The sequence below is a fragment of the Salmo salar genome, chromosome ssa03 (assembly GCF_905237065.1).
Source record: "Salmo salar chromosome ssa03, Ssal_v3.1, whole genome shotgun sequence".
NCBI lineage: Eukaryota > Metazoa > Chordata > Actinopteri > Salmoniformes > Salmonidae > Salmo > Salmo salar.
The window spans coordinates 64,901,766-64,973,854 of NC_059444.1; the positions used below are offsets into that span (position 1 = coordinate 64,901,766).

Here is a 72,089-nt window from a genome sequence, read left to right on the forward strand (position 1 = left end):
ACAAACATAGACAGGCCTCACCATATCTTTGTTTATGTAGGTAGAACATGGAGGCATGTTGTCATGGCTCCAGAACTAAAAGCAACAGAAAGCAGCTCCTTCCAATCAGGGTGTACATACACTAATTTTGCAGCTGGTCAAAACTCAAAACACAAATTCTCGATAATACCTTATTTCCTCCATAGTATCTAATTCTATTAAAATCTGTTATATTAATGAGCTGGATCTAGGATATCAAAGGAATCAAGTTAGACATAAAGGTTCATAGGGAAACTGAAATGCTCCTTCTCCATCTTACCATACCAATTACACAAGAACAACACTGTGACAAAGAAAACAAAATGTGTTATGAATTAATACATGTTTAGCAAATGGCTCTAAGACAGTTTTTTATGATGAATAGTCATACTAAGCTTATTTTCATGAAGCCCATGTGAGCACCTTTTAAACAGCTCCATGGCAAGAATTTTAATCTACTCAGGTCGGTCAGTGTTCTGCCATTCACCTCCTTCTAAAACCAACATTAAACCGTTTCACAGTAAACCGACACTGGTCACGAGCAAACGCAAACATGACATCGGAGTGTTCCAGGGAAAATCGCTTCCCCCCTCACTCACAGAGAAAACTGAGCCCAACATCCAAATAGATGAAGCATACAAGAATGGACATGGTTTAGAGGACACATTAATATGCAAAAACAAAACGATGCTAAATTATTATGATTAACTTGCAATGAGAGAAATTTCACAAACTGAGGTAACCATCCATCACACACACCGCCATTGCGGTGACGCACAGAATAGGCTATACATTATGAATAATTCTTGATTTATAAAACTTAGAAATCTTGATTTATACATTTTTTGATTGACATAAAAAAAATACTTTAAAATGCCAAGATACAGTGAGGGGAAGAGTTACAATTTGTATTATTTTAAGGGGTTTAACAAAGCATTAAATACTGCTTTCGAAATGAATCCCGATCCGGAGCAACCCAGTGGACAAATTCAACCCAGCATCGCCAAATATCCAATGAGATCAGACGGAGCCTTTTATAATTACATTATCATAAGGCTAACAAAATATTAACGAATGCGAAGTTGCGACCAAATTCACAACTTATATACTTTTGTTTGGTTTCTGTTGAAGTGTCCAGAACTTTCTATAAGGAAATGGGGTAGCAAGATAACCGAACATGAACTTTTGTAGCCTATTATCAAGAAAGAAAATGAATAAAAGGGTCCACTATCCTTGTCAATCCATACAATGAAATGATCACTTTATTTATTAGCAGGTGTATTCCAACATATACTTTACCAGCTTGTGCCGTAGTTGCGTGGAACATTATTATAAGAAATAGCGGTATTCTCCTGCACGCCGCCGTCCTCTTTAAATGGTCCATCTTTCAGAGCAGAGACCCCCTTGCCTCCGCCACAGAACTTTATGATACAAAACTAGATGAGAACGGAGCTACGCGGCCATGCGTAGTGGAGAGAAAGAAACCAGTACAGCGCTCGAACAGCGCACATTCGCTCTGCAGTTTCGCTTGCTTAGTTTTTTTGGAGGATCCTCTCCCCTCTTCACTCTCTGTCTCTCATTCAATTTCTCCCTCTCATCCTCCCTCTTTCTCGCTCCCCTCCCTCCTCCTCCTTTCCCCCCTCCCTTCTCCTCCTTTACCCCCATAGGACGGTGTCTCGCTACTCTGACGGGAAAGGATGAAAAATGTTTACGAGGCTACTGCTGGTCATTTGCTATGTCGCTCCTGTCTTACTGATGATCAGTGATCCAGTCAGACTCAGCACTTCCTTTCACTACTGCTCTGTGTTACTTGTCATGCTGCAAGATGTTACAAACTTTCTGTCTGTTTCTGCAGGGTATTCAACGGGTCCGCAGAGTTACTGCAGCGTGTCCGCGGTAATATACAGTAGATATATTTTCTAAAAGTGGTAAAATAAACATTTATTTTATTTTTAAAAACCACCCGCAAGTACCAGTTGCTGCAAGTACCACTGGCTGCTGATAAACGTTCTTGACTTGGTCATTCATTTTTGCCAACACATAGCTAACCTTTGTTTAACCAGCTAAACAGCTGCTATCAAAAGCTGAAGTCGGAAGTGTACATACAGCTTAGCCAAATAAATTTAAACTCAGTTTTTTACAATTCCTGACATTTAATCCTAGTAAAAATTCCCTCTCTTAGGTCAGTGAGGATCTCCCCTTTATTTTAAGAATGTGAAATGTCAGAATAATAGCAGAGAGAATGATTTATTTCAGCTTTTATTTCTTTCATCACATTCCCAGTGGGTAAGAAGTTTAAATACACTCAATTAGTATTTGATAGCATTTCCCTTAAATTATTTAACTTGGGTCAAACGTTTCGGGTAGCCGTCCACAAGCTTCCCACAATAAGTTGGGTGATTTTTGGCCCATTCCTCCTGACAGCTGGTGAAAATGAAGTCAGGTTGTAGGACTCCTTGCTCGCATACACTTTTTCAGTTCTGCCCACAAATTTTCTATGGGATGAGGTCAGGGCTTTGTGATGGCCACTCCAATACCTTGACTCTGTTGTCCTTAAGGCATTTTGCCACAACTTTGGAAGTATGCTTGGGGTCATTGTCCATTTGGAAGACCCATTTGCGACCAAGCTTTATCTTCCTGACTGATGTCTTGAAATGATGCTTCAATATATCCACATAGTTTTCCTACCTCATGATGCCATCTATTTTGTGAAGTGCACCAGTCCCTCCTGCAGCAAAGCACCCCCACAACATGATGCTGCCACCCCCGTGCTTCATGGTTGGGATGGTGTTCTTCGGCTTGCAAGCCTTCCCCTTTTTCCTCCAAACATAACGATGGTCATTATGGCCAAACAGTTACATTTTTGTTTCATCAGACCAGGCGACATTTCTCCAAAAAGTAGATTCTTTGTCCCCATGTGCAGTTGCAAATCGTAGTCTGGCTTTTTTATGGCGGTTTTGGAGCAGTGGCTTCTTCCTTGCTGAGCGGCCTTTCAGGTTATGTCGATATAGAACTTGTTTTACTGTGGATATAGATACTTTTGTACCTGTTTCCTCCAGCATCTTCACAAGGTCCTTTGTTGTTGCTCTGGGATTGATTTGCACTTTTCGCACCAAAGTACATTCATCTCTAGGAGACAGAACACATCTCCTTCCTGAGCGGTACGACCGCTGCGTGGTCCCATGGTGTTTATACTTTCGTACTATTGTTTGTATTCTGCCCTTGAATTGCGTTCCCATGCAAAACTAGACAGATGGCTAACAACTAAGTCTTCAATAAAACTCCCAAGGCGTGACTTTTCTTGAATTAATATATTGAAAACGTTTATGCTGTGAAACTGCAAAATACAGAAAAAATATACTTTAGTATTCAATTCAAATTGACATACTGTAGCTGTACATTATACATTTCAAGTTGAAGTTGCATGAAAATACAAAGCACGTGCCAAGGTACCATGCATCTGGCATGACGCCAAACCATGTAGCTAATTGTTAATTATATAGAAATTGACTAACTCCTTTCATTACTCTAATAATATACCACCATCTCTGTCGAATAACAAAGCATGTTACACTAGAAACAGTAACAAAACTACAGTATTGTATATTTTACAATTCGTTTGCATGACGCACGAGCAAAGTAATACAGCTGACGGCATACATGAAAGGCAAGGCAATTTATGTGAGTAAATGCAACCAACCAACATTGATATGTAAGCAACTCTATCAATAACAAGATTATCATCACTAGCTAAATGCTTGAATCCAACTTACAAACAAATATTTTCCGAGGCTGAAGCGTGACAAGAAATAACTACACTGAAAGACTTGCACTGTAGCGTTGTTTTTAGCTGCTTCCATATGTGCAGAACAAATTCTCTACTTCCTGTTTGCGTACAGTCTTTCTAAGTACCAGGAAGCTCCACTAGGGGGCGAATACCACCATGGAACACAATGAAAATCCATTTTAACCATTGTAATAAAATTATCTGTTACCTTCTAACAGGATGGCAGCACACTCCCGGCTGGTATAATGAAATTGTGCCACTATGAAATAAAACGTATTAAGAAACAAAATGTCCTTTTTATTCTTATATTTTGTCTCTAGGATGCTTCAGAAAGAACAACAATCTCTGAGATTGGTCTCAGAAACACCTGTCTGGGCTAGGGGGCAGTATTTTCACGGCCGGATGAAAAACGTACCCAATTTAAAACAGGTTACTACTCTGGCCCAGGAACTAGAATATGCATATTATTAGTAGATTTGTATAGAAAACACTCTGAAGTTTCTAAAACTGTTTGAATGGTGTCTGTGAGTATAACATCAATTCTATGGCAGGCAAAAACCTGAGAAAAATCCAAGAAGGAAGTGGAAAGTCTGAGAATTGTAGTTCTTCTTTTGATTCTCTATCGAAGCTACAGTGTCTGTGGGGTGACGTTGCACTTCCTAAGGCTTCCATTGGCTGTCTAAAGCCTTCAGAAAGTGGTTTGAGCATTTTCCTGTCACTGGGCAGATAATATGAGCTCAGTTACTGAGTGGTCTGCCTGGCAACAAAGGGATTGGATATGCGCAGTCACGTGAGCACGCCGTTCCTTCTTTTTCTTCTTGGATGAATATGCTATTGTCCGGTTGGAATATTATCACAATTTTACGTTAAAAATACCATAAAGATTGATTTTAAACAGCGTTTGACATGCTTCTAAGTATGGTAATGGAACATTTAGACTTTGTCTCCCGGTCCGCGCTCGCGCGTTATGCCTTTGGATAAGTGATCTGTACGCACGAACAAAACGGAGGTATTTGTACATAAATATGGATTATTACGAACAAAAACAACATGTTTTGTGGAAGTAGCAGTCCTGGGAGTGCATTCTGACAAAGATCAGCAAAGGTAAGAGAATATTTCTAATACTAATTCTGAGTTTAGTTTGCCCCGAACTTGGCAGGTGTTTGAATAGCTCACCGTGATGGCTGAGCTATGTACTCAGAATATTGAAAAATGTGCTTTCTCCGTAAAGCTATTTTCAAATCTGACACAGCGGTTGCATCCAGGGGTAGTCTATCTATAATTCTTTAAATAGTTGTTATATATTTTGTCAACGTTTATGATGAGTATTTTTGTAAATTGATGTGCACATTCACCAGGCGTTTTGGTGGGAATACATTTTCTGAACATCACGCACCAATGTAAAATGCTGTTTTTGGATATAAATCTGAACTTTATCGATCAAAACATACATGTATTGTGTAACATAATGTCCTAGGAGTGTCATCTGATGAAGATCGTCAAAGGTTAGTGCTTCATTTAGCTGTGTTTTGGGTTTTATTGACACATGTCCTTGCTTGGAAAATGGCTGTGTGATTATTTTTGTCTATGTACTCTCCTAAGATAATCTAATGTTTTGCTTTCACTGTAAAGCCTTTTTGAAATCGGACAATGTGGTTACATCAAGGAGAAGTGTATCTTTAAAATGGTGTAAAATAGTTGTATGTTTGAGAAAGTTGAATTATGACATTTTGTTGTTTTTGAATTTGCCGCCCTGATATTTCACTGGCTGTGTCCCGCAGCCACTGGCTGTGTCCCGCTAGCGTCCCACGTAGCCCATAGAAGTTAACAGCTCCTTGCTTTTTAGTTCTACTTTCCTAACCTTTTTGTCAGTACTGGTAAAGGTTTTGACCACAAGCCCGACATTTCTGTGCGCCTGACTGTCTTTCAATAAGACAACATCTCCTACTTTTACATTTAGCTTTTCTGCTGTCCATTTTCTGCGTCTCTGCACCGTCATGAAAGGATCTGGCAACATTTACATTTTAGTCATTTAGCAGACGCTCTTATCCAGAGCAACTTACATTGCATACATTTCATTAAAAAAAATGTCTTCTGTACTGGTCCCCCGTGGGAATCAAACCCACAACCCTGGCATTACAAACACCATGCTCTACCAACTGAGCCACACGGGACCAACATGAATGAGCTTGAGAACCTCTCAAAGCGATGAGAGCCGAGTTGAGCTCCAGAAACCTTAGTGGCGTAGACAGTGACGTCTGGTCGAATCTCTGCGTCTGCGTGAGGCTCTACAAGGTCAAAATTGATGGACTCAGGCTCACTTGAGTTTGCTTGGGTCAGGAAAGGTGGACCTGAGAACCAACTGGTGTGCTTTAAGAGCGCAGCTAGTATGAACCTGGTTGCATGGTCTGCTGGATTGCTGTCAGTGTTTACATAACACCACTGATCTGGATGGTTAGACTTCCTGATGCGAGTTACCCTATTGGCAACATACACATAGAATCTTTTGGTGACATTGTGGATGTAACCGAGAACTATCTTACTGTCTGTGTAGAACTTGGCCGCATTTACATCAATGTCCATTTCATCTCTGATCAGTTCATACATCTCAACAGCTAGCACAGCCGCACACAGTTCTAGGCGTGGGATAGTGTAGGCCGGACGAGGGACCAATTTTGATTTCCCCATGACAAATACAACATGGCATTGACCTTCCGAGTCTAACTCTCAGGTAGGCTACCGCTCCTATGGCTACTGTAGAGGCATCCGAGAAGATGTGTAGCTCTCTTCTTTGAGTGGTAGACAAAGAGACTGGGATGTAGGTCCGCTGAATATACACAGGTTCCAACTCCAAAGATTCCTTCCACATTTTCCACTCCTTTTCTTTTTCTGTGGGAAGAGGGGCATCCCACTCACTCTGATCAGAAGATAGTTTTCTGATTAAGGCTTTACCTTGCATTGTTATTGGAGCCACGAACCCAAGGGGGTCATAAAGACTATTCACTGTGGACAGGATGCCTCTCCGCGTAAAAGGCTTCTCATTGTGGGACACCTGGAATGAGAAGTTTCCAGGTTCCAGGAAAGTCCCAGACTCTGTTGAAAGGGGAGAGGATCCACTCCTAGGTCCAGATCTTTTAAGTCTTTTGCACGGTCCTCCATAGGGAAGGCTTCCATAACTGTTTTACTATTGGATGCAATCTTGTGTAGTTTCAGGTTGGACTCCGCTAACATTGCTTGTGTTTTTCTTAGAATGTTGATAGCTTCTTCTGTAGTAGCTACTGATGTCAGCCCATCATCGACATAGAAGTTCCTCACTACATATTGCTTGGGTTCTGACCCGTGTTCCTTCTCACCCTGTAGAGCTGCTCGTCTCATGCAGTATTTGGGCTGTTCCCAAATACATGGACTTTCATCCTGTACTCAGTTATGTTTCTATCTGGATTGTTGTCTTCATACCAGAAAAACCTTAAGTAATCTCTGTGATCCTCACGTACACCAAAACAGTAAAACATTTGTTGCACATCTGCTGTTAGTGCAATGCAATCCTTGCGGAAACGCATTAGGACACCCAAGAGTGTGTTGTTTAAGTCTGGACCACTGAGCAGAACATCGTTAAGTGAAACGCCTTGACACTTAGCACTGGAGTCAAATACTACTCTTATTTGTTCAGGCTTTTGTGGATGGTAAACACCAAATATGGGCAGATACCAGCGTTCTTTGTCTCCCTCTAGTGGCGGAGAAGGTTTGGCTTTGTCATTATCCAGCATCTTTTGCATGAAGTCAATAAAATGAAGCTTCATGTCAGGCTTTTTGTCTAAAGTCTTGTGAAGTGATGTGAGACGGTTCATGGCCTGCTCCCAGTTATTAGGAAGGCAATGTCTAGTGGGGCGAAAGGGTAGTGAAGCCACCCAGTTGTTTCCATCATCCTGGAAAACCTGTTTGTCCATAATGTCCAAGAAGGCTTTGTCCTCCACTGATGGTGCTGGTTTATCATCGTCTTGTGTTTTGTTGAACACGGAACATCCCAGGCTGTCTGTGTTCACAGTTGTGCTTGGATCTCTCGAGTGCACTGTAGAGGGAGAGATGTGTTTCTGAGCTACGCTGTTGAAGTTCTCTTTCACCTGGATGATGTCAGGGCAAGGGCTGAGATAGGATGTGCGACCATTTTGAAGTATGTTTGTCCTGAACACGTTAACATTGGCTGGTCGGTGAGCCGTTCCCAGACAGACCTCACCCACGATGACCCACCCGAGGTCGAGTCGCTGTGCATAAGGAGTGTCGTGGGGCCCATTTATTTGCTCTCGTACCTTGTGTACCCTTAGGATGTCTCATCCTAAGAGCAGGAGGATGGGAGCGTCTAGGTCCACAGCTGGAATTTTGTCCGCGACTGGTTGCAGATGGGGATGATGATACGCAATGTCGGGGGAGGGAATCTCCATCCTATCATCTGGCATCATGTCACACTCTATCAGAGTAGGGAGAGTAAGCTGTATGTGTCCATCTATAGACTCCACCATGAAGTTGACGGCTCTCCTGCCTGAAGTCTCTGTTACCCCAGAACAGGTCTTCATGGTGTATGGAGCAGAGTTGTCATTGATGTTGAAGAGATTGAAAACCTCTGTCTTGGCCAGAGATGTGTTGCTCTGTTCATCAAGCACTACATACATTTTAACAACTTTCTCTTTTCCCAGTTGGATAAGCTTTGACTAGGCATATTTTTTAACATGATCTTGGATTGACTGCCTCACCACAGATCTCTGTAAACTTTGAGGTGACAGATAGATGAGCATTGTCACCTTGCTCCCCGCCATGCTCTTTCTCTGCTGTAGCGGTGTCTGTATTTGAAGGGGCTGGGCCTGGATGCAGAGCAGCAAGATGTCTGTCGCTGTCACACTCAGAGCACTTGATTGACACCTTACAGTATTTAGCTCTGTGCTGAGTTGACCCACAACATCGGAAACAAATGCCATTCTCTTTGAGATATGATTTGCGCTCATCTAGAGTTTTATATCTAAACCCACAACACTTTTTAAGAGGGTGAGGCTTGTTATGTATTGGGCAGTGATGGTCAGGGCTTTCAACCTTTGTCTTACTGGGTTTGGTTTGGTGGTCTGAGCGCTCAGATGACACATCTGTTTTGTATACAGTCACAGGTGTCTTGCTGCTGTACCTGGCAGGTTTCTCACTTTTCATAGACACCTGGTTAGTTGAGGTGTAGAGGGTGAAACTGGGGTCGTTTCTAGTTTTCGCCTGGTTCCTGATGAATCTCGAGAAGAACGAGAATAGTGGGAATGCTACCCGATAGTCCTCCTTGTATTTGGATCCCTGTGCTATCCATTTTTCTTGTAAACTGAATGGAAGTTTCTCTACTATAGGGTTTACCCCCTGAGATGTGTCCAGATAAGTGAGGCCTGGAAGGTACCCTTCTACTTTAGCACACTCCAGTTCGAGAAGAATGTCACCTAGTTCTCTTAGTTTGGAAAATCATCAATTTTCTTCAACAGTGCATTCTCGATCACTTCAGGTGTACCATAGCACTCTTCTAGTCGTTGCCAGACCATGTTAAGCCCTGCTGTTGCATTGAAAATATGGACAGATCTAATTATCTTTGCTTGCTCAGACAACTATGCCCCTTGCCACTTGGTAATTAGATCTAACTCTTCGCTGGCTGATAAATTCACGTCTCTGGTCGCATTGAGAAAGGATGCTTTCCATGCCCAATAATTTTCAGGGCGATCATCAAACTTCAGGAGTCCGGAACTCACCATCTCACAGCGTAGGAGGTACTTGATGAGGTCTGGTGTCACTTGTGACTCAGGGAAGCTTTATGTGTGTGACTGGAAGTGGGCTTGTTTTCCATTTCCAACATGCTGCTGTTAATTTCTTTTGAACGGAGAGTCTCTGCTCATGCTCTGTTGTTTGCTACTTTCTGGATTATGGCATGTAGCTGGGTCAACACTAAGCTCTTGTTTCTCTACTTCAAATGGAAGTTCAGCAAATTAGGGCCTAGCATGTTGTTTCATACTCACAAGTACGTTGGACTGGACTTAAGGGCTGTGTCCCTGTGTCTAGTTCTTTGCGAACCTCTCTGCGATCTGATTCTACAGCTTCTTCAAGGGCTGCAGCTTCAGCCAATGCAGCCGCAGCTGTTCTCTCAACTTGGAGAACATATAAACTTGCCTCAAGGTCAGCTTTTTGCTTCAACAAGCTGGCCCCTATTTCTGCCTTTTGTTTCATCACAGAAGCTTCCTTCTCAGCATAGAAGACTTGTGCACGCGCTGCGTCTGCCTTGGCGCATGCTTTGATGGCTGCAGAACTCGCCGTTGAGGATCTGCTTGACTGTTTTGATGACCTTGATCTTGTAGATTGAGACTTGGTCCCAATGTGCTGGAGAGGCTCCTCCATCTCTCTCTGTCAAACACTTGGCTCTGGTTATTGTATCGTAGACTGCTGGTCTTCCCTACGAACAGAGGCTTTGTTCGCTGATGAACGTAGAAACATAACCACCGTGTGTGGTTATTCTTGTGCTTGAGCCCACCGTGATGATGGTTTTTCACTATTCTGCCCTTGAATTGCGTTCCCATGCAAAACTAGACAGATAGCTAACAACTATTTCTTCAATAAAACTCCCAAGGCTTGACTTTTCTTGAATTAATATATTGAAAACGTTTATGTTGTGAAACTGCAAAATACAGAAAAGAATATACTTTAGTATTCAATTCAAATCGACATACTGTAGCTGTACATTATACATTTCAAGTTGAAGTTGCATGAAATTACAAAGCATGTGCCAAGGTACCATGCATCTGGCATGACGCCAAACCATGTAGCTAATTGTTACTCATATGGTAATTGGCTAACTCCTTTCTTTACTCTAATAATGTACCACCATCTCTGTAGAATAACAAAGCATATTACACTGGAAATAGTAACAAAACTACAGTATCGTATATTTTACAATTCGTTTGCATGACGCACGAGCAAAGTAATACAACTGACGTCATACATGAAAGGCAAGGCAATTTGTGTGAGTAAATACAACCAACCAACATTGATATGTAAGCAACTCTATCAATAACAAGATTATCATCACTAGCTAAATGCTTGACTCGAACTTACAAACAAATATTTTCCGAGGCTGAAGTGTGACAAGAAATAACTACACTGAAAGACTTGCATCGGAGCGTTGTTTTCAGCTGCTTCTATGCGTGCAGAACGAATTCTCTACTTCCTGTTTGCGTACAGTCTTTCTAAGTACCAGAAAGCTCCACTAGGGGGTGAATACCACCATGGAACACAATGAAAATCCATTTTAACCATTGTAATACAATTATCTGTTAAATTCTAACAGGATAGCAGCACAGTTTGTACAGATGAATGTGGTACCTTCAGGCGTTTGGAAATTTCTCCCAAGTATGAACCAGACTTGTGGAGGTCTACAATAGTTTTTCTGGGGTCTTGGCTGATTTCTCTTGACTTCACCCATGATGTCAAACAAAGAGGCACTGAGTTTGAAGGTAGGCCTTGAAATACATTCACAGGTACACCTTCAATTGACTCAAATTACGTCAATTAGCCTATCAGAAGCTTCTAAAGCCATGGCATCATTTTCTGGAATTTTCCAAGCTGTTTAAAGGCACAGTCAACTTAGTGTATGTAAACTTCTGACCCACTGGAATTGCGATACAGTGAATTATAAGTTAAATAATCTGTCTGTAAACAATTGTTGGAAAAATTACTTCCATCATGCACAAAGTAGATGTCCTAACCGACTTGCCAAAACTAAAGTTTGTTTACAAGAAATTTGTGGAGTGGTTGAAAAACGAGTTTTAATGACCCCAACCTAAGTGTATGTAAACGTCCGACTTCAAATGTACCTATTCATTTTAAATGTAGATTTCTCCCTGCCATTATCATTCACCTGATGATAAGACGTGAAATTATTATTATTTTCATGATAGGGGTCCCTGGGTCGCCGGTTTGCCTGGGCGGCAGTCCCTGGGCATGAAAAGTTTGAAGACCCCTGTGTTACTGGGTATCGATTTGCTCAATTGTCAAACCTGCGGTTCTTTGAGCAGGCTGAAGCCAGGTTTTAGTGTAGGCCTATAACAAATTGTAATTTGATGATGATTGTAATTCATTTTGATCGTCAGAAAAAGAGACAAATCCACTTTGATTATGATGTTGAAATGAACTTTCTAAATGTGTACAATCGTACACCCTACACAATGTACAGCGCATTCGGAAACTATTCAGACTCCTTGACTTTTTCCACATTTTGTTAAGTCACAGCCTTATTCTAAAATTGATTCAATTGTATTTTTCCTCATCAATCTACACACAATACCCCAAATGTTAGCAAATTTAAAAAAATAAAAAACATCAGAAATATCACATTCATATAAGTATTCTGACCCTTTACTTAGTACTTTGTTGAAGCACCTTTGGCAGCGATTACAGCCTTGAGTCTTCTTGGGTATGACGCTGCAAGCTGGGCTCACCTGTATTTGGGGAGTTTCTCCCATTCTTCTCTGCAGATCCTCTCAAGCTTTGTCAAGTTGGATGGGGAGCGTCGCTGAACAGCTATTTTCAGGTCTCTCCAGAGATGTTCAATCAGATTCAAGTCTGGGCTCTGGCTGGGCCACTCAGGGACATTCAGAGACTTGTCCCGAAGCCACTCTTGTGTTGTCTTGGCTGTGTGCTTAGGGTCGTTATCCTATTGGAAGGTGAACCTTCGCCCCAGTCTGAGGTCCTGAGCGCTCTGGAACAGGTTTTCATCAAGGATCTCTCTGTACTATGCTCCGTTCATCTCTCCCTCGATCCTGACTAGTCTCGCAGTCCTTGCCGCTGAAAAACATCCCCACAGCATGATGGTGCCACCACCATGCTTCACCATAGGGATGGTGCCAGGTTTCCTCCAGACGTGATGCTTGGCAAGAGTTTAATCTTGGCTTCATCAGACCAGAGAATCTTGTTTCTCATGATCTGAGAGTCTTTAGGTGCCATTTGGCAAACTCCAAGCGGGCTGTCATGTGCCTTTTTCTGAGGACTGGCCTTTGTCTGGCCACTCTACCACAAAGGCCTGATTGGTGGAGTGCTGCAGAGATGGTTGTCCTTCTGGAAGGTTCTCCCATCTCCACAGAGGAACTCTAGGGCTCTGTCAGAGTGACCATAAGGTTATTGGTCACTTCCCTGACCAAGGCCCTTCTCCCCCGATTGCTCAGTTTGGCTGGGCGGCCAGCTCTAGGAAGAGTCTTGGTGGTTCCAAACTTCTTCCATTTAAGAATGATGGAGGCCACTTTGTTCTTGGGGACCTCAATGCTGTAGAAATGTGTTGATACTCTTCCCCAGATCTGTGCCTCGATACAACCCTGTCTCGGAGCTCTACAGACAATTCCTTCAACCTCATGGCTTGGTTTTTACTCTGACATGCACTGGCAACTGTGGGACCTTATATAAACAGGTGTGTGCCTTTCCCAACCATGCACAATCAATTGAATTTACCACAGGTGAACTCCAATCAAGTTGTAGAAACATCTCAAGGATGCTTAACGGAAACAGGATGCACCTGAGCTCAATTTCGAGTCTCATAGCAAAGGGTCTTAATACTTATGTAAATAAAGTATTTCTGTTTTTTATTTTATTTTTAACACATTTGCAAAAATTTGTAAAAACCTGTTTTCGGGTTTGTCATTATGGGGTATTGTTTGTAGATTGCTGAATTTTTGTTTTTTTGTTTAATCAATTATAGAATAAGGCTGTAACGTAATGAAATGTGGAAAAAGTCAAGGGGTCTGAATACTTTCCGAAGGCACTGTATAGCCATAAATGTCCTCATACACCAGAAAGTGTTTCTGTAAGCAGATTAGAGCCTTGGCTCACACAACACAGCCAGAGGACGCATCCGTCCAAGCTTTGAACTTCACAGCAATAAATCAAAGAAGGGGAGTGAGTCACAGCTCGACACCCCTAGCCAGTTCAAGGAGTACGATCCCAGGTAGACTCTAGAACAGGGGAGGTCATCTCTCCCATCAGCCATCACTCTAATCTCATTCCCGCATTGTTGAAATGTCATATCTCCAATGCTCCTTCAAGCAGCAGCCTGACTATGCTACGTCTGGGGGCCATGGGGGCCATCTCACCTATAGGCTCCAGCTCTAGGAGGTGAGAGGCCATGGAGGCTGACAGGTCAGAAATGTCTGGGCCCAGTGCTACTTGTTCATACCCAGATACCCTGCCGACTCCTCAACCCCAATTTAAGGTCTGACGATTGATTATGGCGTGGTCCTCTAATTGTGGTCTCCATGTGTTTGATCATGTTGGTCTCGTCACCTTGAAAGAGAAGGTCTCCCTATTTGTGAAAAGATTCAGATTCCACAAAGCAGGAAAAAAGCAGTCTTATATACGACCTGTCAACTCTTCGTGGAATACTGAAGAAACTTTTTTTATGTTTCCACCATTTTCAAAGGAACATGTATTTACAGGGATATCCCTATATGCTTTGTCCTCACAGACCATGGTATGCTAACAATGGGGACCCTGTTGTGAGCATTTATACAGTGCAAAGCGTCATGCCAAAAGCCCAGAAACCCATGTATTGAGGATTCGGCTTAGACATGCTTCTCTTCAGAATAACATTTTACATTTTAGTCATTTAGCAGACGCTCTTATCCAGAGCGACTTACTCTGAAAATAAGCCTTATGAAGAGCTTGTCTAATTGGAGAATGAACAAAATTGACAGCACCATAGGCCCAGGCCACAACAGGCCCTCTGTATGGGGGCCAGGAGTAAAGAAGACAGTTCCAGCTCTTCAAATTTAAAATCAGAGAGAATGTGGATGAGCCGAGCACAACCCTGCTTCCCTTCAAAGCCGCCTCTCAAGGGGAGCCAAGACAAGTCTCTAACCACAATGAGAGGGAAAGGGGGGATATCTCATCCAATTTCACAATCCCCCGTTTTATTCAGTAATGCTGCTTTTCATTTAGGACCCTGGCTAAATATGAAACTGTTTGAAATGCTACAGCCTCGCTTTAGAGGAAATAGCGTGGTGAAAACAAGCAACCTGTTGCATCCTTGTTGTTCCATTTATAAAACACAAGTAAACATTTAGCAAAATTCGATAACACTCCGTAAGGTGTGCATGCCGGACAATAGGTAGGTAGCATAGTGGTTAGAGCGTTGGGCCAGTAACCGAAAGGTTGCTAGATCGAATCCCCGAGCTGCCAAGGTAAAAATCTGTTGTTCTGCCCCTGAACAAGGCAGTTAACCCACTGTTCAGCATCTGTCATTGTAAATAAGAATTTGTTCTTAACTGACTTGCCTAGTCAAATAAAGGTAAAAAAAAAGGTTATCCAGTCAATGAGGGCATGACAGTGCATTTCAGTGATAAAATCTTATGAAGCCATGACGAATTGTAAAAACACATGAGGGAAAGTCATATCTAGATGTACTACAGAACGGGGCCTGGTAGTGAAGGGTGGAATAACGAGACCCAGAAACACGCAGATAACTCCTGCACACCATGCCCTAGCACAAGGCTTAGCTCCCCTGAGTCAGAACCACATTCCTGGCAGGTTTTAGCAGATAGTTACTAAGAGTGCAGTGGTTAGTCTGAGCACTGTGTGAGAAATACTTCCAGAGCCATGTGCTGTGTACCAACAGTCCTCCTATGACTGTACTGCACTCTGCACTGCTAGAGACCAAAACAGATCAGACCAAGTCCTGACCTCTCCTCAGTCCACTAGAGTCCAGACTAGCTCAGTCCTTCTCTAAAGTCCCACACCACACATCAATAAACACCAAGTAGTTGAATGGCTCCTCTCTTTGTCTTTCTCTCTTTCTCAGCCCACTGTGGTATTGACCATTAAGAGGAAGGAATCAACACATAGCTGGCTTCGTTCCCCCAGTGTGATTTACTGTAACCACACTTCTATCAAATACTTCCTGTATAACCTCATTCATGGGGAAATCAATATGAATCTAGAAAGGAAATCTCTGTTATGGGAGTCTGCGGGAGGAAAGCTCCACGAATGACTAGTGATTCAGAGTCCTGGTGATTCGTCAAAGCACTGGGGTAAAACCCCAAAAAGACCAAAAATGTAGAGATTACATGGATTTTATTTATTGTATTTGCAAGAAGATAAGGTCCAATTTAACAAGACTTCTCTTGAACTCCCTTGAACCCCTCTTGAACTCTTGAATAGCCTGGTTATATTTCTGAACACCAAAATAGCATGGATGACATAGATTTACAGATGGGATGAGATGGATACTGTACTTAGGGATAAGCGTTTCTTTGACCTTCTGTCTACTCACTTCTCTGTGATGTGGTAAGGCTGACTCTACCCAGAGTCCTAACTAAGGCTCGCTCTTGGTACCCGATTTAATCAAGGAGGTGATGGAGTCCAGGTGAGTGTCATTATGTGCATAATGCTGGTGACAGGTGTGCGTCCTAACGAGCAGCCTGGTGACCTACAGGCCAGAGAGGGAGCACAGTAGACACAACAGATTCACGTGTTTCACATGTTCATCTAATAGCATCTAATAGCAAAACCAAATGACCCAGATGACAGTTGAGATTACAATAAAAGTATATGGTGCAAGTGATCAAAACCATTCAATATTCTGTGCAGAAATTGTGAAGATCTCCACAGACCTGCAAAGACCTATGCATGCTATCTTGAACATTTACATGATTACATCAGAAGAAATGTATAGTTACAGAAACCTCCAAATGTGGCCATGTATGTGTTACTCCTTTTAAGGTTGAATGTTACATTAGTTCAGTCTATTTACTGTATTAAAAAAGTAATATTGAATTGTGTTTAGCTGACAATGCAACCAAATATCAACATTTAAAGGAGATGTATCTACTGGTTGGATAGTTCCATCCCCCCTTGGCACCCCCCCTTGGCGTCCCCCCCTTGGGTTGTGCCATGGGGGAGATCTTCGTGGGCTATACTCGGCCTTGTCTTAGGATGGTAAGTTGGTGGTTGAAGATATCCCTCTAGTGGTGTGGGGGCTGTGCTTTGGCAAAGTGGGTGGGGTTATATCCTGCCTGTTTGGCCCTGTCTGGGGGTATCGTCGGATGGGGCCACAGTGTCTCCCGACCCCTCCTGTCTCAGCCTCCGGTATGTATGCTGCAATAGTTTATGTGTTGGGGGGCTAGGGTCAGTCTGTTATATCTGAAGTATTTATCCTGTCTTATTCGGACATTTACTCCTGAGGTCCTGACCTGTTGCACCCTCTACAACCACTGTGATTATTATTATTTGACCCTGCTTGTCATCTATGAACATTTGAACATCTTGACCATTTTCTGTTATAATCTCCACCTGGCACAGCCAGAAGAGGACTGGCCACCTCTCATACCCTGGTTCCTCTCTAGGTTTCTTCCTAGGTTCTGGTCTTTCTAGGGAGTTTTTCCTAGCCACTGTGCTTCTACACCTGTATTGCTTGCTGTTTGTGGTTTTGGGCTGGGTTTCTGTACAGCACTTTGTGACTTCAGCTGATGTAAGAAGGGCTTTATAAATACATTTGATTGAAATTTGATTGATCAGAGCCACTGGCTTAATCCCATTTTTTTCACTTCTCCATCTCAACCAAAAATCTAAGTAAAAGAATAGGACTAAATCAAATAAAATGTTAAATACAATTTAAATAAAGTTTGATTTGACTTAGTCCTATTCTATAACTTAGATTTTTGGTTAAGATGGACACATGAATCCAACATATCAATTATTATTTGTAGACAAACTGGAATTAAAGCCAGACTAAGTCAATGGCACAGATGGAACTATCTAAGCAGAAGATACATCTCCTTCAAATGTTGATAGTTGGTTGTGTTGACAACCAAACACAATTCAATAACACTAAATGTAATTACATTTTAAATCAACCAGAGCTTGAAACCCAAATATATTGTGTATTTTAGTTTAATTCTGGGTTAAATTGAAACGATAGCTGTTGATGACTTTGCAGATGCTATATAAGCCTAAATAGCATCATTGATGATATGAGCGATAAAGTATTGTTGCATTAATTTGCTCTGTTAAACTACCCTTTGGAATGACTTAGATAGCAGCAGTTAATATATTTAGTTATTAAGTGGAGATCTCTCAAAAGTCATTCTCATGATAGCACATTTGTCATAGTCAGTGACAAATGTCTTAGCTAAACTGGGATTGGTCAAAACCCAGTTCTCCAGTAGGCCAATGTATTGTTTTTATTGTGGATATAATATTGAAGATATGACTTTGTTTTAAAGGTACAAATTCAACATATTTTTTACAAGGTTTGTCTGTATTGAAATTTGGTTACCATGATGAAATAATCCTGTGGTTGAAGTTTCAGCATCAAAACAACAGTTTACTTTAGATTTTTTTTCAAATCCAATGTATTCTCCAGTTAAATTTCACGTCAAAATACTTTGACAAATTACGTTCAAACAATGTTGATTCAACCAGTTTGTGCCCAGTGGGATGACACTTCTACATATCAACTCTCAAAGGGACTATAACACATAGTTATAGTTCATGCCACATATACTGTATTTGGTGGGAAAATATATCATGTATTTAGAGGAACTTCTACCCTGTTACCGTAGGCCAGTGGTGTGACAACAGTCATTCGTTCATTCAATAGTGCTACAAAAATAGGCGGATCATGATTTAATAATGAAAATTCATATTTTCCTTTTTAATTGTTGTAAAGAGAACACAAACGCTGGCGTAAGAACACTGTTCAACAACAAACATGAATTATAGCAGATATACATTTTTCTGGTTGAACTGTTAACAAATCAACAGAATGTGACAACATAACCTTTCTATTCTCAACACTCTGGCAGCCTTTAGTAAACAAGTGGAGCACCAGGACACTACATTAAAGCCTATATATATATATATATATATATATATATATATATATATATATGTTTGTGTTTTGACACAGTATTTATTGTTTGGTGAGGAGAGAAAAGAACCACCAGAGATCAAGCCTGGCATGGGATGAATCTATCACAGACTTTACTGAATATTAAAGGAAACAAAATATCTGTCCCACGTACAGAGAGATGGGTAATGGATCTAGCTGGCCTTTTTCTCAATCATAAATCTAACAGGAGCTATATACTGTACTTTGTGATTTTTTGTTGTTGCTGTAACTCATATCATTTGGAGGTTTCTCATTGATACAATACGACAGCGGTACTTAAGTGGTATATAAGCTAATTGGTATGAATCATCTCTCTCTCTTGCTCCCTCCCTCTCACTCCTGTAGGTCAGTGATGATGGAGATATCTTATCATTTAATCATTGAGGCGGTGGAAGGTGTAAGAGGAGAATGTGAGAAGAGCTTTATTCTGTCATCATCCCATAGCAGAGATAACAGCAACGTGGTGTCATTTTATCTTTACTTTCATCGTAAAGTCTGAGTTTTTTTGAGAGTTTGGAACTACAGATATAGGATCTTAATTTGATCCCTCTTTTGTTGCTGAGAATGTTCCAGCAGAGGAGGAAATGCAAACATGTAGTGTATTTGAGTTTTAAAAAGTGTTCTAAAGTTATTAATATCCACTTTGAAATGTCAGACTTGATTTGCCCTAATGAAAAATGTATCAAACCCTACAGAAATGTCCATTAATTATAATCTACATAATAATTCAAATTTCCTATTGCAGCAGGATTATTTTCCTGCTGTAGCAAACTAGATCAAATTAAGATCCTACATCTGTATAAACCCTAGAAAAGGCTTTTAAACTAACTGCCTCCCTTTCCTTTCTCTCCATTCAGTAGCAGAACATGCCAGGACTTGACAGCCATCCGGTTGAAGGAATTATGCATGTGAAATCTCAGAGTTAGGATGCAACTGAGACTCTTGATTTATTGACATTTAAAAGGGAATATGCATTTTGAATGATTTGTTTGACTTTTTGTATTTTTTCAAGCAGACTAAAGATCTTATATAACACTTATATTATCTCATCAGTGATACACCTATGATGTCATCTGTTTGCATTTCATTATTAGATACTTTGACAGTATGATACACTAAAGCAAAGGCATCCAGACCCTGTTATCATCTACTTACACTGAAGGCCCATTGAGAGGTACAGTAACGTGGAAGATGTGTAGTAATGATGATGATGAAGATTTATGTGGTTCATGATGATGGTTATTCTTGTATATATGAAAAATGTTGAAAGTGTGACAGATTGGTTGATATTTGAAAATGGGTTGCTGTACGATGGTCCATTTAAAGTGGGTTATACATGGAGATGTCAGAAACAGCTAAGAGAATCTTCCCTCCATGAGGAGAGCATTAGTAACATCTGTAGACAATACATGAGACGGATGAGACCAAAGCTAATATGTGGTCTAACCTCAAATATCAAATCCCCCAAAACGTACAGTTCTAAAAATGTCTTTACTCAGTAACTCTGAACAGAGAGAAAACTGACGTTCATAACTAACTGAGCGAAAGGAATTTGAGAAAACAAAGAAAGGTTCTGAGTGAGATCAGATTGTTTGGATCTGGAGAGAAAATGTAGGTTCATCTCAGACTCTGGTATCCTTGGCCTGATGGATGTATGAAGGTAACTGCCCACACACATATACACACACCGTCCTACATATGTCAAGCCCCTCACACACACGTCCACACACACCATCCTATATATGTCAAGCTCCCCACACACACACCGATCTACTACTATATATGTGAACCCCCCCACCACCAAACACTCAACGTTGCTTCTACATTCAGTGCGTTCGGAGAGTATTCAGATCCCTTGACCTTTTCCACATTTTGTTAAGTTACAGCCTTATTCTAAAATGGATTTTAAAAAAACAAATCCTCATCAATGCACACACAATACTCCATAATGACTTAGCGAAAACAGGTTTTTAGAATATTTTGCAAATTTATAAAATATAAAAACCTTACTTACGTAAGTATTCAGACCCTTCGCTACGAGATTGAAATTGAGCTCCAGTGCATCCTGTTTCCATTGATCATCCTTAAAAAAATTATGTTACCCTTTATTTAACTAGGCAAGTCAGTTAAGAACAAATTCTTATTTACAATGACAGGCCTACACCGGCCAAACCCCGATGATGTTGGGCCAATTGTGCGCCGCCCTATGGGACTCCCAATCAGAGCCGACTGTGATAGAGCCTGGAATCAAACTAGGGTGTCTGTAGTGACACCTCAAGCACTGAGATGCAGTGCCTTAGACAGCAGCGCCACTCGGGAGCCCTTGAGATGTTTCTACAACTTGATTGGAGTCCCCCTGTGGTAAATTCAATTGATTGGACATGATTTGGAAAGGCACACACCTGTGTATATAAGGTCCCACAGTTGACAGTGCATGTCAGAACAAAAACCAAGCTATGAGGTCGAAGGAATTGTCCGTAGAGCTCTGAGATAGCATTGTGTCGAGACACAAATCTGAGGAAAGGTAGCAAAATATTTCTGCAGCATTGAAGGTCCCCAAGAACACAGTGGCCTCCATCATTCTTAAATGGAGGAAGTTTGGAACCACCAAGTGTCTTCCTAGAACTGTCCACCCAGCCAAACTGAGCAATCGGGGGAGAAGGGCCTTGGTCAGAGAGGTAATCAAGAACCCGATGGTCACTCTGACAGAGCTCCAGAGTTCCTCTGTGGAGATGGGAGAACCTTCCAGAAGGACAACCATCTCTGCAGCACTCCACCAATCAGGCCTTTGTGGTAGAGTGGCCAGGCGGAAGTCACTCCTCAGTAAAAGGCACATGACAGCCCGCTTGGAGTTTGCCAAATGGCACTTAAAGACTCTCAGACCATGAGAAACTGGAAGAAACCTAGCAACATCCCTACGGTGCAGCATGGTGGTGGCAGCATCATGCTGTGGGAATGTTTTTCAGCAGCATAGCCAGGGAGTCAGGATCGAGGCAAAGCTGAACGGAGAAAAGTACAGAGAGATCCTTGATGAAAACCTGCTCCAGGGCGCTCAGGACCTCAGACTGGGGAGAATGTTCACCTTCCAACAGGACTACGACCCGATCAAACAACTCTGGAGAGATCTGAAAATACAGTTGGAGTCGGAAGTTTACATACACTTAGGTTGGAGTCATTAAAACTCGTTTTTCAACCACTCCACAAATTTCTTGTAAACAAACTATAGTTTTGGCAAGTCGGTTAGTACATCTACTTCATGCATGACACAAGTAATTTTTCCAACAATTGTTTACAGACAGATTATTTCACTTATAATTCACTGTATCACAATTCCAGTGGGTCAGAAGTTTACATACACTAACTTGACTGTGCCTTTAAACAGCTTGGAAAATTCCAGAAAATTATGTCATGGCTTTAGAAGCTTCTGATATTCTAATTGACATCATTTGAGTCAATTGGAGGTGTATCTGTGGATGTATTTCAAGGCCTACCTTCAAACTCAGTGCCTCTTTGCTTGACATTATGGGAAAATCAAAGGAAATCAGCCAAGACCTCAGAAAACAATTGTAGACCACCACAAGTCTGGTTCATCCTTGGGAGAAATATCCAAATGTCTGAAGGTACCACGTTCATCTGTACAAACAATAGTCCGCAAGTATAAACACCATGGGACCACGCAGCCGTCATACCGCTCAGGAAGGAGACCTTGTAAAGATGCTGAAGGAAACAGGTACGGTAAGTATCAGGTAAGTATCTATATCCACAGTAAAACAAGTCATATATCGACATAACCTGAAAGGCCGCTCAGTGAGGAAGAAGCCACTGCTCCAAAACCACCATAAAAAAAGCCAGACTACACTTTGCAACTGCACATGGGGACAAAGATTGTACTTTTTGGAGAAATGTCCTTTGGTCTGATGAAACAAAAATAGAACTGTTTGGCCATAATGACCATCGTTATGTTTGGAGGAAAAAGGGGGAAGCTTGTAAGCCGAAGAACACCATCCCAACCATGAAGCACAGGGGTGGCAGCATCATGTTGTGGGGGTGCTTTGCTGCAGGAGGGACTGGAGCACTTCACAAAATAGATGGCATCATGAGGCAGGAAAATTATGTGGATATATTGAAGCAACATCTCAAGACATCAGTCAGGAAGTTAAAGCTTGGTCGCAAATGGGTCTTCCAAATGGACAATGACCCCAAGCATACTTCCGAAGTTGTGGCAAAATCGCTTAAGGACAACAAATTCAAGGTATTGGAGTGGCCATCACAAAGCCCTGACCTCAATCCTATAGAAAATTTGTGGGCAGAACTGAAAAAGCGTGTGCGAGCAAGGAGGCCTACAAACCTGACTCAGTTACACCAGCTCTGTCAGGAGGAAGGGGCCAAAATTCACCCAACTAATTGTGGGAAGCTTGTGGAAGGATACCCAAAATGTTTGACCCAAGTTAAACAATTTAAGGGCAATGCTACCAAATACTAATTTAGTGTATGTGAACTTCTGACCCACTGGGAATGTGATGAAAGAAATAAAAGCTGAAATAAATCATTCTCTCTACTATTATTCTGACATTTCACATTCTTAAAATAAAGTGGAGATCCTAACTGACCTAAGACAGGGAATTTTACTATGATTAAATGTCAGGAATTGTGAAAAACTGAGTTTAAATGTATTTGGCTAAGGTGTATGTAAACTTCCGACTTCAACTGTTGCTGTGCAGCAACACTCCCCATCCAACCTGACAGAGCTTGAGAGGATCTGCAGAGAAGAATGGGAGAAACTGCCAAGTTTGCAGTGTCATACCCAAGAGGAATTGAAGCTGTAAACGCTGCCAAAGGTGAATCAACAAAATACTGAGTAAAGTGTCTGAATACATTTTTAAATGGAATATTTCAGTTGTACATTTTTATACCGTTGCAAACATTTCTAAAAACCTCTTTTTGCTTTGTCATTATGGGGAATTGTGTGTAGATTAGAATAAGTGTCACGACTTCCTCCCAAGTCAGTCCCTCTCCTTGTTCGGGCGACGTTCGGCAGTCGACGTCACCGGTCTTCTAGCCATCGCCGATCCACCTTTCATTTTCCATTTGTTTTGTCTTGTCTTCCCACACACCTTGTTTCAATTCCATCAATTCCATGGTGTTTTATTTAACCCTCTTTTCCCCCCCATGTCCTTGTCAGGTATTGTTTTTTGTAAGTGCTTGTGCACGTTATGCCTGGTGTGCTTCGGGTTTTGTACCCATTTATTGATTGTTCTGTTTTCCGGTGGGTTTTTATTATTAAACTGCGCCGTTGGAAACACAGTTTTTGCTCTCCTGCGTCTGACTTCTCTGGCGCCAGTACGCACCCCTTACAATAAGGCTGTAACGTAACAAAATGTGGAAAAAGTCAAGAGGTCTGAATACTTTCTGAAGGCAATGTATGTCTCCATCTTGGTACAGAGCAAATTCCCCTAGAAACAAACCAACCCCAAAACACACAAAACAACCCCCCCTGCCACACCCTGACCATTCTACTATGACAAAATGACCCTTTTCACTGGTCAGGACGTGACAAATACAGACCAGATTAAGTAGATACACGTCTACAATTAGTTCCATATGTCACAGTGCTACACAATCTTCACACCACACCTGCTGAAATTAATCAAAGCACCTCGTATCTAGTAGATGGCCGGGGGCACAGTGAATGAACACATCATGTTCCACCACTAATATCATAATATATCATTGCCTCGTTCCACCTTAGGCACCTACACACAACTGGGTGGTTCTGTCATGTTCGAAGTTGGTCAAAGTGTGTACTTTTGGTCATGTGGTCAATGGGGATATTTTATTGACCAATTCCCTTCCAACAAGCTTCCTCTATAAAACCCTTACCATCTGAGACTATAGATCCGAACTGTTGGCAGTTTTTGCCTTTGCATCCATCCTGGTCACATCCATATAACATTTCATTAGAAAGTCCCCGCCTGGTGAACTCATGACTGCGTAAACCACACTGTGGAGGATGGAGGTCGGTGTTACTAAGGACTGAATGTGTACAGAGGTTAGTGGGACCAGTGACTGGATACTGAAACATGTATATCATGGGAAAAAACATTAGACTTCTGTGCCTCCCTAAATGAGATCAGGTCAGGAAGTGACTCACATACTGTCTCAACAGGGAAGTGACTAATTGTGACTTTTTCCTAGTTCACTTTAGGTCCATTGTAATAGAGCTAGGCTGCCCTACCAAGCAAAAAGGCAGTAACTGCCCATTTGGTCTAAAATGAGTTAATGTCATTTTTGCTACATTAAATACATGCTTAATCGTGTGGACAATTATCCTGCCTCTATTGTATTGTGTTTTGGAGAATATGGGGGTCATGTTAGCAGTAACTGCATAAAATTACTGTGAAACCAAGGTAAGTAGCGGCAGGTAGCCTAGTGGTTAGAGCATTGGGCCAGTAACCGAAAGGTTGCTAGATTGAATCCCCAAGCTGGCAAGGTAAAAATCTGTTGTTCTGCCTCTGAACAAGGCAGTTAAGCCATTGTTCTTAGGCTGTCATTGTAAGTAAGAATATGTTTCTTTTTCTCAGTTCTACGCTATGAGCAGTTACTGCCTTTTTGCTTAGTTACGCAGTAGGGAAATGACACAGTGCACATGAGCAGGAGAAAAATGAGAGAAAGAGAAGAGTTACTGGACTATTAAACCCATTCTGATAGCTCATATAAAATACCAGGTCAGATTTGGGTTTGTAGGGGGTGTTAATGAAAATAATTACTGATGGGGGATGATTCAGCTAATTAACATTAAGGATCAAGTCTCATTAATAATCTGCTCAAACAATCGCCACCACTCTCCTTCTCCGCTCTCTCACTCTCTATGTCCCTACTCTCTAACTTTCTCTCTGTTCCTCCTCCTCTCTCTGTCCCTTCTCTCTCTCCTTCTCTTTGGTTCTGTCAGCCTCAGAACCCTATCACATTTCTCATCCCTGTCTCTCTCTCCCTTCTCACTCTCTGGGTCCACTCTGTTACTTAAAGCTTTTGTTCTCTCTCCCAATCCCCCTACCACTCTCTTTGCCTTTTTCCTTTCATTTACTTTTTCCCCTCCTCTGTTCTCCTCTGGGAAGTTTGCATTCCACACCTCCTCAGCAGACTGCACACAAAAGAGCAGAAAGCACCACTCCTGACCTGTAGCAAACATTCCAGTCCACTGGGCTCTTTCACACAGCCACTGTTTGTGCTTTCAGAGCCAGTCCCATTTGTCCCCTCCAAATTCATGGAGCTCAGCCAGTCTGGTGGCCAGACCACTGTTACAGGCAAGGGGATAGAGCAGGCTGGACTAACACGTTTAGACATGGACAAGCAATGCTATGTTTCATTGCAAAGTTAAGGTTACATGGGGAAGTATTTTTCTCACATGCATTATCACAATTTGTGCACTAAAATAGTGTGAGTAGTGTGAGTAAACATTGAAACTTGGTGTTTGGATTTATTCCCTAAACTAAATAATTATAACCAAGAAAAACTCAAAGTAACTCAATCATATATTGATTCCACTTCATAGACCAAATCATCTGTCATTTTCAGTGAAATGAGTAGAAACAGCATTGACAGTGAGTCAGAGGTAAATCTGAACTGAGGGATAATTAGAACTGATGGTTCCATCCAAAAGGCATACGTTCAAGTATCCTTCAACTCAGCAAACAGGAAATGGACTATTAGCCTCTTATGGAAAAGAGAGAACATGTGTTGCCTATCTCTAAACTCTTGTCAGAACTGTGACTGAACTCCCATGAAGAGGATGAGGGTCTGATGTGGCGCAGGGCCCACCTGGGGTACAGTGAGATGGGTCTGATGTGGCGCAGGGCCCACCTGGGGTACAATGAGATGTCAGAAAGAAAAGGTCAGAGAGAAGATTGGGGAGCGATCTTTTGGCAACACGTTTCCTTATGGTGCTTTATCTCACTTGTCTGCATCGGAAGAGAGGAAAGTTACAGGGGAGAAGTGGTAGGAAGGTAAAGGAGGACCGAAAGATGGAGGCAACTTGGAGGATGAAGGAGGTGTAGTTGGCAGGGGCAAACTATGTGTACGGGCCTGCACCATTCCCTCTCCTCCTCTCTCTTTCCTTTCTATCTCCCTCCCTCCCTCTCTCTCTCTCTCTCTCTCTCTCTCTCTCTGTCTGCTGTCTTCAAATACCAGAATGATAGCTAGAAGGCTGCTGACAACATTCCCTCCCCAGCAGCTCTTCTAATGTGTCTACCTCCACACACACCTGTCCACAGTCTCCCCAGGCAGGGGGAAAGGCATGTCAAGAACTCCCCCCTGCTCCTGCCTCCCTTCCCTTCTCACCTCAACTGGCTCCCCAGCCTCAGGTCACCACCATGGACAGAGTCTCTGGAGCAACACAAACACAAATCAAACATTCACACACCCAAATGTTACAGGATGGCTGTAAAGTGTCATTGATGGTTTGTGTTTTCTCGTCCTAAGTCTGAAAAGTAGATCTACAGGACCGGTACAATTCTTAGAAATGTATGTTCTTTGATCCATTGTGAAGATGGGGAGCACCATGGGGATATTATAAAGAGTGTATCAATAGTTTGTAAACGGTTCATTATTATCATATAAACCCTTTAAAACAATTTTTACCTTAACCATTCAATCAACATCTAATAAAAGTTGTTATCTGGTTTCCCCCCGATTTTTCAGAGACTAAAAGTTGGGATATTGGCTTTTTGGGGGGTTGGGATTACATTACATAATGCTCTGTGAAAAATTCTTCCCAATCAACGTTTTTTTCATTCTGTTTCTCTGCACTGCTTTACTGCTGTCTATTTTCTCCCATGTGTCTTGTATTTCTCCCATGTGTCTTGTATGTGTCATGTGCTTGCGGTCACATTTCTCACAACAAGGCTAAACTGGTGTCCACTCTATCAGGCTGTTGGCTGAAGACCGTTTATGCATCCATCCAGGATTCAGTCATAGTTGACATACGCCTCCCTCAGGAAAAATCTCTCCTTTCGAAGTTATGACGGAAATGAACAACCACCTGAGAAGGAGGAGAGGGAGGCTTTCGGCCATAGAGGCATGTCCATAAATAACTTGAAAGAAGAGACAAACAGTCTAGTTATGTTTAACTGGATCGTTCTGTGCTCATAAACTGCCCTAACAGGTGTATGTGTGTGTGTGTGTGTGCGTGCGTGCGTGCGTGCGTGCGTGTGTGTGTGTGTGTCCTCTATACCTATCCTGCAGTAAGAATAGTGATCTCTGTAGCCTATGTTATGTTGTGTGGACTGTAAAGATGGAGGGGGGTTCATGAATACCCTACATCACAGGTTTGTTTGAGGTCAAATGCAAAGCACAGGAGATGGATGAATATGCTGAGAGAGAGACGGGAAGAGACAGGAAGAGAGATGGTTTCAGCTCACCTCTCTGGCCATGCAACTGTGGCAATAACATATTGAGATATTGAGTGTCCAACAAGCCCTAACATGGGTGTGACCTTTGTACTCTGACCCACGGAAACCAGCCTGGTTTTACAATCTTATCATACGCACCTTTACACCTTGCTACGCCCACCTTGAGCAGAATTCCCATGTTCAAACAAGGCAATGTCTCTCCGTCTCCAAGCCAAAGCAACACATAACCATAACTCCAAACTGACAGACCACTACTGCACTGACTACAAACACATTCTGCTTCTTCTACCTATATAGACTTAAAATACTGCCCTTAAAACAGCATGACTGAATTACCATCAATTACTTTTCTTCAGCATTGGATGCGACACAGGAATAGGAATAATAACCGCATTTGGGACTACATGGGAGAAGCCTTGTTCCAAACCCTTTCATTTTGTATTTGTGTAATGGTTCATTCTGCCAGGAGATGGCAGGAGAGCTCCAGCGCTGTAGCGCATCTAGATTACGCAACGTTCCTGAAGGAGAGCTGAAACCACACCAGTGTGAAATTTGAATATAGTGACGTGACGTAGGACTTAACGCCACAATATTGAACTTTGCGCTTGACCTTCAATTGTTATCACACTTTAATCTATAGGGTACTCATTATTTGAACATTGTGGTCAAATTGAAATTGAATGGTCTAATAGCAGCACACAATTCTGATATAGGTTTCTACAATCTTAAATGTTTCTTCATTAATATTTAATATAATACTCTATAAAAAATATTTGTTTACTTAAGCCAAAAGTAGGCCTACAGGTCGGGGTTTTATGACTAGGCATAAATCAGCCAGGTCTCATAGACTAGACATGACACAGTAAATGTCAATCCGGGGCTCAAATTAGTATGATATGTTACGTTTGGTATGGTTACATAACGTTAGCTTTAGCCACCTAGACACCTAGCTAACGTTAGCCACAAAAAAAATGGAATTTGTTACATATCATACATTTGAAAAATCCGTAGAATAGTGTACATTATTCTAATTCGTAACATATTGTATGAATTGCAATTTGTAACATATTGAATGAATTCAATTTGTAACATATAATATGAATTGTAATTCGTAACATATCATACGAAATGGATGATGGACATCCACAAATAATACCATACAAAACGTAGTATATACTAAATGAAGTAACTCCGATTTACGTAGCCTACAGAATAATACGAAATGCTCTGAGACCAGGTTGCAGCAATAGGTAGGCCTATGTCTGACAGAGGCGAATGTATCCAAACACAGCAACATTAAACATAGGCCCTACTGGGAAATAAATATTTATTGAGGCTGTTGTTCAAAATTGCATGAAAAATGCTTATCAATGTAACCCCTACACATATGTTAGGCTGCCACACACAGTAAAACAGGGATTCATTTAGGTTCTTTTTTTTGATCAATTCAGGGAAAGCAGCATTTATCAGATTAAACATTCTGCTGGCAGTCGAATTTGCGAGGTGCCTCGTCTTTTTTAGTAAACGATTTTATAGGACATGTGACTAAATTACCCGCTCACATGGCCGCTGTGTTTGCATGATCCGCTTTAGTTTTTAAAGTCCAGTGCTCGAGCTCGCTCTACAACAACCATCCGGAGCAGAAGAGCACTAAAACGCACGACCTAACCGGACAAGCCATGGCGAGCAGTGGACAAAAAGTAGTTCTGATCACCGGTTGCTCCTCCGGCATCGGGTTACGAATCGCGGTCCTGCTGGCCAAAGATGAAAAGAAGCGTTACCATGGTAAATGCGCTTTCTTTACACTGTTTATCTGCCTTTAACTTCAGAAGCTTGATCCGACATGCTGCTAAAATCCCTCTGATCTTTGTTTGAACCCTTATGGAATATGTTCTGTGTACAAATAGGGTCATCATTAGTCTATATATCCAAAACAACTTTTACGCGCAGGTTTGACCTTTGCGCCCATAAATTATAGCCTACACGTTTTACTTTTAGACTAAATCTCCTATTGCTAGTGTTTAAAAAAGATATATATTTCCTATCGTGAGCCCTCTGGTTCTCTACCCCCCTTGATTCAGCTATTATCATCTGAAAGCAACGTTTCCAGGGTACGGCTCCGCGAGGATGCCGCTTGCCAGGCGGGGATCATAAAAGAGACTGCCAGTTCTCTTTCAAGTGACTTCTCTCGTACAAAGCCCCCTTTATCGCACTGAATTGTAGACCGCTGCCCCGGTTTAGTGCCGTGTCTAATGCGCCTATAGTCCCCTCTCTGGAGCGAGTGTTGAAAGAGGGACAAAGTTTGAGACCTGTACAAGCGAAGGTTCACTAGCAAGGCTTGTTTGAAGGCTTCATCTGGGCTCAGCGGAGCTCGGGGCTCGTCGCGGACATTGTTCGTTTGTCATCCACTTTCCAGCTACAGACATCCCATCATTAATTTCAGTCTAGGGTTACGTAGAATCATTTTTTCTTTGAGGGTAGTGGGGTCTTGGGATTTATTGCCGTGAAATAGAGGAGCGCAACAGAAGCGATTAACAGCTCCCTCAACAGTACTCAGGGTTGAATCATTCTCGTTGAACTGTGACCTGCTTCCAAGAAAGAGAGAGACCACATTGCAGAAAATAACTTGATCTGTTCTCTCTGAAGGATCATGAAAATCCAGATTAAATATTGCGCTGTTATTCTGAGTATTAATTGGTAGCAGTGACATTTGCCAACTACAGAGAAACCTGAACAATCCTAGTTCAGGGCAGTGTGGTTCCATTCAAGAATGTTTACTAAGCTGTTGCCCAAGAATAATTACAACAACAACTGAAAGAACAATGCAACTGTTGTTCTGTTGAAACGCATACATCTCTCTGTTGCTTTACAGACACCCAATTCTCTCATCATGAAGATCTTACTCGTAGGTGTACAACACGTGCCCTCCACAGACAGTATGCAGTCGCTAGCACTTCCACACCCTCACTAGTAAAGCAGATATGAGCAGTGCTTATTCTATTCACACACCATTATTCCATGCTCTTCCACTCACTCCATAGATACTGGATTGTCATTGGGGGTTTTGGGTCAGAGGTTACAGAAGCAGATGAGATAAGAGGATGTCTTCATTCATCAAGGACAGCAGGTCTTCAGATCAGTGCCTGATTAGAGCTGTTGATTTCCACCATTGATCTCTATTGTGTAATACTGTTGTCTCTCTATTTCTGTGTTAGATCTCGTCAATAAACACAGAGGTGGTTGACCTCACTGTAAACTTGGAATGGAGAATGTCAAGTCGCAAGATGCAAACATGTGGAAAACCTTTCTGTACATACTGTAGATGGTAGATACTGTTTGTTACTCTATGAGGGTTCATGTCTCCCAGGTCCAGAGTTCAAAGGGAATCAATAGTGTGTTACACAAGCGGATGGACGTGGAATAGACCCACTGACCTGCATGGCTGTTGTCTGTCTGTCTGTCTGTCTGTCTGTCTGTCTGTCTGTCTGTCTGTCTGTCTGTCTGTCTGTCTGTCTGTCTGTCTGTCTGTCTGTCTGTCTGTCTGTCTGTCTGTCTGTCTGTCTGCATATAAACCTGTGTGCAAGTCTACTATATATGCTTATCTATGGGTCAGTGTGTCAGTCATCAGTCTGTTCCATGTAGTCTCATATAGCTCAGATATATTGCTCTCTCTCTCTCTCTCTCTCTTTGCTCTCTCTCTCTCTCTCTCTCTCTCTCTGCCTCTCTTCTTCCTGCCTCTCTATCTCTTGTCTCTCTCTCTCTGCCTCTCTCAATTCAAAGGGCTTTATTGGCATGGGAAACATACACTGCATGGCTAAAAGTATGTGGACACCTGCTCGTCAAACATCTCATTCCAAAATCATGGGCATTAATATGGAGTTGGTCCCCCCTTTGCTGCTGTAACAGCCTCCACTCTTCTGGGAAGCTTTTCACTAGATATTGGAACATTGCTGCAGGGACTTGCTTCCATTCCACCACAAGAGCATGAGTGAGGTCGGGCAGTGATGTTGGGCGATTAGGCCTGGCTCACAGTCTGTATGGTCCTCGCTTTGTGCTTTGTGCACTGGTTCATTGTCCTTCTGAAACAGAACAGGGCCTTCTCCAAACTGTTGCCACAAAGTTGGAAGCACAGAATCATCTAGAATATCATTGTATGCTGTAGCGTTAAGATTTCCCTTCACTGGAACTAAGGAGCTGAACCATGAAAAACAGCCCAGACCATTATTCCTCCTCCACCAAACTTTCCAGTTGGCACTATGCATTCGGGCAGGGAGCGTTCTTTTGGCATCTGCCAAACCCAGATTCATCCGTCAGACTGCCAGATGGTGCAGAGTGATTCATCACTCCAGAGAACGCATTTCCAGAGTCGAATGGCGGCGAGCTTTACACCTCTCCAGCCAACGCTTGGCATTGTGCATGGTGATCTTAGGCTTGTCTGCGGCTGCTCGGCCATGGGAATCCATTTTATGAAGCTCCCGACGAACAATTCTTGTGCTGACATTGCTTCCAGAGTCAGTTTGGAACTCAGTAGTGAGTGTTGCAACCGAGGACAGTCAATTATTACTCGCTATGCGCTTCAGCACTCGTCTGTCCTGTTCTGCAAGCTTGTTTGGCCTATTACTTTGTGGCTGAGACTTTTCTGCTCCTAGACGTTTCCACTTCACAATAACAGCACTTACAGTTGACTGGGCAGTTCTAGCAGGGCAGAAATTTGAGGAAATGATTTGTTGGAAAGGTGGCATCCTATGACGGTATCACTTTGAAATTCACTGAGCTCTTCAGTAAGGCCATTTTACTGCCAATGTTTGTCTATGGAGATTGCATGGTGGTGCGCTTGATTTTAAACACCTGTCAGAAACGGGTGTGGCTGAAATAGCCAAATCCACACACTTTTGGCCATGTAGTGTATGTTTACATTGCCAAAGCAAGTGAAATAGACAATAAACAAAAGGGAAATCAACTATCAAAAATTAACAGTAAACATTACACTCACAAGTTTCAAAGGATTACAGACTATGGCTATGTACAGTGTTGTAAGGATGTGCAAATAGTTAAAGTAATATGGGTTGTATTTACAATGGTGTTTGTTCTTCAGTGGCTGCCCTTTTCTTGTGGCAACAGGTCACAGCAGGTGATGCGTATAGGAAGACCCTCATGCTGCTACCTCTGGATGTGTGCAGTGATGAGTCAGTCAAGCAGTGCATCAACAATGTCTCTCTCTCTGCCTCTCTCTCACCCCCCTATCACTCTCTGCCTCTCTCTCTCTCCATCCCCTCTCTCTCTCTTTCTCCCTCTCCCAGTCATTGCCACCATGCGTGACCTGAAGAAGAAGGATAAGCTGGTGGAGGCAGCAGGTGATGCGTATGGGAAGACCCTCATGCTGCTGCCTCTGGACGTGTGCAGTGATGAGTCAGTCAAGCAGTGCATCAACAGTGTCAAGGACCGCCATATTGATATCCTCAGTGAGTTAACAAGGCTGGAACTAACGAGCTAAACCTCCTGCCCTGGCCTTTTGTGTGGCAATGACCTGATCTCTAGCCTTGGGACAAATAACCTCGCCTTTTTGTGTGTGTGGGTTTGTGAATGTGTGTGTTCCAGGGCATGCGTTCATCTAGACCAGGGCTATTCAACTCTTACCCTACGAGGTCCAAAGCCTGCTGGTTTTAATTTTCTACTTGATTAATAATTCCACACACCTGGTGTCCCAGGTCCAAATCAGTCCCTGGAGGAACAATGAAAAGATGCAGTGGAACTGGCTTCGAGGTCCAGAGTTCAATTTGAAGGGTCTAGGCCTATGTGTATATGTACACCTTAAAACTCTAACCTCTGTTTCAACTGGTGGACTCTGATTTTCCAGGAAAACTGTTTCTATTCATAGGTTCACTCCTGACCCTCCACTCCCCAACACTACCCCCTCTACCCTTAATACAACAAAACAGCCCAGCAGACTGTTACATCACACCTCTCTATTTATTTCATTCATGTGCTGACACCTAGTGGTGACAGTGAATAGTGCAATCACTATCTGACCAATGGAGTTCATGTTTTTTAGTTTTTTAATTTGAATTTAACTAGGCAAGTCAGTTAAGAACTCATTCTTATTTACAATGACGGCCTACCCCGGCCACGATTGACGCTGGGTCAATCGTGGCCGGATGTGATACAGCCTGGATTCAAATCAGGGACTATAGTGACACCTCTTGCACTGAGATGCAGTGCCTTAGACCGCTGCACCACTCGGGAGGCCACAGAGAAAAAAATCATACATTCTTCCCGAAAGTATTTCAAGACACAAAACTAGTGTTCATACAATTCAAAACTTTATATAACTAGGCAAGTCAATTAAGAACAAATTCTGGCTTTCTTGATGTCTATAGTAGTCTCTCTGGTATTGTATCTGGTTTCCACTCAGGTTATGGATGTGTCACTGCAACTTTAAAGGTCCTCAATGATGTCACCATTTTCCTTGATTCTAAGCAATGTTGTGCTGCTATTTTTATTGATTTGGCCAAAGCTTTTAATACGATAGACCATTCCATTCTTGTGGGCCGGCTAAGGAGTATTGGTGTCTCTGAGGGGTCTTTGGCCTGGTTTTCTAACTACCTCTCACAAAGAGTGCAGTGTATAAAGTCAGAACATCTGCTGTCTCAACCACTGCCTGTCACCAAGGGAGTACCCCAGGCTCAATCCTAGGCCCCACGCTCTTCTCAATTTACATCAACAACATAGCTCAGGCAGTAGGAAGCGCTCTCATTCATTTATATGCAGATGATACAGTCTAATACTCAGCTGGCCCCTCCCCGGAGTTTGTGTTAAATGCTCTACAACAAAGCTTTCGTACTGTCCAACAATCTTTCTCTACCCTTAACCTTGTTCTGAACACCTCCTAAACAAAGGTCATGTGGTTTGGTAAGAAGAATGCCCCTCTCCCCACAGGTGTGATTACTACCTCTGAGGGATTAGAGCTTGAGGTAGTCACCTCATACAAGTACTTGGGAGTATGGCTAGACGGTATACTGCCCTTCACACAGCACATATCAAAGCTGCAGGCTAAAGTTAAATCTAGACTTGGTTTCTTCTATCGTAATCTCTTTCACCCCAGCTGCCAAACTAACCCTAATTCAGAGGACCATACTACCCATGCTAGATTACAGAGACGTTATTTATAGATCAGCAGGTAAGGGTGCTCTCGAGTGGCTAGATGTTCTTTACCATTCGAACATCAGATTTGCCACCAATGCTCCTTATAGGACACATCACTGCGCTCTATACTCCTCTGTAAACTGGTCATCTCTGTATACCTGTCGCAAGACCCACTGGTTGATGCTTATTTATAAAACCCTCTTAGACCTCAGTCCCGCCCTATCTGAGATATCTACTGCAGCCCTCATCCTCCACATACAACACCCGTTCTGCCAGTCACATTCTGATAAAGGTCCCCAAAGCACAGACATCCCTGGATCGCTCGTCTTTTCAGTTCGCTGCAGCTAGCGACTGGAACGAGCTGCAACAAACACCCAAACTGGACAGTTTTATCTCAATCTCTTCATTCAAAGACTCAATCATGGACACTTACGGACAGTTGTGGCTGCTTTCCATGATGTATTGTTGTCTCTTGCCCTTTGTGCTGTTTTCTGTGCCCAATAATGTTTGTACCCTGTTTTGTGCTGCTGCCATGTTGTGCTGCTGCCATGTTGTGTTGCTACCATGTTGTTGTCATGTTCTGTTGCTACCATGCTGTGTTGTCATGTGTTGCTGCCTTGCTATGTTGTTGCCTTAGGTCTCTCTGTATGTAGTGTTGTGTTGTCTCTCTTGTCGTGATGTGTGTTTTGTCCTATATTTGTATTTCATTTATTTGTATTTTTAATCCCAGCCCCGCATAAGGCCTTTTGCCTTTTGGTAGGCTGTCAAAAATAAATAAAACAATGATGGCCTACAAAACATCAGTTGTGACTAAAGTATTAGAGCCTCAGCTCTAAACCTTAACTATAGTTGTCTGTACAGAAGGCTACAGTGTAGTAACTGTATAGTATCGGTAGTGTAACTACAGGTCTGTAACCCTTGTCTCTATCTGTGAGTCTCCCCTCAGTCAACAATGCAGGTGTGGGCTTGTTGGGACCAGTGGAAAGCATCAGTATGGAGGAGATGAAGAGGGTGTTTGAGACCAACTTCTTTGGCGTGGTGAGGATGATTAAAGAGGTCATGCCTGACATGAAGAAGAGGCGGGCGGGACACATCGTGGTCATGAGCAGTGTTATGGGTCTACAGGGTAAGACTGGCATGACAACGATTGAGGCTTTGGCTAGCGCACATCCAGATCTGGACCAGCAGGCTAACTGTAAAAGCTGTAGATTCCGGTCCTGCTCTCTGACTATCATTCCTCCTGACCCTGAGTCTGCTCTGCCCGTAGGTGTAGTGTTCAACGATGTCTACACTGCCTCCAAGTTCGCCATGGAGGGCTTCTGTGAGAGTATGGCTGTCCAACTGCTCAAGTTCAACGTCCAGTGAGTTCCTCTCAGTCTGTCTTGTACTCCTATTGTGTTTCTGTCATTACATCTCTTGGTATCTCTCACAGTGGGCGTTCAATTACCTGGTTACTGTGTCAGCAAAATGAAAGAATTGCTGTTATGTGTAATAGATTAATAAAGATCTATTCTATTCTCTCCGGTCAGTTTGTCTATGATTGAGCCAGGGCCGGTGCACACTGAGTTTGAGACGAAGATGATGGAGGACGTGGCCAAGATGGAGTACCCAGGAGCTGATGCAGACACAGTGCGCTACTTTAAAGATGTTTACCTGCCCTCCTCCAAGGATATCTTTGAGGCCATGGGCCAGACCCCAGAGGACATCGCCAAGGTTAGTGAACACTCTCCCCTCCCTGTGTCACCCTTTGGTTCATGGGATTTTGAGTTTGCCTAGTGTAATGGAACCAATGGAATAGTCCCACAAGTACAAATCCAATCCCATCTGGCACTCCAGACCAACAAACACAAAGTATTTGAAAGAAACTCAGGTGTGATGTAAACACTCAATGATCTCTCTCTCTCTCTCTCTCTCTCTCTCTCTCTCTCTCTCTCTCTCTCTCTCTCTCTCTCTCTCTCTCTCTCTCTCTCTCTCTCTCTCTCTCACTCTCTCCCATGTAGTGTACTAAGAAGGTGATTGAGTCAAGGAACCCTCGCTTCAGGAACCTGACCAACAGCCTGTACACGCCCATCGTGGCCATGAAGTACGCCGACGAGACAGGCAGCCTGTCGGTCAACACCTTCTACAACCTGTTGTTCAACTTCGGCCCCCTCATGCACATCACCATGAGCATCCTTAAGTGCCTGACCTGCAGCTGCCTGCGCCGACGGACCATCTCACCGAACTGAGAGAGACTGGAGGGGGCATGTAGTTCTCGGCGAGAGAGGCTGTGAGAGAACCAGGATAAGCTTTGGCCAGGCAACACGCACAATTGCACAAACACAGACAGTACAGTGTGACCTCATACATGGGGCTAGGAGTTTTTTCTGGTCAGATCATGTGATCGGGAAAAACTCCTGGCCCTCCTCATACATACACATGATTACACACAAACAACTTACCCACAAACACAGCCATGTATCTCCCCAGTCCCGGTCTTTTGAGGTGCTGCTGGGGCAATGACACTGTCTGTCCATCTGTTTGTCTGTCCATCTGTCCGTCTGTCCGCCCGTCCGTCTGTCTGTCTGTCTGTCTGTCTGTCTGCCCGTCTGTCCGTCTGTGGACTAAAAAACAAAACACACATAACCAGTTACAAAGAATAACAAGAAACAACAGCATTACAATCACAGTGAAAGCGTAACATAGCACCCAATGAACTTAAGACTCAGGCCTTGCTAAACTCTTAGTACAATGCAGTATTTAGCTCTGAGTTATAAAGAATCTACTAGATTCCTTCATTGTACATTTGATTTGATGTATATCTTTATAGTAGTATTGTTGTTTTGCTGTTTAATCATATTATTTCTGCATCTTTTTATAAGCTGAATGTGGGGTTTTTAAAAGTTTATGAATGGATAGATTGTTAATATCTTATTTTTGAAAGTAATTCATTGATTTAGAAATAAACTTCTTGGTTTACTCTGAAAGAGACAGCCTTTTTCCTAATGACGCTGTAATGACAAGGCATTTAGCTCAATGTCTTTGGTGGGGTTTCCAGAGAGCCTGGTTTCCATTGTGCATGCAGGACTCTATGTGAACCAGTTGGGGGCACTAGATCACCGTGTGTTCTCTCTAGCTGTACCATCAGCTAGGGTGAGATTCCACTACAGACGCTACAGCACACACAGCTCAATGAGCAGGAGACCTGTTGAGAGTATTACACTGTTGTCTAGGGATGGAGATCATTGTAGCCATATGATATTGGTTTGTTTTCAGGGGGGTTGTAAGTCTTGATTAAGGTTATTGTTCTTTGAAGTTACTGATCTCTGTGGGTTTGGACTGGATAATGTTTTTCTAGGGTCTGAGTGGATGTTTCCAACCACTGGTGTTAAAAGTTATTCTGTGTGTGGTTCGGCTGGAGAACCAGTGAATGATACCGTGTGAGAGAAAGTTGGTTTGCAAATGACCATGGAAATGTAAACTAATCTGAGATCTGTCTCCTTACACTCATAGCCAATAGGTCTCTAGTCCTGCTGTTAAGTATCCGTGTGTGTGTGTGTGTGTGTGTGTGTGTGTGTGTGTGTGTGTGTGTGTGTGTGTGTGTGTGTGTGTGTGTGTGTGTTCTTTTGCATCTGCTTGTGTGCAGTGTATGTGTGTGTGGACCAAGCCAGTGATCTGTTGATGGATATAAAGAGGTCATGGCCTGCTCCCCATCCAGCACTCTCGCCCCCCCCACACACACACACACACACACACACGCCCTGCTTTGTGCCATGTGAGAGAATATGACCTGGTTCCCATCCCTGAGGAGGGGTGAGCCCTGTTATTGACGGCCTCCTCCTCAGAAACGGCCCCGCTGCACCCCAGAGCCTCCCTCACCAGCTGTCTCCCTCACACCCTCAGCCTCGGACCCTCAGCCCTGGACCCCCAGTCCACTGAGAGAGAGAGAGAAACAGAGAGAGAGACACAGAAACCAAGAGAGGGAGAAAGAGTGAGAGAAAGGGAAGAGAGAGAGACAGAGAGACCTACAGAGAGGGAGCCCAGGTCTGTCTGTAGAGTCCCTGTCTGTAGAGGTGGTACCCAGAGGATCCTGGCTGTGTAGAGCTAATCAGCAGTACGCTACGTATTGCAACAGCGGTAGCAGCCAGGTCTTTCTGTGCACTGTGCAGTGAGGGGAGCTACATAGGTCTGTGTGTATGTGTGTGCGTGTGTGTGTGTGTCTTCATCAGAGGCGACAGCTACGCACAATGGAACAAAGACGCTGTCAATCACAATCAAATGGGTGGGGGGTCAGTCCAGGGGGGAGTGGGGTGGAGCCTGTGTTCTGAATGTTGCCGAGGCCCCGATGTGGGACGCTGCAGGGTGGGGGTGGGGGGCGGGGGTGTGTCTGATTTAGGAAAATTAGGGATGGGGTGCCCCAGGCTGAATAAAAGACCTGTTTACTAATTGAATGAACACAGGAGTTACAGCAAGTCTCATTAAACAAAAGGTATTATTCTTATCAAACCATTGTTGGGCACTTTTGTTTCAAAATCAAGAACATAATTGCGATATAATCAGGGGCAACATGATGTGGCTTGGTCTTGACCCTGTTGCAATTACTAAGCCACTAAATACACACAACTCACACTGATGCACAAACACACAGCCTCCACATGCACACTCCAAATGTGTAGACTTATATAACCTTCACTTATGAAAGAACACTCAAGCCCGCATGCACACACACACACATGCACACATGCATACAAAAAACACACACACACACACAGGGAGTAGCTAAAACATTTTCTTTGGCATTCTCATCGTCAGACACATTCCTAAAGTGTTTAGTCTTGGTTGTCGCCAGGTCAATTCTGGTTCAGTTCAGGCCCCTTCTCTGTTTCATCAGGACCAATACGTCATGCCAGTCCCTATGTCCTCAGAGAGAAGGAGCGAAAGAGAAGGAGACGAGAAAGAGGTGAGCGAGACTAAAGGAAGAGGGAGAGGGTGAGTGGAGTTGAGGCCTAGTCGAATGCTTCACTATGAACTCAGGGCATGATGACAGATAACCACAACACCAGGCTGCTGTGTAGGCTACTTCCTCTGTATCCTCAATATCACTTAAATGATGCCTGACCAAGGTCTATATGTTTGAAAATTTGCACTATAAAAGTAAATGTCCTTTTGGGCGGATACACAGTGTCAGTTTTTGTTACCTACCAACTGTTTTTAATATGTGGGTCCACTCTCCTTACAGTTTTCTCAGTCGCTTTGGTGCATTTCTTAGATCAAAAGTGCCATTCTTGATACTACTTGTACAAATTCCAAATCATCTAGTCACTTGTGCACATCATTAAAGCAATTTCTTATTCCTTTGAACAAATTGCATTTGCTTTTGTACATATTGCAATTGATAATGTACAAGTGTCAGCTTTTTTCCACATTTTCAATTGCTCATGTCACGTTGATCAAAATATAGTAGATGGTTCTCTGTTGAATAGTCTTACCCCTCAAAACATCTAGGCATTAGTTCCTTGCATAAGCCATTACATGCAAAATTGTTGAACTATTTGTCATAAACTGTCAAGCATAGTTTTACACATTTCTATTAGACCTTTTGTACAAAAAGGTGAATTGATGAATGGTGCAGGTGAAATTGACCCTCACTCATGAAGTAATGTAAAGTGTTAGTTCAACCAACAATCAACCAGTTGTCTAAATTGCTCAAAGGTGCATCTCATGAAGAATCAATTGGCAAGCATATATAGACAGACCACAACACTGAGTTGCAATTTTACAATAATGGATGGACCAGGAAACGAACAGGGTCAACAGCCAAGAGGAGGAGGAAGAAGAGGAGCAAGGATGCGTGGTGGAAGGCAAAACAGAGGAAGAGGCAGAAGAGGACATAGGCGCATATCTGATGACATAAGGGCCACTATTGTAGACCATGTTGTCAATCATGGCCTTACAATGGCTGAGGCGGGTCGAAGGGTGCAGCCGAATATTGGGAGATCAACCGTGTCCTCAATAGTTCAAACGTTTCGAAGAGAGAACAGGTATGTCCACCAATGTACAGTGCACAGTTACTGTATATAAGCAGTATACTGTATACTTCCTACAATGCTTCATATTACAGTAGTCCACTTGTATTTCACAGCATACAGAAATATACTCTATACAGATACATACTGCACCTTACATGCACCCACCTGTATGTTTTACAGTAAAATGTGTGTTCGCATAGTTTTTGTCTATGTGAAAGTGTGCGATGCATCACTGCATTTTTCCCCACATAGGACTGCAAGATTACCTCAAACCGGTGGCAGAGGACGCCTTTTCACACCTCAACAGGAGGAGGCTATTTGCACCATGGTCCGAGCAAACAATGCCATGAGACTCAGGGAAATACAAAGGACCATTATAGAAGACAACGATGTCTTTGAAAACATCCATACGGTTAGCATCTCAACCATCGACAAGGTGCTGCATAGAAACCAGATGAGTATGAAACAGCTGTACCGTGTACCATTCCAAAGGAATGAGGACAGAGTTGAGGAGCTACGGTACCAGTATGTACAGGTAAAACATATCTATGTAACTACTTTACAGCAACATTTTTATAGTGATACATAGTACAGTAGGCATAAACTGCACACATTTCCATTGCTGTGGAAGGAACATGCAATATATGTACATTTTATGTCACTCTTCCTTACCAAAACAAATTCAACTGTGTGTTCTGGGATATAGCGTATAATGGAGTTGGAATCAAGTGAACCCTCTCACAACTTTGGATACGTGGATGAGGCTGGCTTCAACCTGACCAAATGCAGAAGGCGGGGTCGGAATATCATCGGTCACAGAGCTACTGTGGATTTGCCAGGCCAACGGGGAGGAAATATCACCATGTGTGCTGCTATTTCGGAGCATGGTGTCCTAACCCATATCCCTCTTATAGGGCCATACAACACCCAGCATCTACTCAACTTTTTAGAGACTCTCTGCAGGGCTCTCATCCCTGATGATGAGAGGGGTCTGTTTAGAGAGGATTTGCCAAAGTATGTGGTCATTTGTGATAATGTGAGTTTCCATCGATCAAACATCATAAGGCAATGGTTTGTGACCCACCCGAGGATGCTCATAGAATTCCTCCCACCTTATTCACCATTCCTTAACCCAATGGAGGAGTTCTTTTCAGCATGGCGGTGGAAGGTGTACGATCGTCAGCCACACACACAGATGACCCTGCTGGCTGCAATGGATGCAGCATGTGAGGACATCACAGTAGACGCCTGCAGAGGATGGATAAGGCATTCCAAAAGATTCTTTCCACGTTGCATTGGAAGGGAAAATATCCGGTGTGATGTGGATGAGAATATGTGGGCCGACAGACAGGAACGTCTGGATGTGAGGAGACAGCACTAGAACAGTGCTGCGGGCAAAGTTGTGCCTTAGGGGGGGGGTTCCTGTGTTTCTTTCTAATTTCGTTTTTTTTCCTTTGTGCCCCTTGGGTTGTCCAGTCTCTTTCAATCAATAACCCACATACAGTAATATGTAAATAGTACTGTTGAAATTGATATATGCCATAGAAGTGCAGCCTTGTGCATTTTCAATACAGTAACTGTCATCCAAACTGTAGCCTAAGTTTACATCAGGTAATACTGTCAAAGTACACAGTTCCATTGACAACATGCCTAAACATTTTGACGACCTTGTTCGTGAACAATGACTCAATGACTTATCATTCTGATGACACTGACATGATCATTGGCATGAATATTTACTTTTGAGAGATGTACTAAGGATTTTTAGTGACTGACTAGCTTTAGAAACACATCTATTGTATATTGCAGTTAGTACAAATTGTTCTGAGAAATGCACTTATTATTTTGCACATGTTAGGGATGATGTGAAAAATGCACCAAAGCGACTGAGAAAAACTATAATGCTCCACTGTAAAGCAACCTCTTGTCTTGTTTTTGTGCCCATCTGAATGAGGTCATTTTAAAAACTATTGAAACTTCTACAAAAAAATATCAATTGAGCAAAATAATGAAATGGAAACATCAAGTATAGTAATAAGCAAAATCTTTATCAAAATCTTTCAAGTGCAAAAAGAATAATGGCCCATATTTGCAGCAGGGTGTTCAGTGGTGTCTCCTCTTGGAGAGTCGGCCTCTCTTCTTGTTAGAGCCACTGTTCTTGGAGGTCAACACTGGAATAGTTGCAGCATCAATACAGGAGTCTGTCTGACCAGCTCCCTTCATCTTGTCCTGGTCAACATCAAGCTCCAAAGCAACCACGGCCTGAGGAATAAAAGAAACATGGCTGTTAAGTGAAAAACTCACCAGAAGCAGGCGGCGGAGCAAGCAGAGCAAGGCGGGTGGAAAGGACAGGCAGAGCAGTAACTGAATGCTGGCAGGATAGTCCATATCTCCAATCATCTTTGTTGATAGCGATGTTGTGTTTCCATAAGTGGATGAATTGGTCTAATTTAGTATTGTAAAGCCTCAACCCTTAGCTACCTCTTCCAATTCAAATGAGTTTCAAAAGGTTTTAAGTATGGTTTTGTGTGACTACAGCGCCAGTGATACAAAAATAGAGACAAGTTCTCGTTAAGCGAGGCATCAAAGCGGACAACCCACCCACCCACCCACCCGGATTCAGTTGGGTCATTATAATTCTAAACAATGCATTCTAAAATAAATCACACACGCCTCGCACACTCGCCTTTGATGAGTTTAGGCCATTTGTCTCTGTAGGACAACAGAATCATATTTCAGGTAAAATACAAGTATAACATTGTGGTGTTTCCCAAAGCCTTTCTCAGACCCCCTCCTAGCCCCAGTGTCCCTTCACATCACTTTACCTGTATAAGGCCTTTCAAGCTGATCTTCAGTAGCAGGCCCAGTCCTCCCAACACACAGGAGAGACCCAACATCACAGAACCTGCTGTCTCCAGATTTTGGTCTTCAGTCTCATTAATCAATCGAACCAGCCTCCTCCATACAATCTCACTCACTCCAGCATTCTCCAAAGTCTGGAGGTCAGCCACACGGGTCCGCAGCAATTCAAAGCTAGGCATAGCATAATTTTGGGTTGTCTGGGTCAAAGTCTGTCCGGTCTTGGTGGTGGTCGTGTTTTCTTCAGTTGTCAAGTGTCGTTTGTACAGGATATTTAGAATGGTGTAAGTGTCGGTCTGGAGTTGAGGGGTGGCGGCCCACTCCTTAGGGATCATGGGGGGTAACAGGGTGTCCCGAAGCGCCTCGCCATCTGGGAGTCTGTCAGGGAGTCCAGCGTGTAACGCCACCATGTAAAGAGCCACCAACAAAACAACAGTACTACACTTCAAAGCCATCACAAGTGCAAGGAGTAAACTCAGCAAAAATGTCAAAATCAACCACTCTCTAGAAGGAAAGATGAGTTATGAGGTTCAGAATTGGAATTACGTTGTCATGGTAGTGCCATACAGTGGATTATGATGTCACAGAAGACTGCCAACAAGTCCTGCCCCATAGAATCAATAGAATATAATTCATTTAAATTATATACAACCCTCCTTTATGACATCACTACTAATATGGTCAAGTTGATTATTGGTTTAGATGTCTATGTGGGATCATTTCTCCATTCACAGTACACAAGTATCATCAATATAGTGAGTTCAGCTGAACGCATGACAGGACATATCCATTAGCTGCCAACTGATGTGCAAAGATTTTTATATCATAAAAACGTAACAACAAAGATATTAGAAAGGTGGAAAAATCTATTATTGGCACAGAGGTTGAGGTCATCAATGTAAAACTGATAAAGTCATGACTAACATTGACTAGTCTGTCTGGCTAAAGAGAGAGATGCAGGACTCCTTTCAACCTTTCCTTTCAACCACACATCTGTGATATGTTATTACATGTGAAAAATGTTCAGATTTTTGTTACCTGGGTGATTCTACAGAAGTGGTGTAAATTGCTGTCCCACCCCCAAAAAACAATTTCAAAAACAGTTGTCTCCAAACTTAGGACATTCATTGACATCATGATATGTTCTAATTCAATCCAATAGCAAACATATTGTTAAATGAATATATACTGAACAAAAATATAAACGCAACATGCACCAATTTCATTGATTTTACTGAGTTACAGTTCATATAAAGAAATCAGTCAATTGAAATAAATTCATTAGGCCCTAGTCTATGGATTTCACGTGACTGCAAATACAGATATGCATCTGTTTGTCACAGATACCTTTAAAAAAAAAGTGCCTTACAATGGGCCTCAGGATCTCATCATGGTATTTTTGTGGGTTCAAATTGCCATTGATAAAATGCAGTTGAGTACATTGTGCATATGCCTGCCCATACCATAACCCCAGTGCCACCATAGGGCACTCTGTTCACAACGTAGACATCAGCAAACCACTCGCCCACACTACACCATACACATGGCTGTAGTTGTGAGGCCGGTTGGACGTACTGCCAAATTCTCTAAAATTATGTTGGAGGCGGCTTATGGTAGAGAAATTAACATTAAATTCTCTGGCAACAGGTCTGATGAACATTCCTGCAGTCAGTGTCACGGTTGTTGTAAGGAGAATCGGACCAAAGTGCAGCGTGTGTGTCGTTCCATATTTTATTTATACTGTGAAACTATGCAATACATAAATAAAGTGAATGACAAAAAAAAAACGTGACGCAGAGGTGAAACATACACTACTCAAAGATAATCTCCCACAAAACCAGGTGGGACAAACACCAACTTAAATATGACCTCCAATTAGAGACAACGATGACCAGCTGTCTCTAATTGGAGATCATCCCAAACACAGCCCAACATCGAAATACAATACTAGAACAACCCAACATAGAAATACAAAACTAGAACATAACAACATAGAAAAACTAAACTAGAAAACCCCCCTGTCACGCCCTGACCTACTCTACCATAGAAAATAACAGCTTACTATGGTCAGGACGTGACAGTCAGTATGCCAATTTCACACTCCCTCAAAACTTGAGACATGTCGCATTGTGTTGTGTGACAAACCTAAACATTTTAAAGTGGCCTTTTATTGTCCCCAGCAAATGCTCACTAACAGGGATGTAAACAAATTTGTGCACAAAATTTGAGAGAAATAAGCTTTTTGTGCATATGGAACATTTCTGCGATCTTTTATTTCAGTTCATGAAACATGGGACTAACACTTTACATGTTGTGTTTATATTTTTGTTCTGTGTAGTACAAAGTCATTGTTTATACACCTATTTCTATTGTGAGGTGGCTGTCCCAAATCCTGATTCCTAAACTTTATGTTTGAAAATAAGGCAATGAATGATTTTTGTAAATTTTTTAACACTATTATTTCAATAGAACATATTGAGTTGTTCTATTATTACATTGAAAGATACTGATCAGATTATTTGTTTTGTTTATTTTAAAACATCTTTCTCTGTAAAAAGCTGTCTCCACTTTTGCTGTCACTACCGAAACACACCTTAAGAGACTGCAGAATGAATGTGCCTTAATCCACAACCCTACAAATATCACCAGGTGATCAGATTGCACCCTTCTTCACTATGGCCACATGGTGAGTAGTCCATCTGCAAACATTGTGGAGAAAATTTGTGAGCAAGTTGGTCAATCTTAATGTACTTTTAAGAAGTGTCACTATCGAACATTTAATATATCAAGAAATATATCAAGTATCTGTCCAAATGAAAGATGGGGCTATGGGGCTTCTTTAAAGTCCAAAATAAGTAAAAATTTTCCAAACCGAAACAGTCCCAATCAAAACAATTGAAACCACAGAGATATATCGAGGTCTCATGTTTGTATCTGTGCCATTATGAAGTCTGTCACAGCACGGGCAGCACCATTGGGGCTATCTCCAATTTAAAGTTGCATGCGCCATGCTCTGCCAACTGAGCCACACCGGACCACCATGTTGGTAGTGGACAAATGCACACTTCAGGAAAAAGTGTAGAGTATTGAGATGCATAGCCAGCAAGGGATCCAACCCTCCAAGATCCCAAACATTGACATCTATTTGGCCAAAACATAGACGTCTATAATGTGCTATAGTGCACTGTACTCCACCGTACTGTGCTCTACTATACTGTACCCTTCTGTACTGTACTCTACCGTGCTCTACTATACTGTACTGTATCCTACTGTACTGTATGTACTGTACTGTACTGTACTCTACTGTGCTCTACTATACTGTACTGTATCCTACTGTACTGTATGTACTCTACTGTACTGTACTCTACTGTGCTCTACTATACTGTACTGTATCCTACTGTACTGTATGTACTCTACTGTACTGTACTCTACTGTGCTCTACTATACTGTACTGTATCCTACTGTACTGTATGTACTCTACTGTACTGTACTCTACTGTGCTTTACTATACTGTACTGTATCCTACTGTACTGTATGTACTCTACTGTACTGTACTCTACTGTGCTCTACTATACTGTACTGTATGTACTCTACTGTGCTTTACTATACTGTACTGTATCCTACTGTACTGTATGTACTCTACTGTGCTCAACTGTACTGTAGTGTACTTTGAGTTTCTTACAATTGAAGAAAGGGCCCATGGACTCCTGATCTATTGGTCTTGGTCTTGAGACCACATGAATTCAGTCTGTATCTCACTGGGTCTGGATCTTGGGACCAATGTCCTGGTATAAATCTTGATCTTGGCTCCTGGATATGACCTTAGTTTTTGGTTTACAAACCATAGGCAACCCAATTCGAAGAAGACAACGCTCTCTGATCTTTGGCCGATCACTTCCAACCCATAGGAATCACCACCCAGTTGACTACTTTTACATGGTGGAAGCCCTCAATGGCAATGTCTATACCAAAACCAGTTCCATCCAGTCCTCTATTTATATCTATTTACACTTGGCCATCGAAACGCCTGTAATTTTGCCAAAATAAAGATACTGTAGCTAAAGTCATACTTAAAAAAATCGAATGACATACTTAATTAGTTGCATAAGTAATTAAATAAATCAACAAGTTTCAGATACATACAATCAACAGTGAACATTTTGCAGAGAACAACAGAGATTCTATTTCTCTAAATTCAATTTAAAAGTTTTGAAAAACAGTCAAAAAATTATGTTTTTAGTATTTTGTTAATTTGGTATGCAAATAACATTTTAAAAAGTAATCTTTAATAGAAGGTTAATCAAAATGATCACTAGTGTGCATGGTTCTCCCTTTAGTGCTGCTTTTTCACTATGTTTTCAGTAGTGACAAAGTTATTTGGGTGGTAAGGAAGCGTCTTTCTTTTTCCCAACACAGTTAAGCCAAAACCACGCCCCATTATTCAGAGGGGTGTTCTACTACGCTCCCATTGGCTAGCTAGCGTTGTCTCACTCACAGGCGATCAGCGCAGAGACAGTGACCTTCCAAGGTAGCGTTAAGGATGGAAAGGTTTGGGCTTCTTCATTATTTAATTTTTTTAACCTTTATTTAACCAGGTAGGCTAGTTGAGAACAAGCTCTCATTTACAACTGCGACCTGGCCAAGATAAAGCAAAGCAGTTCGACACAAACGTCAATAATACAGTAGAAAAGAAAATATGCAGTGTGTGCAAATGAGGTGAGATAAGGGAGTTAAGGCAATAAATAGGCCATGGTGGCGAAGTAATTACAATATAGCAATTAAACACTGGAATGGTAGATGTGCAGAAGATGAATGTGCAAGTAGAGATACTGGGGTGCAAAGGAGCAAAATAAATAAATAAATAAACAAATACAGTATGGGGATGAGGTAGTTGGATGGGCTATTTACAGATGGGCTGTGTACAGTGCAGTGATCTGTGAGCTGCTCTGACAGCTGGTGCTTAAAGCTAGTGAGGGAGATATGTGTCTCCAGCTTCAGTGATTTTTGCAGTTCGTTCCAGTCATTGGCAGCAGAGAACTGGAAGGAAAGGCGGCAAAAGGAGGAATTGGCTTTAAGGGGTGACCAGTGAGATATACCTGCTGGAGCGCGTGCTACGGGTGGGTGCTACTATGGTGACCAGTGTGTTGAGATAAGGCGGGGCGTTACCTAGCAAAGACTTGTAGATGACCTGGAGACAGTGGGTTTGGCGATGAGTATGAAGTGAGGGCCAGCCAACGAGAGCGTACAGGTCGCAGTGGTGGGTAGTATATGGGGCTTTGGAGACAAAACGGATGGCACTGTGATAGACTGCATCCAATTTGTTGAGTAGAGTGTTGGAGGCTATTTTGTAAATGACATCGCCGAAGTCAAGGATCGGTAGGATGGTCAGTTTTACGAGGGTATGTTTGGCAGCATGAGTGATGGATGCTTTGTTGCGAAATAGGAAGCCGATTCTAGATTTCATTTTGGATTGGAGATGCTTAATGTGAGTCTGGAAGGAGAGTTTACAGTCTAACTAGACACCTAGGTATTTGTAGTTGTCCACATATTCTAAGTTAGAACCGTCCAGAGTAGTGATGCTAGTCGAGCGGGCAGGTGCGGGCAGCAATCGGTTGAAGAGCATGCATTTAGTTTTGCATTTAAGAGCAGTTGGAGGCCATGGAAGGAGAGTTGTATTTCATTGAAGCTTGTCTGGAGGTTAGTTAACACAGGTATGGTAAAGCCTCAACTCTTGGCTACCTCTTCCAATTCAAAAAGTCAAGTATTGTTTTGTGTGACTACAGCGCCAGCGATAAAATGCAAAAATAGAGACAAGTTCTAATTAAGCAAGGCATCAAAGAGGACAACCCCCCGGCCCGGATTCAGTTGGGTCATTATCATTTAAAACAATGCATTCTAAAATAAATCACACACACCTCGCATGCTTGCCTTTGATGAGTTTAGGCCATTAGTCTCAGAATCATATTTTCATTCAGGTAAAATACAAGTATAACATTGTGGTGTTTCCCAAAGCCTTTCTCAGACCCCCTCCTAGCCCCAGTGTCCCTTCACATCACTTTACCTGTATAAGGCCTTTCAAGCTGATCTTCAGTAGCAGGCCCAGTCCTCCCAACACACAGGAGAGACCCAACATCACAGAACCTGCTGTCTCCAGATTTTGGTCTTCTCATCGAACCAGCCTCCTCCAGACAAGATCAACTGCAGTACTACACTTCAAAGCCATCGCTAATACACAGAGTAAACTCTGAGAAAATATCAAAATCAGCCACTCTCTAGAAAGAAAGATGAGTTATGAAGTTCAGAATGTTTGATGTGATTGTTGGAATTACGTTGTCATTAGGGCTGGGAATTGCCAGGGACCTCACGATACGATATTATCACCATACTTAGGTGCCAATTCTATATGTATTGCGATTCGATATTCCTAACATATTGCTCACCATACACTGATCGTACAAAACATTATGAACAGCTACTCTTACCATGACATAGTGTCACATCTGCTCCTGCAACGCCCTCTACTGCTTATCATGTGTCTCCTTGACCTGCCGCCACTCCCCCAGTACTCTCTCCCTCTCCCTCTCTGTATGTGTGAAACAGATGTGCTGGAGTCAGAGCAGATCCCCACCAGCTGCAACCTGTTCCATAATCAAGACCTCTACAAATACTCAGCCCTGCCACTTCCACGCTGCCAGATTGTAATCTCTGCTCATTCTGCCCGCTCTGACTCTGGTCCCTGTCTCCAGTCCCACATCTCGTCATCCTGCTACTCTGTCCTGGATTCCCCACACTACTACTCCCTTGGATTCCCCTCCGGACCTGCTTACCCTGTCTCAACCCCTCTGGCTCCAGCCTCAGCCTCGGCACCTGGTTTCCAGAAACCCGCCCGAGCTTCCCCTGACCTGCACTACATCTCCCCCTGTGTTTCAAGAAATACCTTGGTTACTTCATCCCAGTCTCCTCACCTGAGTCTGCTCTTGGGTTCCCTTGTTCCACTCCGTGTAACACATAGACTGACCAGAAAGCTATGATCCCTTATTGATGTCACTTGTTAAATCCACTTCAATCAGTGTAGATGAAGCGGAGGAGACAGGTTAAAGAATAATTTTTAAACCTTGAGACAATTGAGACATGGATTGTGTATGTGTGCCCAGGGGCGAAAATCTGATATCAACTTTGGAGGGGACAATTACATGAAATTTTCTCAAGAGCAATTCCTGAGGGGGACACCAAAAGTAGTGCAGTAACACATAGCCTACATTGTAATATGGTAAATGTATATTGAGAAACCAAAGAAATAAGGTGTTTGCCGTACTCCTAACTACCGGTACCCAAAACTACACAACTAATCACAACAGCAATACCATTGCCTTTAACAAATCTTAGTTCAGTCACCAGTTTAAGTTGAGAGTGGGGGTATCCATGGCATTTTCCAATTATGTTCCTATTTTACAAGTAAAAAAAATTGAGAACCTTTCATAATGTTGCCAAACAAAGACTCAACAAACTTACCTGAGACTCCCTGTCTCTGCCAGTCTGTCCCTGCATATCTGTCCCCAACTCTCCTGTCTGTGTGCCATCTGTTGCCTGCTCTGCCTAATGACATCATTGTGAAACATTTCCATTAGAATTTCATTTCTTTCTTATGAACATTTTATCAACTAGTCTTTGAGATATTAGGCTACTAGGGTTCTTACTATGCGTTTTGGTGTATTGAAAAATACTCTGATGTCCGTCTTTTATTTTTCTGCCATTTTTCTACCTGGCTGGCTGGCTGGCTGGCTACACACACACACAGTGTGTAGGTTATTTACAGTAGGAGATGGGCTTCTATCATCTTCTATCATTCTATTTGGGCTTCGATCTAAAAGGTAGCTAGCAAATGTGAAACGGATTAAAATGACAAGAGTTGACAGCTGTATTAGTTCACCATTTACACAACATATGCTGCAACCTTTTGCAATTTTAATAGTTTGTTTCATATTGGCTGGCTTCCAACAATAGCTGAATTTGCAAAGCTAGCGAGCACCAATTCAGTTTCAGTGGTGTTTGCTATAATCTTTGCTACCCGGGTTAAATAAAGGTGAAATAAAATAAATAAATAAAAGTTCCCTTGCGACAATTTAGCTTTTGCAACGAGACCATTAAATATATTTAAGACAATGGTAGAAGAGAGTGTAGTTCTGTTCAGTTTGGACTTCAGTTTATCGCTAACCTTATCACAGGGACTTTGAAGCACTAACTTACATCATCTGCATGCTGATCTTGGAATAAATTGACGATTGCAAAGATTCCATCTTTGACGACGCCACATAAATGGAATAGGTACTAGCTAGCTTAATAGTTAATATTTGCGCGCTAGCTCTGCATATTCAGCTAGTGTGTGTGCGCGATTGACTAGATTAACCTCACGTCAGTTACGTTCATTGAGTGCCTTTCAGACAGTAGATACGACCCCTCTGTTACCTTGCCAACTAAGGAACTGGCAGTGGATCAAACCATTGTGAGGCAAAGGGTGGGGGGGTCGCAATCTTTTGAAACTTAAAAACGCGCTATTAAGTGTCTATAATCAGCACAATTGCTTTCATTGCGTATTATTAATATTATTTAAATTACACAGTTATGTTTCAGTGATATATTGGGGGGGACAAATCATATTTTTCCCAGGATGGGGGGGGTCGTGTCCCCCCGTCCCCCCCGGGATTTCCGCCCCTGTGTGTGCCATTCAGAGGGTGAACTGCAATGCTGCTGTGTTTTTCATGCTCAACAGTTTCCCGTGTGTATCGAGAATGGTCCACCACCCAAAGGACGTCCAGCCAACTTGACACAACTGTGGGAAACATTAGAGTCAACATGGGCCAGAGTCATGAGAAAATGAATTTTGATCAGTCATGGAAATAAAAGTGCTGAAAACAAATTGGATCCCTATTTAAAAAGAAGATGGAGAAATACCTATGAAGGGTTTTTGTTGCTGGTACAGCCAACTAGCACAAAAATAATATTGCGATACTTTCAAAATGATACGATACCGTATATGATAAAATATGATATCCCCATATGTAACTGTATAGATTTTTTGCACTAGTTGTCATGGTAGTCACAGAAGACTGCAAACAAGTTATATTCCATAGAATTAGAATCAATCAGTTCTGATGCTATGATCACCTCTCCTTTATTTCATCATGGATTTTCCATGATTAAAACAGGTTGATAGATACGGGATCAAGTTTTCTCCCTTCACAAGTACCATCTCACAAGTTCAGCACAAGTATGATATGTTGTAAAATTGTAACAATAAACATATTACACATGTGGAAAAAATCCATTCTTGGCACAGATGGGAACTATGAATCCTAACAGTCAACATAAAGCCCTGGAGAGGCCTGTAGTTCTCCCCGGCTGCCTCTGGTCATGGTAGGGCAGGAGAGGCCTGTAGTTCTCCCCGGCTGCCTCTGGCCATGGTAGGGCAGGAGAGCCCTGTAATTCTCCCCGGCTGCCTCTGGTCATGGTAGGGCAGGAGAGGCCTGTAGTTCTCCCCGGCTGCCTCTGGTCATGGTAGGGCAGGAGAGGCCACTGGGCCATGAGGACAAACACAAAGAGTTGCTCTGAGGCCCATAGTCTATCACACACAAACACACACTCACACACGTCAAATCAAATCAAATGTTATTTGTCACATACACGTGATTAGCAGATGTCATTGCTGGTGCTTCTAGCTCCGACAGTACAGTAATGTCTAACAAATTACACAACATATACCCACTACACACAAATCTAAGTAGGAACGAATTAAGACTATATACATATGGACGAGCGATGTTAGAGCGGAACAGACTAAGATACAGTAGAATAGTATAGAAAACAGTATATACACATGAGATGAGTAATGCAAGATATGCAAACACACACATGCACGTACATGCAGTTCTGTTCATCTACATCACTCCACTGTGCTCTAATCTCATACAAACTCCTGAGGGTCACCCATTCAATGAGACATGGCGAATAGGTCATCCCTCATTCCCTAAACCGTTGAATGAGCAGGAGGTCTGTTCAGAGCCAGAATCATCAAATTATTCGGGTCCAGGAAACACAAAAGGAATTCTGGCCCATTCTAGTCAGCCTGTCCAACATGTGACGACAAACAACATTTGTTTAACAGAGACGGAATGGGAATTGTCATTATGACAACATGGTTGTTGTTGTCTGCTCAGCCCCTCTCTAACCTCACGAGGAACATAAACAATTTAGTAGGAATTTCCAGACGGAGGACAAACTGAGCCAACCACCATATCGCTCTGTTCTGCTCCTTCCCTTTCTCCAAAGCCCCATGTCCACTACCAGTCACTGTGAAACGTGCGATTGTGATTAGAGGGCCCAGTCTCTGTTCTACAATTATCACTCTGCTCATAGAGACAGAGGTAGATTTCTTATTGTACCAGATTGGTGAGGGGGTAACCCGACCTGCTGGCGCCGCCCTACTGGTGACACATGATCCACTTGTTTTTCTTAAGGACACACTGGGGCTAAATTGCATCCTCCCCCTACCCTGAACTGAAGCATTCCCCATGCTATTGGTTTTTGCTGCTAGACACCGAAACTCAGATATCTGTGAAAAGCAGAGAGCCAACAAGCGGAGACAGGTGTAGATAATGAAACAGGTACACACACACGCATACTACCTGCCTTACTCTCTCTGACTGAGAGCCAAAAACACACCCATTTTACCTGCCAAGTTTCACCCTTCTCCTTAATAATTTCCTAAAGTTCTTTAGAAGTTCTCCACACCCTAACTCCCACCCCTTCAGCTTCGGGTAAGGTTAAGGGGGAAGGTGTGTGTCTTTAAGTTAGCTGGTGCGCAATCTTTAATTTTAAGGAAGTCTCAAGGTTTTGCTTGCCTGAGGTAGAATACTTCATGATAAACTGCAGACCAAACTATTTACCTCACTCAACGAGCTGTATAGGGCCATAAGCAAACAAGAAAATGCATATCCAGAGGCGGCTCTCCTAGTGGCCAGTGGTTTTAATGCAGGGAAACTGAAATCTATCTTACCTCAATTTTACCAGCATGTCACCTGTGCAATTACAGGCAAAAAAAGTCTAGACCACCTTTACTCCACACACAAAGATGCATTTAAAACTCTCCCTCCATTTGGCAAATCTGTAATCTGCAATACCTACATGTTTCAAGCAGACCACCATAGTCCCTATGCCCAAGAATGCCAAGGTAACTTGTCTAAATGACTATCGCTCCATAGCACTTACATCTGTAGCCATGAAATGCTTTAACAGGCTGGTCATGGCTCACATCAACACCATCAACCAAGACACCCTGGACCCACTCCAGTTCGCATACCGCCCCAACATATCTACAAATGACGCAATCTCTATTGCACTCCACACTGACCTCTCACACCTGGACAAGAGGAACACCTACATGAAAATGCTGTTCATTGACTATAGCTCAGCATTCAACACCACAAGCTCATCACTAAGAACCCTGGGAGTGAACACCTCCCTCTGCAACTGGATCCTGGACTTCCTGATGGGTCGCCCCTAGATGGTGAGGGTAGGCAACAACACAATTCGCCACGCTGACCCTCAACATGGGGTCCCCTCAGAGGTGCGTGCTTAGTCCTCTTTTGTACTCCCTGTTCATCCACGACTGCATGGCCGCGCACGACTCCAACACCGTCATCAGGTTTGCTGACGACACAACGGTGGTTGGCCTGATCACCAACGACGATGAGACAGCCTATAGGGAGGAGGTCAGTGACTTGGCAGTGTAGTGCCAGGCCAACCACCCCTTTGTCAGCAAGACAAAGGAGCTGATCATGGACTACAGGAAAAGGAAGGTTTCAGTGGAGCAGGTTGAGAGCTTCAATTTCCTCGGTTTGCACGTCACTAAGGAATTATCATGGTCCACACACACCAACACAGTCGTGAAGAAAGCACAACAACGCATGGGCCCTCAGATCCTCAAAACGTTCTACAGCTGCACCATTGAGAGCATCTCAACAGTCTATATCCCTGCTTGATATGGCATCTGCTTGGCATCTGACCGCAAGGCACTACAGGGGGTAGTGTGTACAGCCCAGAACATAACTGGGGCCTAGCTCCCTGCCTTCCAGGACCTCTATACCAGGAGGTGCCAGAGGAAGGCCCTAAAAATGGTCAAAGACTCCAGCCACTCAAGTCATAGACCGTTCTCTCTGCTACCGCACGGCAAGCGGTACCAATGCACCAAGCCTGGAAGAGAAATTACCCTGAACAGCTTCTACCCCCAAGCCATAAAACTGCTAAATAATGAACTAAATAGCTACCCGGTGCATTGACTCTATTTGCACCAACTCTTGACTCATCATATATGCTGCTGCTACTGTTTATTATCTATCCTGTTGCCTAGACACTTTATCCCTACCTATATATACATATCTACCTCAATTACCTCGTACCCCTGCACATTGACACGGTAGTGGTACCAAGTTATCATTACTCATTGTGTATTTATTCCTGATGTTATTATTTTTATATTATTTCTCTTTTTTCTCTCTGCATTGTCGGGAAGGGGCCCGTAAGTAAACATTTCACTGTTAGTCTAGCTAGGCTGTTAGTCTAGAATGTGACTAATAAACATAGATTTGATTCATTCAATTCTAGTCCTATTCAAATTCGCTAGCCTGTACTTGTAACTTTGTAGGTGCTGCACCGGAATTGCATGTTCTCTCCCAACTTTATCATGATTTGAACGAGGTGTGTAATTCCAATCCATATAATACAGTATAATAACATACAGTACAGTAATACAGTTCACACTCAGAAAGATTAGCCTACTGGAGCTAGTTTCATGTATTTACCCAAGAGAGCATACAGCTAGCTACATCTATGGGCTTTTCTGTTTTGCTGTTGTGCGTAATGAGCAGTAGTCTATATCATACAGGTTATTGGATAATGACACAATCATTTGTGATTTTTTTTTACCTTGGGCTCATTAAATGTTGTTAATGTAGCGCTCATAAAATGTATTTAATGTCTGGCTCATCAGGCTCAGGTAGCATCAGGCTTGAATTTTCTATCAAACTCTAATCAAATCCAGACACAGGCCTATTTATATGCTTTATAATGCTTTTGAATAACACTTTCGGTTTTGGCGGGAAATCCTGGGTTACGCGGGAGAAAAGTGATTTTTTCTTGGGATGGAACATTTGTAAAATACCTGAAAATATTCAACCCTAACACCCACCCTATCCCTGTCTAACAGTAATCAGTAAAGTGATTCCCTGATACACCTCTATGCAGACGACACCATTCTGTATACATCTGGCCCTTCTTTGGACCCTGTGTTAACTAACCTCCAGACGAGCTTCAATGCCATACAACACTCCTTCCGTGGCCTCCAACTGCTCTTAAATGCTAGCAAAACCAAATGCATGCTTTTCAACCGTTCGCTGCCCGCACCCCTGCCCGCCCGACTAGCATCACTACTCTGGACGGTTCTGACCTAGAATACGTGGACAACTACAAGTACCTAGGTGTCTGGCTAGACTGTAAACTCTCCTTCCAGACTCATATCAAACATCTCCAATCCAAAATCAAATCTAGAATCGGCTTTCTATTTCGCAACAAAGCCTCCTTCACTCACACCACAAAACTCACCCTCGTAAAACTGACTATCCTATCGATCCTCGACTTCGGCGATGTCATCTACAAAATAGCTTCCAATACTCAACTCAGCAAATTGGATGCAGTCTATCACAGTGTCATCCATTTTGTTACCAAAGCACCTTATACCACCCACCACTGCGACCTGTATGCTCTAGTTGGCTGGCCCTCGCTACATATTCGTCGCCAGACCCACTGGCTCCAGGTCATCTACAAGTCTATGCTAGGTAAAGCTCTGCCTTATCTCAGCTCACTGGTCAGTATAACAAAACCCACCCGTCGCACGCGCTCCAGCAGGTATATCTCACTGGTCATCCCCAAAGCCAACACCCCCTTTGGCCGCCTTTCCTTCCAGTTCTCTGCTGCCAGTGACTGGAACGAATTGCAAAAATCGCTGAAGCTGGAGACTTACATTTCCCTCACTAACTTTAAACATCAGCTATCTGAGCAGCTTACTGATCGCTGCAGCTGTACATAGTCCATCTGTAAATAGCCCACCCAATCTACCTACCTCATCCACATATTGTTTTTATTTACTTTGCTGCTCTTTTGCACACCAGTATCACTACTTACACACCATCATCTGCTCATCATCACCTGCTCATCTATCACTCCAGTGTTAATATGCTAAATTGTAATTACTTTGCTACTACGGCCTATTTATTGCCATACCTCCTCATGCCATTTGCACACACTATATATAGACTTTCATTTTTTTTCTGTTGTGTTGACTGTACGCTTGTTTATTCCATGTAACTCTGTGTTGTTGTTTCTGTCGCACTGCTTTGCTTTATCTTGGCCAGATCGCAGTTGTAAATGAGAACTTGTTCTCAACTAGCTTACCTGGTTAAATAAAGGTGAAATAAAATTACAAATTAAAAAATCCACACAGCATCATACTCTCTATCTCCTCACTCTGTTTTCACTGCTATCTACAGGCTTCCTCCATCCTTCCTGAATGTCCTGAATACAGTTTTTTCAGTCTATGCTTTAATTACATTTCTAGAATTCCAAGATAGGAAGCGTTTATATTTCTAATTTATAGATGATATTTCTAATTTGACAGATGATATTTCTAATTTCCAGATCAGATGGGATGCTTTGGTTTTTTGTTTGATTTTAGTGAAAATTGATAATTATCCTCTTTGCTAATTTCCCAGGATTACTCAGTGTTTGTCTTTAATTGAGTTAGCAGATTATGAATCCCCTGCCAGTGTGTGTGTGCATCTGTTGTCGGTCCGAGGCCATTGTTAAAGACTATTTAACCACCACCTCAGCATGAGCAAGTCTCAATGACGTCACCACTCACAGACACAGGCAGGATGACTCAAGTACGCTGGAGAGAGAGAGGGAGGAGGAGGAAGGGAGAAGAGAGGGTGAGCAAAGGAGAGGCAGGAGGGGTGAGGGAGGTGATAGAGGGAGTGGAGAGGGAAGGAGGGGGGAAAGAGAAATAAAGACAGGCAGATACAGAGACAAAGAGAGAGACTGGACTTGTGTAAGAGACAGAGACCTCATGGCTAAGTCTGTATATCAGTACGAACATTGAGCTCTGTCAATGTCTGGCAACGCTGGCCATGTCCCTGCTCCTCCAATATACTGGATCTGCCATAAGTCTCTGGACAGGACACACACACGACTTCCTGTCTCTCAGTGCTGCAATGCATCTGATCCTATCCCCATGGAGAGGGTGGGGGTGCTGCTCTGGTGATGCCAGCAGAGCCACTCTCAGACCACAGAGCTCACAGCATTGTTTATTCAGCTTGGGTGCAATCACGTCTTGGCTGCCAGATGAAGAGGAATACCATTCACAATGTCATTTCATATATATATAATCATGACATTGACATAAAATATAAGTACACAGACACATGCAAAGACAAAACACACACACATCGCAACACGCAACCCTCCACCCCCAGATAACGCGCAGTATTCATGTATTCACCCAGACATTTTCCACAAAACAAAAATAATGCCTACGTCTATTGACCATGAAAAGATGCAAGCAGATTTGATCCCCAGTGAAGAGAGATGTCTTTGTTGGTTATCTCCGTTGGAGAGACGCCTCCGTTTGGCTCAGCCTAATCAGAACACAAACACGCCTCTGTCATCTGGCTCTCAGCCCTCACCCTCTCTGACACACACACACACACACACACACACACACACACACACACACACACACACACACACACACACAGCGAAACATAACGGGAACAGCTTTCTCTCCTCTCGTCACCACATATTCCTTTCCCCCTCTCCTCTCGTTTATTCTCTCTTCTATCTCTTTCTTCTCTTCTCTGTCGGCCTCAGCATTCCTTGTCCTCCATTCATCTCTATTATGTCATAACATTCTGTTGGTAATCTTTCCTATCCTCTTCTCTTTTCCACATTTCTTCTTCTGTTTCCTTTTCTTCCCTCTGTCATTCTCTATCTCATCTAGTCTTAGAATGTCTCTGTCTCTCCCCAGGGCAGCAACATAAGGGCTGGTATACATTAGCTGTGCTTCTCTCTCTCTGTAGTCCACACAGGGCAGGCAGGCAGCAGGCTGATTTCAGTTGCTGGAGAGAATAGCTATAGCTGGGAATAAGCAAAGCCAATCCCTGTGGGACCAGAGTTTCACTGAGTCCTCTCTGAATAAGAGGTGTTCAGATCCTGCTCATCAATCCCCTCACCTCTCGACAAACAGAGGCACAATACCCAGGGAACATGTATGGACATTGGTGCAAGGGTGTGTGTCGTGGATAGGGTGAGTAAGTGTGTGTGTGTGTGTGTGTGTGTGTGTGTGAGAGAGAGAGAGAGAGAGAGAGAGAGAGAGGGGGGGGGGAACAGAGAAAGACAAAAACATACAAGAGACTCAGATTGTGTTGGATAGTCCGTGAGAATAGCCCTACTGTATGTGTGCTGAGGAATCTGCGAGCCAGAGTCACTTGTTGCTGTGTGTGCTGTATTATGAGAAAGCCTAGACCTTTCCCCCAGTGCCTGGTCTGTTCCCTGGGCTGCAGTAGAAAGACTGGGCTGTGCCCTGAGAGGGAGGTCAGCAGTCAGCAGTGCCCTGAGTACCGGGCAGGACCCCACCACTCATGTGACCAGCCCACTTCCCTTGACATCCGCCAGGGAGAGAATAGATTGAGTTGTATTTGGAGTTTAGCTACGGTGGGAAAAGCATCCCTCGGAATGTGACTTTGAGAGGGACGGGTACGGGGTCCTCGGTTTTCTCAACAGAAGTGCTCTCCTCTTGAGACTGCCAAAGGTCAAGGGTCAGAGCTGCAACAGTGCCCACTCTCTATTTCTCTCCGAGTCTAACAAAACCCACAGCTGATGGAAGCAGAAAGAGAGGCCTCAGGCCACTACTAGACACAGAAGCTACACATGGCAAACCGCTACTAAACAAGCCTCTCACGGCCCCTTCCCCACCAAAACACTGTTCCTATGCATTCCATCCTGAGCTGTGACAAGGACTCTCCACTGTCTGTCCATCTGTCCATGTGACATCTGTCATCACACTTTTATTGTTCAGACAAGTTTACATTCATCTTGCCTGGAAGTATGACACCTGACGACTAATGGCAATTTCCTGTCACCTGAAACTAGGTGTAGGAACTTGTAGGAACATGTAAACAAAACAATGCTGACTATACTGTGATAATGTATGGCCACAGGATGTGATGTAAGCAGCTGTCACGTGTCTTGTCCTATTATGTATGTTCTCTTTTATGTCCTTTTCTATTGTCTTACAGTTCTGTCTCTTGTTTCCTGAGGTTAGTATCTGTTAGTCCAGCGTTTTGTACCTTGCATGAAGCCAAAAACCCACTGAACCAGCCAGGGTAGATCAAACAAATCATTTTTGCTTTTATTCCATTTCAAAATCAACATGGACAAGAGTACTTTCCTTTTGTGAGAACCTACAGCATGACTGTTGGAATCAAAGACTAAACACTGTATGTGCAGCAATCCAGTCCCCCACAATACCTTGAGCCTCTCAGGGTATTGTTTATGAAACCATCTATCTTGACCTCCACACTCCCCTCCCTCCCTCTCCCTCTCCCCTTGCAACACAAGCCCACACAGGAAAATAATAAAGAGATGAGGCTGGATGGTATGGGAAAGGCTCCAAGCCCCAGTGTCAGGCAGCAGCAGCAAGGTAGAGAGAGAAAGACCCATCCCTGTTCTGGTTCCCAGGCTCTCTCTCTCTCTCTGGAACGGGAAGAGCAGGGAGAGAGGGCAAGCCCTAGCCTGACTCTACACACACTCAGTCAATCCCACAACAGCAGAACCAGAAAAACCTGCCGGCACACACCGTTCGTTACCTGTCATTCATACACACATACAAACACACACCCTATACGCAAGACAAGCCCACACATACTCCGCTGTCCCGTTATGATGTACAGTTGTATGCTGTAAATGCAAATAGATATAAGGTCATATATTCGTACACACAGCTTTCATTCAGTTTTAATAAGGTAGTCGTATTGCTGCCTTGTGTAATGTAGTTATGTTTTCTTGTGCAACACGCCCATCTGTGGGTCAGTACTATAGCTGTTTGTGCTTGGATGCACTCTGGCACAGTTGGGTAATCTTGGAAAGAGCTGGATTCTCCCAGGCTTGTGGGCTCAGACCTGAGCCAGAATAATCTGCAGGGGAGCACAGACAATTAACCACACTTTTACACACACATACATATACACATACACACATACACTGAGTAGTGGATGTCGATTAAGGCAGCCCTCCGCACCTCTCAGAGTGGTTGGGTTAAATGCAGAAAGCACATCTTAGTTGAATGCATTCAGTTGTACAACTGACTAGGTATCCCCCTTTCCCTGTGCCTTTATACCAAACGTTAGGAACACCTTCCTAATATTGAGTTGAACCCCCTTTTGCCCTCAGAACAGCCTGAATTCGTCGGGGCATGGACTCTACAAGGTGTCGAAAGTCAACAAGGGATGCTAGCCCATGTTGACTCCAGTGTTTCCCACAGTTGTGTCAAGTTGACTGGATGTCCTTTGGGTGGTGAACCATTCTTGATATACACGGGAAACTGTTAAGCGTGAAAAACCCAGCAGCATTGAAGTTCTTGACACACTCAAACTGGAGATTGCCTGGCACCACCTACTAGGGCTCCCGATTGGCACAGCGGTCTAAGGCACTGCATCTCAGTGCTAGAGGCGTCACTACAGACACCCTGGTTTGATTCCAGGCTGTATCACAACTGGCCATGATTGGGAGTCCCATAGGGCGGCGCACAATTGGCCCAGTGTCATCCGGGTTTGGCCGGTGTAGGCCGTCATTGTAAATAAGAATTTGTTCTTAACTGACTTGCATAGATAAATATTAATATATTTTTTTACATTTACTACAATACCCTGTTCAAAGGCACTTAAATATTTTGTCTTGCCCATTCACCCTCTGAATAACACACATATACAATCCATGTCTCAATTGTCTCAAGGCTTAAAAAAACTTCTTTAACCTGTTGTCATGCTGGCATAAATGATTTGGGAGACAGGTGCAGGAATGCGTAATAGGGGTTTTAATTAAGCCCAAATTACGGCATGCCGTGTAAAGGCACGGGGATGAAGACCAAACTCACACGTAAAACACAGGGTAGAAACCCAAAACAAAAGAGCGAGGAGTACCTCGAATAAATAACACTGGCGCTCAATGATTAACACACGGAACGAGACCCGTAATCATCTGCGCACAATAATCAACAGCACCATTGTGAACAAAGGGCACATATATACAGATACAATCAGTGGGAATAGGGGCCAGGTGTGCGCAATGAAAGTTCCAGAGGGATCCGTCACATCTGTCTCCTCCCCTTCATCTACACTGATTGAAGTGAATTTAACAAGAGACATCAATAAGGGATCATAGCTTTCATCTGGATTCACCTGGTCAGTCTATATCATGGAAAGAGCAGGTGTTCTTAATGTTTTGTATACTCAGTGTATATGCGCTCTCTCACACGCACACACACACACACACACACACACACACACACACACACACACACACACACACACACACACACACACACACACACACACACACACACATTCACATGCACGAACACTGACGCACACAGCGCACACACACATCCAAACCTGTGAACACATACAGTGCATTCGGAAAGTATTCAGACCCCTTGACTTTTACACATTTTGTTATGTTACAACCTTATTCTAAAATGTATTAAATCAAAAATAATTATCTCATCAATCTACACACAGTACCCTATAATGACAAATCAAAAACCGGTTATAACCTTTTGCAAATGTAAAAAAATAAAATAAAAATATCACATTTACATAAGTATTCAGACCCTTTACTCAGTACTTTGTTGAAGCACCTTTGGCAGCGATTACAGCCTTGAGTCTTTTGGGTATAAAGCGTGGCACACCTGTATTTGGGAAGTTTCTCCCATTCTTCTCTGCAGATCCTCTCAAGCTTTGTCAAGTTGGATGGGGAGCGTCGCTGCACAGCTATTTTCAGGTCTCTCCAGAGATGTTCCATCGGGTTCAAATCCAGGCTCTGGCTGGACCACTCAAGGACATTCAGAGACTTGTGCCGAAGCCACTTCTGTCTTGTCTTGGCTGTGTGCTTAGGGTCATTGTCCTGTTGGTAGATGAACCTTCGCCCCAGTCTGAGGTCCTGAATGCTCTGGAGCAGGTTTTCATCAACGATCTCTCTGTACTTTGCTCTGTTCATCTTTCCCTCAATCCTGACTAGTCTCCCAGTCCCTGCCACTGAATAACATCCTCACAGCATGATGCTGCCACCACCATGCTTCACCGTAGGGATGGTGCCATGTTTCCTCCAAACGTGACGCTTGGCATTCAGGCCAAAGAGTTCAATCTTGGTTTCATCAGACCAGAGAATCTTGTTTCTCATGGTCTGAGTCCTTTAGGTGCCTTTTGGCAAACTCCAAGTGGGCTGCCATGTGCCTTTTACTGAGGAGTGGCTTCTGTCTGGCCACTCTGTCATAAAGGCCTGATTGGTGGAGTGCTGCAGAGATGATTGTCCTTCTGGAAGGTTCTCCCATCTCCACAGAGGAACTCTGGAGCTCTATCAGAGTGGTCACCTCCCTGACTAAGGCCCTTCTCCCCTGATTGCTCAGTTTGGCTGGGTGGCCAGCTCTAGGAAGAATCTTGGTGGTTTCAAACTTCTTCCATTTAAGAATGATGGAGGTCACCGTGTTCTTGGGGACCATCAATGCTGCAGAATTGCTTTGGTACTCTTCCCCAGATCTGTGTCTCAACACAATCAATTGAATTTACCACAGGTGGACTCCAATCAAGTTGTGGAAACATCTCAAGGATGATCAATTGAAATAGGATGCATCTGAGCGCATTTTCGAGTCTCATAGCAAAGGGCCTGAATGCTAATATAAATAAGCATTTTCTGTTTTGTATTTGTAATATATTTGCATGTCTAAAAACCTGTTTTTGCTTTGTCAGTATGGGGTATTGTGTTCAGATTGATGTGGGGAAAAAAATATTTTATCCATTTTAGAATAAGGCTGTAACGTAACAACATTTACTCTCCGAATGCACTGTATGTCATCACCCTGTAACATCTACTAGGCTTCTGGGTGATATAAAATTAGGTCTAGATGCACTGTATGCTCGTTCACACACACACATACACACACTCACACACACACACACACACACACACACACACACACACACACACACACACACACACACACACACACACACACACACACACACACACACACACACACACACACACACACACACACACACACACACACACACACACACAGACATAAGGACAGACAGATACACTCTCTCTCTCTCTACTGTCACAGTGTTGGCTCACACAGAATCTTTGACACTCTGGAACATCGAGATCTCATGACATCAAAAACAACCTCCTCATTCACGCCAGAGGCCAGAAACACAGGCCCCACTCCGCACTGCTCAAACACACAGACAAAAGTACTGGCTTCACCTCCCTTTCTCTCTTTTTCTTCACTTCCCTCTCTTTTTCTCTCCCTCTTTCTGGTCTGGCAGAGTCGCCTCACACAAATTAATCACAGATCTCCCATAGATTTGCAGATTGACAGCTGGTGCTACGTGCCAGCACTTCCAAATGTCCAGGGGTCCACAAAGCCAGCAACACAGGATTAACCTGCCTGACTCTCTTCAACAGCCAGGGAACTCATTCAGTTGGTGCTCAACACTCTCTCTCTCCGTTGGCTTTCCTTTTCTTCACGTCGTCTCCTGTATCTAGCAGGCTTTGGCAGTGACAAACAAACAGAGGAATTAAGCGAGGCTGGTAATGTTGTGGCAGCGCTGACGTCAGACACACAGCCTACTAGGTCTTGACTGAATCACAAAGAGCAGAGCGGGCGACTGGGTGGGTGTTGTCCACACACATGTACACACACACACACACTGGGCTAGGCCTGCTGCAGACAGCCTTGTTAGTCTCTGTGTTGTGTCTGTGTGCACTAAAACACTGCTTAATGTTGTTGGGGGTGCTAACCAGACTACAGTGAAGTACATTATGCACTGACTGATGAAAGCAAGGCTGTCTGATGCTTGTCCCTGTGTGTGAATGTGTTTTCGTGTCTGTTTCTCTCTTCTGTTTAAAGGGGGTCAGGGAGAAATGTCGGGTGCTGCCTTCCCATTGGCCATTAACCAGTGAGTATGGATGTCATTGTGCTTTACTAAGAGGATAATGCTGTCATCATGCCTCCAAGTTTCTTTCCAGGGGCAAAAAAACTACTATACACCTACTATTAAGACAAACTGATTATTATTGTTGGTTGTAATCTGTGACTGTATCTGTCTGACTGATTGTTTGCCTGTCGGTCTCTGTGTGTCTGTGCCTGTGTCCCTGCGTGCAAGTGTGTGTTAGTCATACGTTGTGAACATGTGGAAGCAGGGCCATGCTCCATCTGATGATCAGACTACCAGGAGCCACTTCATCCACAGAAACCCAGAACAAAGAGCCCAACAAAGCATGATCCCCACACAGTCTCTGCTATGCTACAGCCCTGATGCACTGCACCACAACTCCCTGCCTCTCAGTGTGTGTGTGTGTGTGTGTGTGTGTGTGTGTGTGTGTGTGTGTGTGTGTGTGTGTGTGTGTGTGTGTGTGTGTGTGTGTGTGTGTGTGTGTGTGTGTGTGTGTGTGTGTGTGTGTGTGTGTGGGCGTGTTTAACTATTCATGTGGGGACCAGAAGTTCAATTTTTTTTTAAATGAGCAACTGGGGACATGTTTTTAGTACCCACAAGGTCAAATGCTATTTCTAGGGGGTTTAGGGTTAAGTAAGGTTATAATTAGTGTTAGGCGTAGAATTACATTAAGGGTTAAGGTTAGGAGCTAGGGTTAGTTTTAAGGTTAGGAACTAAGGTTAGGTTTAGGGTTAAGGTTAGGTTTTTGAGTTAAGATTAGTGTTAGGGTTAGGGGAAGAGTACGGGTTAGGGAAAATATGATTTTGAATCGTACTGAATTGTGTTTTCCCACAAGGTTAGCTGTACAAGACTGTGTGTGTGTGTGACAGAATGGCACTAAGAAGAAACACAAAAGCAAGACAGAAAATGTCCGGAAGCCACAGTGAAGTGGTCCCTTTGGTGGGTGTGGTGGAGATGGGGGTATCAGGGACAGGCCTTGTATGGTGAAAGGACAAAGACGTCCCCTCTCATTCCTCCAGCCTTACTAAAGGTTATTTTGAGGCATTCTGAACTCTCCCACGCAGGCACCAAAATGTTGGGGTTAGTTCATTTATTATCTTTTGATGTTTTTCCGTCTAATGAAGCCCCAGAGGGACGTGTGGAGTTGTTCTTGGCCCTCCAGGCAGATGAGAATAGGAGGGAGGGATGTGTGTGTGTGTGTGTGTGTGTGTGTGTGTGTGTGTGTGTGTGTGTGTGTGTGTGTGTGTGTGTGTGTGTGTGTGTGTGTGTGTGTGTGTGTGTGTGTGTGTGTGACGGCAGCCTGAACAGTCACTGCATATGTCAATCACTGCAAGGCCCTTTGCTAATGTGACCATCCTGGGTATGACCGCACCCCAGTCGTCCCTATGTCGCTGTGCCTGGCTGTTGCAGGGGAAGGTGTGTCGGTATTGGCCCTACCTCTCTCAGTGAGACAGCAGGGTGTCTGATGGGAGCATGACCTGTCCCTGCTTGTTCAGACTGGCCCACCCTTCTACCCTGGCTGTGTGATTTATGTCTCTGTTCATGCGCTCAGAGGAATAGCAGGGGAATAACAGACAGGGGAATGGGAGGCCAGGCCAGGCAGCGTGGGAGAGACCCTGGGGAGAGAGACAGCCAGCGCTCTCCCAGCCTCTGGAGCACAGCAGGGCCAACAGAGGGGAAGTGGTCTGACTCTTTATACGTGCACCCTCACATAGAACAGTACGGACACGCACACACAGACACACACACACAGACACACACAGACACACACACAGCATCACACTGGCTCTTGTATTTGGTGTGAGAACAGACTTCATGTATTACCGTAAATGATGTCTGTTAACATGAATCAGCTAGGACGACAACCTTGAACTGAGAGACGGGAGAAAAAGCTCAATGGCTTGACATGCTGTAGCTGATATTTCTCCCCATGAAAATACAATGAAAGCAGTGATTCATTCTGTCATTGGTCTGGTGAAAGCCCGTTTCCGTGTCCTTCTATTTCTTCCAGGCCACGTTTCACAACGCATGATGTTGTATTTATCTGTGGTCCCGAGACCATGAGGGTGCTGTCAGTGTTTTCCTAGTCGGCTGTCCTAACTATTGCACAAGTCAACCGACTTATCCAGTGGGGAAACCGAAGGTACTTATGAGTATTAGCTAATCTCGTCTCTTAGATACTGAACTGTACAACAATAAAACAGTACGGTTCAACTCCATATTACATGTCAGTCACTTTCACTGCACCTCTCAAAAACAAATGGAACCATGCCCAGAAAGCTCTTAAAAAGAAATACTTCTGATTCTTATTTGACTGAACTCGACGTCTAAAACACCACAGCCCCACTCACCTCGTTTTTTATATTTCAAAACGCCATCATTTCTCTCCTCTTACGGACTCAGATGTCATGTTGATGTAGTGTGTGTTATTGTAGCGTGCGTGGACAACTTTGGCGCAGAAAGATGAATGGGTCACGGAGGGCCCGACGAAAATGAGTTATGGACCATGACATACATGATTAAATATTTCTGTTTCAGCACGGCGCTCAACTATTGTGTGTTCTTTTAAGGTCCAGCCGAACGAGACTGGGGGTTTCGGCAGCGCTGGGGTGTGACAGACATCATGGCCGATGCTGGTGACTAGATGGCCTCTCTCTGTGCTTCACTCTGAGGTCTAGCAGTCCAATACTCTACTGAGTCTGACACACACACCTGGCCTGCAGAGTGGTAGACACACACTGGCCCTAAAATCACAGAGGTTTCGTTGTCAGGAACTCCTTCCCCGAGCCATTAGTCGTTGTTGACTAGGCTAAGTTTGCAGAGGTACATAGCTTTACAGACACGCTGAATAGCTGCTCTTTGTTGTTGTCAAAAGACCATGGAGCCCTGCTCTTTCAGTGGATCTGTAGTGTCTGAAACAAACCTTTTGGTGTGTAGCTGTGTCGTCTGCTTTCCCTCTGTACATGAAAGTCCAGAGCAGGAAGCAGGGAGCTGCCCACACACCTTCCAGGCCCCTGATGAGGGTCCTGAACACGCTAGTAGAGATAAGAGTCATTAGACTGCAGCAGCATCCTCTCATCTCACTGGTCTAAAGCTTTTATCACACAGGCCTCTGTGAATGGGCCTGCCTGCCTGCCTGCCTGCCTGCCTGCCTGCCTGCCTGCCTGCCTGCCTGCCTGCCTGCCTGCCTGCCTGCCTGCCTGCCTGCCTGCCTGCCTGCCTGCCTGCCTGCCTGCCTGCATGGCTTCTGTGGGAGTGAAACAATAACACATCTCCCGCCTCGTTCCCCTCTCTGGGCCTGGGATGAGTATGAGGGAGAATCTGTTAGAGTGTCTCACAGAGATCAAGTTCCCCAGAGCACTATTTGATGAGGGGGAGGAGGGAGACATGAGAAAAAACCTCGTAGAGGCAACAAAAAAACTCTTAGGGGCAAGATGGGATACGCACTGTTGATCCATCAAGTAACGGGACATAGTAAAACTGCATGTGATATGTTACATTACAAAACCTAACCACAGCCACACTCCCAAATCAATTACGACTTACACAACTTAGAGTAATAACCCATATTTCGCCAGTCTATCCCCCAGCTACCACTAAATGCAGCATCCAGTTTTACGCAACACACAAAACCGCTCTTTATACAGTAAAATGATTCCACTTCCCTCCATTCTCTGTTGCCTGAACTGTGTTGCGCCACATCGTTCCTGGAGTTCTCACCACTCAGAGCTTCCACAGTGATCTCACTAAGCAGATCTATTTCATTCGGGTTGAAGAGAAGCTCACATGTCCTGAGGGACGAGGCCCTTGAACCCTGTACGCCAGGACTGCCAGCCAGGACTCTGTCTCCTCTCTGCCTGCCTGTACTGCTCTCCCTCAGTCTGACAGCATCAGACCAGTTCGGCGCTCTCTCTTAACTCTCTTCCTCTCTCTTTCCCCTTTCTCTCTGTCTCCCCCCCTCTTCTCTCCTCTCTGCCCAAAATGTTTGTTTTCTTACTGAGAACTTCAACTCTGTGCAGGGTCCCCGTTCTCAAACAGAGAAATGTCTGCTCACTCTCCTAGTAATACTGTATGGTTATAAGAGGTAAATGATAGGTGAACTCTGAAATGAGTAGGAATTACTATTTCACAAGACGGCTCTGAGTTCCAGGGGAAAAGAGGGGGTTGTGGAGGGTTTGTACCAGTTCCCAGTGTTTACGGCCCCATTAGACTTATAAGTGTGTGTGTGTGTGTGGGAGGGAAGGGGGAGGATGGGGGAACAGAAACACGTATGGTTGCAATTTGCAGATGCTTTTCTTAGTCACTCTTATGTGGGAAGTCAAAGTCATTGAGCCAGGGGCATCTGTTGGAAGAGAAAGAAGGGGAAGTTTAGATCTCCTGGTGAAATGTTCTCACTTTCAGCGGAGGAGGGGTGGGGGGGGGGGGCTGCTATGGTTTTGGGGAGGCCATAGGTTTGTTGAAAGTTGGGAGGGAATGCTTATATACAGGGAAGGAAAAAAGTATTTGATCCCTTGGTGATTTTGTACGTTTGCCCACTGACAAAGAAAGGATGAGTCTATAATTTTAATTGTAGGTTTATTTGAACAGTGAGAGACAGAATAACAACAAAAAAATCCAGAAAAACGCATGTCAAAAATGTTATAAATTGATTTGCATTTTAATGAGGGAAGTAAGTATTTGACCCGTCTGCAAAACATGACTTAGTGCTTGGTGGCAAAACCCTTGTTGGCAATCACAGAGGTCAGACGTTTCTTGTAGTTGGCCACCAGGTTTGCACACATCTCAGGAGGGATTGTGTCCCACTCCTCTTTGCAGATCTTCTCCAAGTCATTAAGGTTTCGAGGCTGACGTTTGGCAACTCGAACCTTCAGCTCTCTCCACAGATTTTCTATGGGATTAAGGTCTGGAGACTGGCTAGGCCACTCCAGGACCTTAATATGCTTCTTCTTGAGCCACTCCTTTGTTGCCTTGGCTGTGTGTTTTGGGTCATTGTTATGCTGGAATACCCATCCACGACCCATTTTCAATGCCCTGGCTGAGGGAAGGAGGTTCGCACCCATATGGCCCCGTCCATCGTCCCTTTGATGCGGTAAGTTGTCCTGTCCCCTTAGCAGAAAAACACCCCCAAAGCATAATGTTTCCACCTCCATGTTTGACAGTGTGGATGGTGTTCTTGGGGTAATAGGCAGCATTCCTCCTCCTCCAAACACGGCGAGTTGAGTTGATGCCAAAGAGCTCCATTTTGGTCTCATCTGACCACAACACTTTCACCCAATTGTCCTCTGAATCGTTCAGATGTTCATTGGCAAACTTCAGACGGGCATGTATATGTGCTTTCTTGAGCAGGGGGACATTGCGGGCGCTGCAGGATTTCAGTCCTTCACGGCGTAGTGTGTTACCAATTGTTTTCTTGGTGACTATGGTCCCAGCTGCCTTGAGATCATTGACAAGATCCTCCCGTGTAGTTCTGGGCTGATTCCTCACCGTTCTCATGATCATTGCAACTCCACGAGGTGAGATCTTGCATGGAGCCCCAGGCCGAGGGAGATTGACAGTTCTTTTGTGTTTCTTCCATTTGCGAATAATCTCACC

General features: G+C 43.4%; 3 protein-coding genes and 1 non-coding gene across 5 annotated transcripts in view; 1 reads left to right on the top strand and 3 right to left on the bottom strand.

Annotated features, from left to right (window-relative positions):
* LOC106601277 (collagen alpha-1(XI) chain) overlaps positions 1 to 1,619 on the bottom strand; it is an 83,312-nt gene extending 81,693 nt beyond the window's left edge. For both annotated transcript variants that reach the window (XM_045715123.1, XM_045715122.1), the window contains exon 1: positions 1,318 to 1,619. In XM_045715123.1, coding sequence (XP_045571079.1) covers positions 1,318 to 1,402 — 85 coding nt within the window. In that variant the 5' untranslated portion in view covers positions 1,403 to 1,619. The remainder of the gene's footprint in view (positions 1 to 1,317) is intronic.
* A 4,286-nt stretch (positions 1,620 to 5,905) lies between these two features.
* Positions 5,906 to 5,981, bottom strand: trnat-ugu (transfer RNA threonine (anticodon UGU)). The gene has a single exon. It is a non-coding gene; the product is annotated as a tRNA-Thr (tRNA).
* Positions 5,982 to 29,538: 23,557 nt separating this feature from the next.
* On the top strand, positions 29,539 to 38,256 carry LOC106601275 (retinol dehydrogenase 8). The gene is made up of 6 exons (XM_014193360.2): positions 29,539 to 29,932; positions 33,448 to 33,609; positions 36,237 to 36,416; positions 36,558 to 36,651; positions 36,820 to 37,003; positions 37,291 to 38,256. Exons 1-6 carry the CDS (start codon positions 29,827 to 29,829, stop codon positions 37,516 to 37,518), a joined length of 954 nt encoding a protein of 317 aa, XP_014048835.1. The 5' UTR covers positions 29,539 to 29,826; the 3' UTR covers positions 37,519 to 38,256.
* Positions 38,257 to 43,127: 4,871 nt separating this feature from the next.
* LOC106601276 (uncharacterized) lies at positions 43,128 to 44,459 on the bottom strand. Its single transcript, XM_014193361.2, has 2 exons — positions 44,124 to 44,459; positions 43,128 to 43,560 (listed from the first exon to the last, which is right to left on the bottom strand). The coding sequence occupies exons 1-2, from the start codon at positions 44,337 to 44,339 to the stop codon at positions 43,402 to 43,404; spliced, it is 375 nt and encodes a 124-aa protein (XP_014048836.2). The 5' UTR covers positions 44,340 to 44,459; the 3' UTR covers positions 43,128 to 43,401.
* Positions 44,460 to 72,089: the final 27,630 nt, after the last annotated feature.

Bases quoted from the DNA above. Each gene is read 5' to 3' on its own strand.
- LOC106601276 (XM_014193361.2), bottom strand. From the start codon at position 44,339: ATGCCTAGCTTTGAATTGCTGCGGACCCGTGTGGCTGACCTCCAGACT. The intron at 43,561-44,123 runs GTAAAGTGATGT...TTTATTCCTCAG, and splicing joins GCTTGAAAGGCCTTATACAG to GCCGTGGTTGCTTTGGAGCT.
- LOC106601275 (XM_014193360.2), top strand. From the start codon at position 29,827: ATGGCGAGCAGTGGACAAAAAGTAGTTCTGATCACCGGTTGCTCCTCC. The intron at 29,933-33,447 runs GTAAATGCGCTT...TCCCTCTCCCAG, and splicing joins TGAAAAGAAGCGTTACCATG to TCATTGCCACCATGCGTGAC. The intron at 37,004-37,290 runs GTTAGTGAACAC...TCTCCCATGTAG, and splicing joins CCCCAGAGGACATCGCCAAG to TGTACTAAGAAGGTGATTGA.